This window comes from Canis lupus, chromosome 22 (assembly GCF_003254725.2).
Source record: "Canis lupus dingo isolate Sandy chromosome 22, ASM325472v2, whole genome shotgun sequence".
NCBI lineage: Eukaryota > Metazoa > Chordata > Mammalia > Carnivora > Canidae > Canis > Canis lupus.
This window is the reverse complement of record NC_064264.1, coordinates 19,741,061-19,813,149: the sequence shown is the minus strand read 5'-3', so window position 1 is coordinate 19,813,149 and position 72,089 is coordinate 19,741,061. Positions and strand designations below refer to the sequence as shown.

General features: G+C 35.0%; 1 long non-coding RNA gene and 1 pseudogene across 1 annotated transcript; both read left to right on the top strand.

Annotated features, from left to right (window-relative positions):
• The first annotated feature begins 7,273 nt into the window (after positions 1–7,273).
• Positions 7,274–8,757, top strand: LOC112678775 (CBY1-interacting BAR domain-containing protein 1-like; annotated as a pseudogene).
• A 6,032-nt stretch (positions 8,758–14,789) lies between these two features.
• On the top strand, positions 14,790–43,539 carry LOC125753337 (uncharacterized). The gene is made up of 4 exons (XR_007404920.1): positions 14,790–14,883; positions 17,968–18,018; positions 28,255–28,306; positions 42,873–43,539. It is a non-coding gene; the product is annotated as an uncharacterized LOC125753337 (long non-coding RNA).
• Positions 43,540–72,089: the final 28,550 nt, after the last annotated feature.

Sequence of the window (72,089 nt, the reverse complement as noted above, 5' to 3'; positions counted from 1 at the left end):
CATGAGCCTCATCATTTTTTTCATCTTTCTATTCCTTGTATCTTGCAAAAACGTGACGTTTGGTACAAAAAGAAGTACAAAATAATGCTTGATATATTTTAATGAATTCTTGATTTGGGGTATAGAGGGGGAGGAATAATTTTTCTTCCCAACTTCTTTTCTATCTCTCAGAATTTCCTGGTGAAGAGCAAGGATGATTTAGGATTCATTGAGATTTAAAAGGCCAATTCTATCTATGTATGTTTCATGATTACCTGGTTCATGTCTGAGCAAGTTGGTAGACTATAAACATGAATGAACTAGAATGTACTAAAAAAAAAACAAAAACAAAAACAAAAAAACCCGGCATACTAATTCTTTGAGACAACGTGATCAACTTAACAAAGATTTGGAAGTTAGAAGACCCAAATTTCAAATCAGATTCTGACAACAATCAGTTTTGTCTTGGGGATCTCTGGGTGGCTCAACAGTTTGGCCCCTGCCTTCGGCCCAGAGCGTGATCCTGGAGTCCCCGGATCGAGTCCCACATCGGGCTCCCTGCATGGAGCTTGCTTCTCCCTCTGCCTGTGTCTCTGCCTCTCTCTCTCTCTGTGTGTCTCTCGTGAATAAATAAATAAAATATTTTTAAGAAATCATTTTTGTCTTGATGTACCCTTTTAACATAATTTTGGTATACCCTGTACAATTTAGAATCTTGCCACAAAAACTCCAAATAAAATTTTCTGGGTCCACTTGTCCTTCTTGAATAGTTTCACTTATTCTAACACACACACACACACACACACACACACACACACACATATTTTCATAAAGAATGCTTATATAGTCTCCATTTAGCCCCTTCGAAAAAACATGCTTTCTGGCATTAGAATGATAGAAAAATTTGCGAAGAACAGATATTAATATGTCCATCCTGAAATAGTCTAATATGTATGTTAATATGCACTAGATTATTAGAATTAATGAAAGCAGCATTATAATGTAAGGAAAGAACATTAAATATGCAGCAAGAATATGAAAGAAACTGACTTCAGAATTTTGGACGTGCTGACTAAAGAGAATGCTATGAAGTTTCCCTGGGGTAGTGAGGTGTTTGTTAGTTTTGAAGAATGAGTTAGAACTGGCCAGGAAGGTGGACAGCATGCCAAGGAGATGCATCATCATATACAAAGATTATCTGTGGCTAGATGAAGCAACTTAAAGATAGTCTGGAGCTCTGGAGCTCCAAAAAAGGAGAGTATGAAGTGTGATGAGGTTGAAAATACAAGTGGAGGCCAAACCTTGCTAGAGTTGAGATCTTCTCACAAGCAATGGAAAGGATTGAAGAATTTTTAGCAAGAAAAGGACTTGATCAGGTTATGTTAATATTAGAGAATACACTGGAAAAGAATAAGAACAAATGCAAAGAGATTACTTGGGAGAGGATATAAGCTAGCCACGTGAGAAGTGCCTATAGCTTTATACAAGAGCAAGGATGTATACCTTTATACAGTGGGGGGAGATTTCCCTACTCTTTCCTCAGTTACCTATTAAATATTATCTATTGAATGGGTTCTAACTAATGGCTTTGAGCAGAAGGGATATGAGCCACTTCTGTTAGTAGCTGATCGAAAAAACATCCAACATGTACCCTCTATGCCCTCACCCTTTTACCAGCGTGATACAGATGCAGTAAGGTCATAGGGAAACACAAAACCATATGACAGAAGGAGACTGCATGAAAGGGAGTCAAGCACAAGCAAGTGTATCACATCTTGGAATATTTTCTGAATGAAATACCTTTTTTAAGTTGATTTGAGCAATTACACATTAGGCAGGTATTTGTTACAGTCATCTAGGTACTCTCAGTAATACAGGTATTTAGTGAATATTATAGAATAGGCAGGACTCAGAAATTGTTCAGTTGGACTTGGCAGGATTCAATTATGTGTGCTGAGAGATTATGGTGAAGGCTCTGGAGTCAGATAACTTAGGCTCATAGCTCATCTCAGCAACTCTCTAATTATGTGACTTTGAGCAAGTTACAAAATCTCTCTATAAATCACTTTAAGTCTTTAAGTTCTGATTACAATTAATAACCCTGGTTATGGAGTGGTGAAAAAGAATACATGAAAGTATATAAATAAATTATTAGGAACATCATCAAGTATATAGAAAGTATACTACACAAGAAGCTAGTATCATTTATATCAATATAGTAATGTTTTATTAATACAACATTGATATATTGGACAGTATTATCAGCATCATTAGAGAGGAATCTGATTAAGAGAAAGGTCACAGGGATATTCTTGGGAGTCTTAAGTTGGATCTGCTTTTAGATAATCAAGCCGAGATGTCAATAGGCAGATGGGACATATGGGTTTGGCACTCAAAGGAAAGGTATAGAACAGAGTATAAGCTAGGAAGTATTTTGTAAGCATTTGATCATTAAAGGCAGGTGTATGGATTTGTATAGGTATAAAGAAGAGAAAAATTAGAGAATAAAGTCTTATGCTGATCTTGAGGAATTAGAGCATTTCATGGAAGGACTAAGAAGGATTACTTTGCAAGGGACCTGAGGCAACAGGCCACAAAGCTAGACAGAGCTATTGTCAGAGAGGCCAAGGAAAGAGTTGTATTAAAGAGAAAGGAAATTCTCAAAGATATTAAATTTTGCTCAGGGGTCAAATAAGGTTAATTACTTGATATTGGTTTACAGACTTGATTTGAACCTCAGTTTTTAGGTTTAAATAATTACTTTCTGATTTTTCCCATTAAAAAACTGACAAATTATTTACTTGCATTTTATTTTTTTCCAGATACATAGTCTTATGATTGTTAGTTTTTAATTTATCCTTTCTTATCTACACCTAGTATTTTATATTTGGTCATTAAATATGATATTGTTTCATTTGGACTTTACTTGAGGCTCCTTTGGGGTACCATTATGATCTGATATTTGCTTAATTTTGTCAAGTTTTAGGGGATCCCTAGATGGTTCAGTGGTTTAGTACCTGCCTTCCTCCCAGGGCGTGATCCTGGGGTCCCGGGATCGAGTCCTGCATTAGGCTCCCTGCACGGAGCTGGCTTCTCCCTCCGCCTGTGTCTCTGTCTGTCTGTCTCTCTCTCCTTCTCTGTCTCTCATGAATAAGTAAATAAAGTCTTAAAAAAAAGAAAATTAAAAAAAAGCGTCGTTTCAAGTGTGCACAATAAGAATAAATATATTCATATTGGTGATGGAAATATACAGCTATTAATCCTAGCTAATTATTATTTATTCAGATCTTCAATAATTTTGCTTATATTTTGTTTGCCAAATCTATCAATTTTTGAGAAACAGATGCTAAAACTTCCAACTACATTCGATGAATTATATTGCTTTTTTTTTTTTTATTTTTTTTTTTATTTATGATAGTCACAGAGAGCGAGAGAGAGGCAGAGACACAGGCAGAGGGAGGGAGAAGCAGGCTCCATGCACCGGGAGCCCGATGTGGGACTCGATCCTGGGTCTCCAGGATCGCGCCCTGGGCCAAAGGCAGGCGCCAAACCGCTGCGCCACCCAGGCATCCCTATATTGCTTTTTTTAAATATATACTCATGGTCATTGTATTTTATTGAGCAGATCTTTCTTTTACCAGTATTTAAAATCCAACTTTTCCCTGATTATTTTTGTTTCTTTTTTCTCTCGTATCAATTTGTTATCCCAGGTAAAATCCAGCTAGGGTGGGAGGATGAGGCAGTGACTCAGTTCCGACAACTTCTCTCACAAGCTCACATCCACCATCTGATGGCCATTTATTTCCTTCCCATTAGGGGATTCTGCTTAGCAGGGAGCTCTCTGGACTTCTGAATTGATATGTCCTTTGGTTGTGCAGTTCCATGGTGATGGGCTCACGAAGGGGTGTCAAGGGCAGGCTCAGTGACTTTCTTTTCCTTATAAGATCCTCATAAAATCATATTAGTGTTCCCCCATTGAATCCATCCCTCTGACAGCTGGAATTCTATTGCTTGGCATCTCAGTGGTGAAAGAGTGGAACAGGAGGAACTTGGGGTATTGTGAGGGTCCAAAATTTGCACAACAAACAGGCTCCCCTCACAGGTTTTCTCAGAGACAATGGTCCCTCCAACTGCTCTGGCCTGCCATTTTCTGACACTTCGATTTCCCTAGTTTTTTTTTATTTTATTTTATATGAGTATCTCAACTTTGTCAGTCCTCCACCTACAGCATCTCTAGGGTTACACCGGAAAGAAGGAGTCAGCAACCCACATTAGTTTGCCATCTGATTAAAAACCAAAAGTCAATTTTGATATACTGTAGAAATCTAATTCTTCAAACTGACAAATTGATATTTAAATCAGGCTATTGTAATAATCCTCAAGCAGACTGCATTGCAGGTGTCTAAAAATCTTTAAATAACCTCTTCTAACAAGCAGTATGCTGTATATCATCCAAAATGAGAAAGTAAGGATACATGCTTTAAAAAGTGCACATTTAAACTTTTATTCAGGTGAAATATACATAAATATGAGGCTTGGATTCAGATGTTGTCATAGGTTGCTCTTAGGCCTCAGAGTACAGGACTTCACAGTTATTATTTCTGATTCATTCAACCTTATTACTCAAAAAAACAAGCAAACAAAAAAGTAAAACAAGAACAAAAGATAACGAAGAACCTAGACATTTATGGAACTACAAAGATTATTTTCTGACCAGCCCAGTTTTAAAGAGATGTATATAAGACAGCAGTTTGTGATGTCTAACCAAAGACAAATAAAGAGCATGGACTTTAAGAGCAGAATCAGAAAAATCTGAAGCTAAAATGAGAGAGGAGTATAGTAAATGCTAACATCCTTTAAAAAGTCCTTTTTGTGAAGCATGTTATGGAGAAGGAGGAGGAGGAGATGAGGAGGGGAGGGAGGGGATGGGAAAGGAGGAGGAGAAGAACTAGAAAGAAGGGGACTATTGTTGAGACAAATAATATCTCAAGTAAAGATGATATACAAAGAACAAAACAGTCAACTTCAAATGTGGTTTTATATTTTCTATTAAGAACACTGTTTGAAAACTGGAAGGGTCATAATAAACATGAGCAAAGGGAATGAGATTCCCAAGTCTGTGATGAGATAGTTATATTAATTGAGAGCATTTCTCTGGCCCTATATGAATCTCAATTCAGAGCACATGCGCCCGCGCGCACACACACACACACACACACACACACACACGCAGACAATACTCAACTAAACTCTGTTTTATCTGATTGAGTAAACTCTGTAGTCCTTGCAGATCAGTAAGATATTTCACAACAGGGAAGACTGATCAGATGGAGAAATCATGATTCCTCATCATTTGGGAGACCAGCAACATTAGCAGTAAGTTGGTTGGTGGGAAGAAGCAATAGGCCTGCCAAACACGTTATCAGTAGAATTTCATTTTTAGGTCAATTTTTAAGTCCAACAACATTTCTTGGATGTCAGTCACAATTTCTATGTTTTTAGGGTTTCAAGTAGAAGTATCACTATCAATAAAGTCAATGACATTTAGCCTTTAAAAATAAAATTTTGTCCCTGACCTCAAATATCTCACAATTTGTGAAGGCAAACAAATGAAAATAAAATAAATGTTTACAATACAGGGAGATCCATAATATATGAATGAAATCTACATAAAATATTTCAAGGTCATCTTTTAAATCTTCTGTATGTAGAGAGGAGACACTAAATTATTTTAAGTACAGAAGTATTTAGAAAGATAACTGGAGCTACTGTGAAAAGTTTGATTGAATTTTACTTTTAGTTTATCCTATAAGATAATGTTTTTTAAACAGGTTTCCACAGAGGCTTTACAGGACTTCAGCAAAACTTGGATTCACTTGTTCTTTTAAAATACGTAGTTAATTCTTGATTATTCTTGACTAGATTATAAATTAACTAGGATTAAGAACTAAGCTCATCCCATAGACAACTGAACTCTATCTTCTCATTACGTAAATTTTTCCCTTGTATGGTATTAACTCCCAAATCAATATCTCTAAGTCCAGAGTTCTCCTAAAATCTGGATCCATACATACAATGTTAGCTGAACATTTCTACTTGGAACACTCATCGATATCCAAAACCCAAGATTTTCCAAACTGAAGTTATTATCCTCTTTAAAAACTAGTACCATCCCATAAGTTTCTTATTCTTAAAAAATGAATAGTACTGCTATCTACTCTGGCTAGAAACAAGAATTAGTTTGAGATCTGTCTCTTTTGTTCCCTACACATGACCAAGCACGACCTCTTATGAATTTTTATTATCTATAACTATTGTTTTAGGCACAGGGGATATTTTTAAATTCAATTTTTGTGTATCATAATATACTTTTAATGGACATAATTTTTGCATAATACAACCATTTTCTATAAATATTTCACTTTTAGAAAGGAAATGATTTTACTCCTTTCTGTTCAATCGAATATGTCATTATAATACATGTGGCCTGTGTGCAAGTAAAAGTTTGAGAGCATCTGCTCTATCTGTGCACACCACAGGAGGTAGAACTCAAATGAAAAAGTGAATTCATAGCATGCTGTGTCATCATATTATTAAGATAATTTTAGTGACTCATTGTATTCATTAATTTTTTAAAAATATTATTAAATAAAACTGCGCATAAAAAAGTTATACTTAAATGATCATTATTATCACTTTATATAATGGGCGTTCCCCTTAGGTATCATTCACAAAGAAGTTTCTTTGCTTTAAAATGTAAAAAAAAAAAAAAAATCATTCTGAATTGCTTAAGTAACTTTTCAACAAACACATCAAAGTAATTATGACATTCTAGATGCTACTGAGGAAATCCTGTTCTGTGCTACAATACTAAACTTGAAGGACATTGTGCTAAGTGAAATAAGCCAGTCACAAAACGACAAATACTACATGACTCCACTTATATGAGATATCTCTAAAGTAGTCAAATTCTTAGAAACATAAAGTAGAATGATGATTTCCAGAGGTGAGGGAGAGGGAGAAAGGGGAGTTGTTCTGTGGGTTTAGAACTTGCTTTGCAAGATGAAAAAGTTATAGAGATGTGTTGCACTACAAACTGCATATAGTTGTGCTACCTCACTATACACTTAAAAGTGGTTAGGATGATAAGTTTTGTATGATTTTTTTTTACTACAACAAAATAAGAAAAATTAGAAAATAAAACATTAAAAATGAGGGGCTCCAGGGAGTGGCAGTTTGCCCCTCAGTTTATGTCCAGGTCAGAGGCCCCAGTCTGGGATCTGGTGGAGCACAAGGCAAGATGTGGAGGTGCTTCTTGGAAAACCAGTCTGCTCAAACCAGAGAACCACATGATGCTATCAAATGTGGAGACGCATTGTGGAGGGCAATGCCAAATCTTCACTGCTTATGTGCAGAAAACCGCTAGACTGCGAGACAAAGCAAACTGAGCATGAAATAAGCATGTTTGCCTCTACAGAGACCTCAAATTTAAAGCAGGGCCTGAAAAGTTTGATGAGTTTGCCACACCTTAGGATTATCAATGAACAGAGATGGAAAGATTTGCAGCTGAAGTGGTTGAACCTTTGAAGGTTTATGGTGCCTTTGTAAAAATGAAAGCAGATGACCTCAAAGTGACATTAATAGAAAGGAATAGAGAAGCTAAACCGTTAACTCAGGAAGAACACGTCAGCGAAACCCTGATCACTGATGTTCAACATATCATTTCACAGGCAGAAACCAAATTGCAGAGAGTTTCTATGGATCCTCCCTGAACAACTTGCATTCTGGAGGAAATTTTTGACAATTTTGGAAAGCAGAAAATAAAAGATATAAAGATTGTATTTTCAGAATGTATCATTACCAAAATGTTATTTCTTGGCAAAGCATTAAAAGTCTACACTGCTGCCTACCAGAACATACAAAAGATTGCTGAGGAGGATTTAGAGGTTTTCCAAAATTCTCTATATCCACCAGACCATTCATCCAGTTTAGATTTTTTTTTTCAGTTTAGATATTGTTAAAGGAAATTCAAAGTGGCCCCTTCAAAGATCACTGTGAGGGCGCCTGGGTGGCTCAGTCAGTAAGGGTCTGCCTTCAGTCCAAGTCATGATTCTAGGGTCCTGTGATAGAGTCCCACATGGGCTCCTTGCTCAGCCAGTGTCCGCTTCTCCCTCTCCCTCTGCCCCTCCCCCCACTTGTCCACTCTCTCACTCACTCTCTCTCTCAAATGAATAAATCTTTTTTTTTTAATATTTTATTTATTATTTATTTATTTAAGTCACAGACAGAGAGAGAGAGAGAGGCAGAGTCACAGGCAGAGAGAGAAGCAGGCTCCATGCACCAGGAGCCCAATGTGGGATTCGATCCCGGGTCTCCAGGATCGCGCCCTGGGCCAAAGGCAGGCGCCAAACCGCTGCGCCACCCAGGGATCCCTTTTTTTTTTTTTCTTTTAAGATTACCATCAGCTAACTGTGTATCTGGAACAGAACAGTTATCCACCTGTCAACTAAGAAAGGATTAACAAGCAGAAGATGAGGAAGAGGACAAATATTTAGACATTACAGAAGAGGAAAATCAATTTTCTTCTATAAACATCACATTTCAATTTTCATCTTAAATGATTTGGCATCCAGAATTACTAAATTGCAAAACTTTATACTGGCTTCATACATGTTAAATCTCAAAATGAAACCTTACTAGAAATGGAAATTAAAGGAAATTTATGCTGACCAGAAAAGATGTTTATAAGAAATATAAACCAATAATTTCAACACCCAATCTAGCAATATGTGATTTTTGTGTAGTTTCCATTTTTTAAAAAAAAGATTATGAGCTTCAAAAGTATCTCATATCAACACACCATACTTGGCTGAAGTTGTAATAAAAGAAGATGTCAGAAAACAAGAGATCTAAAAATTCCACTTGCTTCTTTTGCACTCATCACCAAAAAAGGAACTCTAGTAATTCTGATTAAATATAAATCCTATTCCATAAGGCCTTAATCAAAAAGACAGGTTTTTTTTTCCTTTACATTTTTTTCACTTTTACTACAACTTGAAGTTTCATTATTTGATACGTAATATACTTTTCAACAAGACTGTAATTACTTTTGATTAAAGGTAACAGGAAACTAGGATATCAGTGTCTTCAAAGCACTATGAATAAATTTTACCCTCAAAAAGAAAGGCACATTCAGCCTGATTTGGGTTTTAAATTGAAAATGTTATCATACTAAAGCATTATTCACAATACTACAACTTTTGGAAAGCTATAATTTGGTGGAATTTGCCTAAGAAAACATCATGGAAAACCATAAATCATTAAAAGTCTATAAAAATTTCACCAAACCACCATCTAACTAATGAAACAGTATGTAGTTTTATCCCTGAAAATAATCAATTTAATCAGAGATTTTCAGTATGTCCAAAGCTTTTGTTTCTTTGGATAGGGATTATACTCTTATTATTTCATGGATACCAGTTAACATATAAAAATTATGAAATTTACAAAATCATTTGGGATAATCACAAAAAGCAATTTTCAGTGATGGAAAAATAAAGGCTTTCTAGAAAAAAGTAATAAAAGTGGCTTTTGAAGTTTTGATATAACTTTATGTGCTTGTTAAAGTTATTGAAGATAGATAACAAGGTAAAAAAATATATGTTTAAGGCTTCACTTAAATGTGTCCTCATCTTCAAAAAGTACAGAAAAATATCTATGCCATAATAAGTTGTGGGTTAGTTTAGAATTCATAGATAACAAGGTCAAAAAAATATATGTTTAAGGTTTGAGGTAAATGTGTCCTCATCTTCAAAAAGTACAGAAAAATATCTATGCCATAATAAGTTGTGGGTTAGTTTAGAATTCTTAGTTATTCACTCTTACTCATTCTTAAAGTGAGCAAGCTGATGCCAAAATAATGGACTTTTTCAGTTTGTGGAAAACCACTTAGTTGCTTTGAAATTGTATGTTTAATATAAAGTTATCTTTAATACCAATATTGATTTGAGAATATTTGCTTGATTTATTGTTTCAAATAGTATTACGTGGTTTTTGTTCTTTGGCCATTATGTCACTGAGTTAGAAATTTATATCAGAAGATAGCCTAATTGTGGCTCCCCAAGTCTAAAAACCCTTTTATAAAAGATTTCCATCTGCATATTATTGAATAAAATATGTATGAGTCCAGAGACAATATCACTCATAATGCAATTTTTTCTAAAATTATGTTTTCGGTAATGTGTATTAAATTTCTTAATGTTTCTGCATTCTCAACATGATTTTTCTATTGATTCAAATTAGTCTCAAATGATGCAGATGCTGGATTAAAATCAACTCCAGTGCTATCACAATGGCCAAGTTCAAAGATTTCCTCTGCCCATAGATTTCCCCCTTCCTAGATGTTTAAGTTCAAAGATTCACTAGATGTACCTACTCTTTAACAGGGAAGGGGAAATACAAAAATAAAAAAATAGTGGTCTATAATATTATCCATATTTTCTAAAAAGAACAATGAGTTTTCTAGTTTTACTAAAACTATGTGAATATTGTGTCATGGTGATGAAGTGACAATTTAATTTCAACAAGACATATAGTACAGGATCTAACTCACATGAGAAAAAAATGAGAGGGGAAAAAGAGAGAGAAGGAGAGAAAAATCCAGAATTACATTGACAAAGAGATGAAAAAAGAATGAATATTTTTGAAGCTGAAGATCATGAAAAATGTGTTTCGTTACTGGCATATCTGTGATAATTATGCTAGTCTCCCATCAGGGATAATTTTAAGCAGAGTTACTAAGTTCTTTTTATTCACTGAATTTACTCATATATAAAACAGTATTGCTATAAATTTTATGATTTCTATTAATTTAACCACAGAATGAATTAAAACCATGGAGTATATGTATTACAGAACTTAAAAATACATTATATTGCCAGAAATATGGGGGTTGATTCAACTTTCTACAAGGTTTTGTTGTTGTTGTTAAGATTTTATTTATTTATTCATGAGAGACACAGAGAGAGAGGCAGAGACACAGGCAGAGGGAGAAGCAGGCTCCCTGCGGGTGAGGGGCCCCATGCAGGATTCTGGGATCAGGACCTGAGAGGAAGGCAGACTCTCAACCACTGAGACACCTAGGTGCCCCCTACAAAGTTTAATGTCTAAATGAAGTTTGTTTCCTTAATCATTTTCTTTCCATATCTTTCCTAACAGTATCCACTGCCGTTTTTTTTTTTTTTTTTTTTTTTTTTTTACTAATGTTCATCTTAATATACTGGTAATTATGCAGGAAAAGAGCAAAACAAAATTAAATAAAACAGATCTCATGAAATCAGAAAAAAAAGAACAGAATTGTTTAATTCCATCATTCCAGACAATAAATGTCTATTTACCAAAAGTCCACTCAAGTGATTCTTCCTGAACAGAGACATTGCTATTTCAAGACACTTGAAATTGATATCCGCCAATAAACATATAAATGTTAATGGTTAATAATTTTTATATGACCATGCTCATCTCTGGGGTAGGGAAAAAGGAAAAGTTCAATCTGACTTTAAAAAACAGCAATTTCTCAAATGTTTCCAGCACACCAGTGTATCATTATTCTACATGGACTGAAATGAAGAGATATGTTGTGAATTGTAGGAGCAGAGTAACCTGTAAAACTGCTTAATTCCAACTCAGTATCTTTTATACTTGATATTCTACACAACCCTTACATAAGCAAAAAGATTAATATAACAAATGCATTTAATTGATCAATAATTTTGAGCAAATCTTTGGTACAATTCATTGGTCTAGACACTGTGAGTATAAATTACCCAAAACAGCAGTGCTATTGCTTTTATAAATTCCAATAGGAGGACAAACAACAGATTATCCAGCAAATATTAAACCACATCCGGGATGAATGCCTGCTAGAAATACGCAACTTGGAAAAATCCAGCAATGAGATCAATTCTAATGCGTGTTAGGGCTTGGATAAAGTTTTCCTGAGAAAGCTACTTTGCATCTAAAATGTGAAGAACGGAGCCAACTAAATATTTAATGAATTCCACGTGAGTGAAATTCATTCAACTAAGATTGAGGAGTCAAATCCTAGTTCTACTGGCACTTTCCTGGTTAACAATAGTGCTATGTGATTAACTTCATGGCTCTCCATTCATTAAGTATAAAAAAGCAAATACTGCCCAGTAATACTATAAACATTTCTCAAAAAAGGTATCACAAAGGAATTTGAAATTTTTAAAATTGTCCAGAATTAATTGATCTATCATGTGTCACTACTTATGCCCAGTTATACATATCTATGACCTCCACATTTAATTGCTGTAGATGGCATAAAGAAGGATTTGACAGGCTGGATGACCATGACCTTACAACAGCTTTCAGTCCAGTGAGTTTTTAAATCTGTTACCTTATCTAACCATCTTTGAACCAGACTGCAGTAGACTCAATCAGATTAATTCAACCCTTCTGGCAATCAATAATGATTTTGAAGCTCAGGACTATTGCTTGCTCATTATCAACTAAAACCAGACAGTCCTTGAAAATTAAATTCAATGGAATTTGATCAGATTTAGGGAAAGTAAAAGGTTATGATTACCCATTTCATGTGCTTTAACTCAGCAGCTATATCTGATGACTTACAAAATGCTTAAATCTCTGTTTTGATAATTATTTTTTCTTTATTTTAATTTTCTGTAAAATTTGAGGAAAATGATGTGGAGTAGAAAAAATTTTTTTTATAAAATTTAAAGCTCTAAATGATTTTGAACATTTCTTCCTTATAAATTCAAATGAAATTAACTTCCATGGGAGGCCCCATCTGGCAGTAAAACTAGGGACACACTATATGCTTTATCCTGTATTTCCTTCCAGCTAGTATAAAACTACACTACCCTAAATATATTTTTTCATTATAAATGATAAGTATTATATTTGGGGGGTAATGCAAATAATTCAGAATGCTAGTGATTTAATGAGATAAATATTTAGTAATGAAACACAAATAGTAAAGGAAATAATCTGAGATCTTTGAATTATACATGGAGTCAATTCACAAGGTATGGAGGGAAATTTCTAACAGAAGTTGGAAAGGAAAAGACTGGAGCAAACAGAATCAATCAAGAGTAATTGCTTAATAACCAAATGTGTTAGCAGCAGGATGCAAGCAGGGAGTCTAGAAAAGAAACAAATTTAAAACTTTCCAGACACAGACCAAAGAGCAGCTAGCTCAAAATTGTCAGATGTCTATGAAGGAAATAGTTGGGACCGAAATAGGAGTGGAATATGTGGAAAGCTTCCAGAAAGGAAATGGTCTCGAGGGAAGTTTCTCTGGCTTCATGGTATAGACAAGCTGTCGGAGAACAAATTGTTGAAACGACTCTGCATATCAGTCACTTTCTTGTTGGTTTCCTGAGATCTCTTCCATAGACATAAAATATATCTTACAAAATAGCTGAAATGTCATGCTGAGTGTGTGATGCTTTGGATGTGTTACTTTACAGAACAATCAATAAGCAGAGGTTAGGTCTAAAGACCCAATCTGGATACAAAGTCCTCTTTAATCTTTGCAGTGGTATCAGTAGAAGTGACCAGTGCAAAATATCTAAAAATGTTGTTAAAGGGTGCTTGTTCCATTTTAGCAAGGTAAGGTATAAAAGCTTAAGAGAGTGGCAAGACCAAAGAGAAACAACATATTTGTATGCTACTTTGCTATTCTCTGTACTCAGGCAGCTTCCATTTGTTGCATGTGGGGTGTGTGTGTGTGTGTGTGTGTGTGTGTGTGTGTGTGTCATAAAAACAAATATAAATTAAAAATAAGAGGCTTAATTCTCCCTATTGAGAATAAGGAAAGAAATTCTATTTCTCTTTTCATGGAACGTTTACATTAGAAATATATTAATTGTAAGTTCTTTCTCTGTCTCTTTTAAGTGCATATAAATCTTTTTAAGAGCTAAATAAGCCTCTTGCCAGCTTTGTGACCCAGGGATATCTTGCTCAAGGACCTTTGAAATGTAATCATCAAGGAAGACAGCACTCCTAACCTCCCGTTTCTGTGGGAGGGTAGGAATCTAATTTTGGTGGGGGCTTTGCTGTAATTTGCAAAAATGCCTTCTGTCATAAAGATGTGAAGAAATTCTTTTCCCTTGGGTAAAGCCAATTAGCTAACACAAATGGTCATCTCAATGGCAAGGTGAATCTAGGATGAATTGTGTGCAACAAGTGATGCTATCAAATCCTCCCACTTGAGGACTAGTTATTGTTTATCTTGAGAGTGTGTATGTAAATGAGTGGCATCTGTTTGGCTACATAAAAGGGAGAGTTTTCTTTTTGTCTTTGCACTCTTTTAGTACAGTGTCTGATGGGTGTCACATTCTGGTTTAATTCTTATTCAATAATGCAACTGTTTTCTTTTCTCTTCTACCTTTGTGGAGAGGTTTTTTGGCTTGGCAGGATATTTTGTTTTTAGTTATACTTCACCAATAGTGTGTGTATGAGATTGTGGTTTTTGCTTTTTTTAAAAAAATTATTAAAAATATTTTTGGTCTCCTCAAGCACTTTTTTACTTCCTGTAGTTATTCCAAAGAGTCACTTTTCTCTTCATGTTTTCTAAATGAAGTCGTGAAGAGAAAAGCACGACTTCAGGCGGTGACTAACTCTTTCTCTATCTGCAAACAATGTTAACTTAGAGGAAGAGTCTCTATAACAAAGAATGCATAAGTCAGGGAAGATAAATCTTTTCTTCTATTTAAAAAAATAAATCATATTCCCAATCCTTAACTTTCCATTCCCAATTTTCAAGATGATGAAAGGACCAGAGTTTGACTCAAATCAATAATGAAGACACCAAAACCATAAAAGTATGCAGAAGCTGAACTCAATCCTAATGAAAAAGTATGTCTAGACTTAAGCTACTTTAGGGTATAAAAAATAAATGTTTCTTATAAGTGGCAACCCTAAAATGTCTACATAGTAATGGCTCGTGGTATCAATCTACCTGGAAATGTAGAGTTGGGTAGACAGTTTGAGATGTACCTGCAAAGCAAGCACATTCTATTTTAGTTTCTGTGCATACAATCAAGGGGAAATGCTAAAAAGATAAACTTAAAAGAGCTAACGCCATTTATACCACCAAAGCCATCCTGCAGCTGGCTTTATATGCAATATAGGAATAATCTGGGGATATGGTTTTTAAATATTTACATCTCGACAAAGTGGAGTCAGGGAGAGTTTTATCCTTCTCAGATTCAGAGGAAGAGGCAGGACAAACTAGATAAACCTCTTTAGTACCATAAATTAACACAATTCAGTAGAATATGTTATCTTTGAAATACTGAAAGTATGCCACATGTAAAGACTGAATATTCAGGAAGCAACATCTGTTACTAAGGAGAGCATAATGAATTCCACAGGTATGATGTGAAGATGAAAAAGTGGTGAAGGATAAACATTACTGTCAAAATGAAAGGTTAACTAAAAATGTGGTATGGAATCCAGAACATTGCAACTGTAAATTAGTCAATACTAAATGGGATATTTGCCTAGGAAAAAAAAAATATGTATATTTTGGGCTCTGCTGGCTGTCACATACCATTACACATGGCTTGATTGAATTTAGAGTCTAGCAGAGAAAGGATAGTTACAGTGACATAATATTTTAAAAGACTGAAACTATGAAAAATACTCCGTAACAATTTTTTCAGAAAATGATTAAACATTAAAATATTAACTATTTAGAAATGCATATTAAATATTTAAAATTGTATGAAGTTTTGAGGACAGACTGTCTCTGACTTGTGAGAGTTTAACTTCCTTTTTTTTTTTTTTTCACTTTACAATGGTGCAAAAGTGATATATTTAAGAGAAACTCTAATTCGAATTTTGAATTTTGATCTCCAGGGCAAGATATAGGTGGCGTGGTATTCTCCTGTGATGCAGGGCAGCAGTACTAAAGCCTCAGCTGCCAGTTAGCCACATTATCAGGAAGGTAAACAACCAAGACAGTTAAAACCATTCTATTTGTCACTTTCAGTATAGTATCCAATAAATTACATGAGATATTAAACATTTTATTATAAAATAGTCTATGTGTTAGATGATTCTGTCCAACAGTAGGCTATGTAAGCATTCTGGGCATGTTTAAGGCAGGTGAGGCTAAGCTATGATGTTTGGTAGGTTGGTAGGTTAGGTGTATCGAATACATTTTCTACTTAACTCTATATTCAACGTAACCACAAGTTTATTGGGATGGAACCTCATCTTCAGTTGAGAAAGATATATAATTTCAAAACATATTTCAGGGGCATCTGGATGGCTCAGTTGGTTAAGCCTTTGCCTTCAGCTCAGGCCATAATTCCAGAGTCCTGGGATCAAGCCCCACGTGGGACTGCCTGCTCAGTGGGGAGTCTGCTTCTCCCTCTCCCTCTGCCTGTCGCTCCCCCTGCTTGTGCTCTTTTTCTGTAAAATAAATAAATAAGGGATCCCTGGGTGGCGCAGCGGTTTGGCGCCTGCCTTTGGCCCAGGGCGCGATCCTGGAGACCCAGGATCGAATCCCACGTCGGGCTCCCGGTGCATGGAGCCTGCTTCTCCCTCTGCCTGTGTCTCTGCCTCTCTCTCTCTCTATCTGTGTGTGACTATCATAAATAAATAAAAATTAAAAAAAATAAATAAAATAAATAAATAAATAAATAAATAAAATTAAAAATAAATAAACAAAAACATATCTCAGCATAAATTTATTCTAGATATTTATTTCCTTTTGTTTTCTGGACTAGACTATATTTCTTTTAAATATGAGATCAATTTTTATATTTTTCCCTATTGAAATTGATCTATGATCAATTTTAAAAATCTTAAAAAACTGAGAAATATATAGGAAAACAAAACTCATCATCATCCTACTATCTTAAATAATGCCTCTTAAGTTTTTTACATATCTCCTAATGATATTCTTCAGTATTCTACAAACTCTTAAAACATCAATTGTCTTGAACTGTTTTTCTTTACCAATGTTTTAGGAATCATCAGGTACTGTCCTTTAATAAGTTTTGTGCCTGAATAAAGTTCACTCCTATAAACATTCTCTTCATTTTCATTAATTACTGACCAATTTATGGGTAGATAGGTAGGTAGATAAGTAGATCCATAGATACATAGATAGATATAGAGTGTTTGTTTCTTCCAAGATAAAGATGAACATGTGTGGAAACTTATTCACCATATCCTGACTTTCCGGGTGTCTGAGAATAGCACTTTCGAGGAAGAAAAGAGCCATTGAAAGAAAAGGACAGTGTGATCCTACTTAGCAGACTGTGAAGGCTGGGAATATGACCATGAACAATAAGGATCACACTAAGCATGGTTGGGCATAGAGGAGAGAAAATGAATGAAGAGACCATGATAAACCCCTAGGACTATGACTGTGATGGAATACAGCCGTCATGTTAGGGTTTAAGGTGAGAAAATCTTGAGAGATTTGGGCAGTTTCAGAATAGTAAAGGGGATCATCAGGTTTTAAATAATGTTTTGCACTATTTCTAATGTGACACTGTTGAAAGACTAGAAGGTTGGAACTGAGCATCATGGTGTTATTAGCATTGTGTATGCACATCTTTGTATAGATATTTATATAGACATTTCTTGTATTTTTAAGAAAATGTGGATTCATAAATGTGGATTTTTAAAGACAAATGACATAAGATTATAAAGTTAAGCCATACTTTCAATGAAAATAATACCATATTTAGAAAAAAAAAACAGTGAATTAACAGGTTACTAAGATAGTTAAATGGTAGTTTATTTCACCAGTGTGTTTGTAGACATTTCTGTTATGATTGGCTGTTTCCAGATCCAATTATTAGAAAAAGAAAAAGATGATCAAAGTAATGAATTACCTGTCTTTTGATGGATTCAGCTCAGATGAAAAAGTCAGTTATCTAATTAATTGTTTTGTTGATTTTCCTACACATGAACATGCAGTTCTTATCTACTCTTCTAAGATCATCTGCAAAAGCATCAAAGACATCAAAGGTAAGGAGAGAGAGCAGTTACTGGATGAATCCTAATAATCAAGTCACAAAGAGTAGGAAGAGACTTTTTTATGTAAATGTAGATTATACCAAATGATCCTAGATTTCTAGAACCAAGAGCAAACTATTTAGCTGAGGAAAAAGAGCCCACCATTTCTCTGGACAATTTAAAAATGGTAAATACTGACAGTTTATTTGAGCCTTTTAAATAAGTGGAAGGGTGACAATGGATGAAAAAAAAATCTCTATTTTTCAGTTTCACTGATGGTCTGCTTCCAAAGTTGAAATTCACACAGCTGTTAATTTTTGCAGAGGGCACTCCTTCTACAGCTGCCCATTGCTTCAGTAGGAGCCAACAAGGGACCATGCAGAGAAATTGATGGAAAACCTGGTAGAATTATAGTCATCATAATAGTCATGGGCTGTACTGTTTGTGTGTTGATTTGAATTAAAATTGATACAGCACACTAGAGACAAAGCCTACCAATACTGCAATAAAGCTCTGCCTGTGTGATATTTTAATTACTTTAAAATGAAATATTTTGTTGAACCACACCAGCAGTTTAAATTAATACTTGTGTAGTAAGTACTGTGGTCCTCCACCCAAATCATCTGTTTAGGGTCAATAGACCCACATGTGGTCACTCAATAGGAATCATCCTCCATTGTGAGTTACCACAGCACCTGGCTGATGTGGGGATACAAAAGCCTGACACTCATGCTTCAATTGGAGCAACTCTGAAGGTTCAGATGAACTCCCAGAGGAAGGGCTGAAGCTTCCATTGCAACTGTGTTGTGGGTGTGTCTGGCCCAATCGTAGCTTCCCATGATGCCATGATGGTATTCTATGGTCCTATTCAGTTAAATACTAATTTAGGTATTGCTGTGAGAATATTTTTTTAGATATGGTTAAAGTCCACAATCAATTGAATACAAATAAGGGACAATCATAGGTAATCTGATTGGGTCTGATTCAATTAGCTGAAAGGTGTGTTCAGAGCAGTCTGAGGCTTACTGATGAAGAAATTTTGACTGTGGACAGCAGCTTCAGCCTATACTGAGAGGTCCAGCCTGCTCTTCCTGATGGACTGTTCTATGGATTTTGAATTTGACTACCCAGCTGGCTCCTACAATGGCTTAAGCTGATTTCTTGCAGTAAATCTAATATATACCTCCTACTTGGTCTGTTTCGCTGGTTAAATCCTGACAGATACACTCCTGAACTTTCAAGCATCTCTCTAGAGCATTTCTGATACACCATTTGCACACAGATCCAGGGATCACAGTCTAAGACAGCATGCTTTCATCCTTCAATTTTCTTCAATAAATCTGTCCAATTCAATGAATTTTTGCTTGAACCAGCAAGTGCTATCAATAAGTTCTATTGAGCAAGTTGATTTTAGGACTACCCTTGAGTAAAATTTTAGTTAGCTAAGTTTGTGTTAGGCATATTTTTAATGCAACTTTCACCCTTTCAGTGTTTCTTAACCAAGTATTTGTTTCATTTTATCCCTTTCAAAATTAATGCCCCAAATTCTTTTTCATCTTAACTCTATCCATCATTTGTGACAGATACTTTCCTCACAAGTTACAGTACTTTTGTGTGATCTGCTTCAATGAAATTCTCAATGCTCCTTAAAAGTACTTCTATAACCCAAGCTACCTGCCTTTTATAATTCTTCACAGAGGCTAATTCAAAATGTTTCAATTATCCTCAACTTCCCATTTCCCTCACTTGAGAAGAGGGCCTCTTTCTCTACTACTTCTTAAACAGAAATAGAAATCATCAAACTGAGACTCTCTCATACAAGCAGCTCATACATACAGTTCTAGAAATCCTGTAATCTTTTCCCCTCCTGTCATGGTGAAAACATCAAAGAACATTCCTCTCTTATTGCCTAAGTGATTCCTTTCCTTGTGCTCTGGCTCCTGTTTCTTGTTTGCTTGAGGGCCTTGATCCATCTGTTTTTCTCTCGTGTTGTAATATAAATCCCCATAGCTTAAAAATCAACAACTCTCTTCATGTCACAGTCATTTCTATGATACCACCTCAAATTTTATAGGAGAGTTGTCTATGTTAGCTGCTCAGCTGTTACTTAATACATTCTAGAAGAGTCCCTGGCCACTAAACTGAATGGTTTGAGATCGCTAGTGACCTTAGTGTCAAATAAAATAAGCAATTTTTACTTCTTAGTTGCAATGTTTGATACTCTTAAGCACACTTTTCATGAAACAATTTATTCTATAGGCTTTTTTTTCATATTTATGATTTGTCTTCTAAAGTATTTACTATGCAGAATTTCCCTCTCACTCACTCATTCAAGAAGTTCTTTTCAGTGTTTTATTTTGGGTTCTATTCTTGCCTTATCCTATATACTTTTCCTGGATGATCTCAATAGTATTATTTCAAGTACCACATATTTACTGTTAAAAAAAAAAAAAGGCTCCATCCAAGATCTCTCTCTAAATGTGACATTAACATAAACCACTTCCTCTAGATGTATTCATAATGTATATAGCCCCTATTACCCAGGAAATATGTTTTTCATGTTGTGTCTCTTATCTCAGTATATGCAAATCCTATCCATTCATTTATCCTATCCATCAACAACATTTTTGTTGGCCATATCTGTAATGGGCGCTGCTGGTTAGTAAAAGTAAAGTATACTGTTAAACACACTATGATATTTATAGGACAAGGCCCTACAAGGAAGAATTATGATCAATAATTCAATGGTCAAAATTATTAATAGTGCCAAAGTTAAATTCTGCTTTAGAATCATTCCATCACATAAAACTTGGCATTATACCAAATGTAGAGCTTCTCTGAAATATTTCTAGACTTCCCAGGCCCCCCTAGGGTAAGTGGGGAACCAGCCCTAATATTCTCAGATTAACCAAACTTCTATCAGCTTGTGTTTTCTCTCTCTCTCCACAAAAGAATTCTGTGAAACCCTGAGTTCTTTCCCTCATTTTGCATTCTTTCTCAACAAAGCTAGGCCTTTAGGAGTGTTGTCTAGCTATCAATTTTAAAAATTGAGTTTGATCCTTAAAGTGAAACAAGTATTTCTTTGATACAGAAATTCCCCTTCTGATACATATCTACCCCAAAGCTGCTGATTGCCTTTGTCCCCATTATATGCACCAAATGCTCACAAGACTAAGTGCTTTGATGCCAGGAGCTTTGCATTATTCCCCTCCATAGCTTTAGCTTTTTACCTGTTACAGTGGAGGCACTCAATACTTGCAGACAAATGAAGGATGGATGGATGCTAAACAGTGGCATCATCTCCTATCTCAACTCTTTCCTGTTGATTCCTATTGTTTTCTGTTTGTGGTTACCATCTGTTTAGCTAATGTGGAACTAGATATCCTTTATCAGTGTTGGTGACGCTGGTTCCCTGACTCTTCCAAGTACTCTAGATCCTTAGGCAAGCCCCCTTTCTTCAAAGTACTTGGATCTTAACATACTAAAAAATACATATGAAATGTTATTTTAAATGCCCATAGAAGAATACTAGGAGTCAACGTGCTTTCCCTGTCTCTCATTCCTCTTTTCTTCCTTCTTCCTTTTTATGCCCTCTTTCTCAGGCCACAGATATCTTTCCTTTCTCTCATCTTTGTACTTCATATACTTTATATACATATATATGGATATGTACCTTTATTTAAGTATATCTTATATACTTATCACTCATTCCTTTTTATGCCCTCTTTCTCAGGCCACAGATATCTTTCCTTTCTCTCATCTTTGTACTTCATATACTTTATATACATATATATGGATATGTACCTTTATTTAAGTATATCTTATATACTTATCACTCATTCATATATCACTTGCTTTCAACATCTGCTCATCCTGCTCTGCCTTTACCCCTCTGACTCATTGTCTCATTGCAGTCATTCCTCTCTTCCACACACTTCTCTGCTTTTCTTTTCTTTGCATAACAGTATCTTTGCTCAGAAGTTGTAGAAGCAGTTAAATGAATGGGTTGTATCCTAGACTACTTGGTTCAAATCTCAGCTCTGCATTAACCATCTTGTGACCTAAGGCAAGTTAAATTATGTCAGTTTTCCTAATCTCTAAAAGGAAGATTAAAATTGCATTTAAGAAATAAAGGAGTATAAAGAGTCAATGAGTTAACGGCTGTAACAATTCTTATACAAGGGATGGCACATAGTAATTAAACATATTATTTTACTCTGACTATAAATCTTAAGTGTGCTTATCCAGCCTCCACCTTGCTCATTTCATTTCGCTGTTTCTTTCTCTCCCTCCAATTCTTCCACTTACTTTCTACACACAACCTTTCTTCTCTATCCTTCTCTCTAAAATTCTTCCAATTCTTACATTTGTCATGTAAAAACCTGGAAAGCAGTATGAGAATAAGCAATTTTAATTGCTCCTATCACCAGAGTAAAATTACAGGATTTAAGGGGGCTATTTGATTTCATTTTTTCTTTCTACCTGGACAAAGTATTATATTTAGTCCTGTGATTATTGTTTTTGGGAGTAAGAGTATTAACTCTTTGAACCCTAAGCATATGTCCTTTCTTTCATGATCCAGTGCATTCTATTTATCATTTCTATGATTCAAATTTGCTGCCTTGGATTATCTGTATTTTTCTTCTTCTAACATACATTAAGTCTGCCTTTCCCCCATGCTGTGGATTTTCTTCCACTATTTCCTCTCTAAGGTTATTTTTTTCTTCAATGAATTTCCTTAACAATTTGTAAACTACTTATAAATCTTGTCATGCTATAACTGAGGCTTCCTCACATCATTATCTAAGTTAATCAGTTATAAAAAAGAAATCATATCCCAAGGCAGGTGGTGGGCTTAGAAACCTGCAATACCAATAAACATTACACCTGAGGGTACATGGATCATACTTGAAGAAATCTAGAGCTAAATTCTCACAATTAATCCTTTCCTATATATTTAATCTTGCAAACTCTTAGGGCTACTTCTTTTCCTAAGGAAGGAGATACATATTGCCCTGAAGTGTTATGTTAACTTAGCATTATCTTTCTCATTATGAACGTAAATTCTGGTCCAGGAATTAGGATTTTATCATATTCTTACCAATATCAACTAACTCTTTGGTCAATATCTATTTTCTGTGGTTTAAGCCTAACCCCACTACTTGGTTGCTGGGTAATGGTTAATCCCAAACATACCTTTATACCTACTGTCAAAAATTTATGTTATACAAAGAAAACTTCAGATTCCTTTTTAGTAGGTAGACTACATTATTCTCAATAATTCAGATGGGTTGTATTTCAGTATTCTATCAATCTAAATTCTTTAATTGTTTAAAATTACTTTTAGTGGTTTAAAAGTTTCAGGAGTAACCTAGCTTTCTTATGGTCAGGAAAGAGTAATTCATCAGAGAATGGCAGAATTGTAAAAATCATTAAAGAGTATTAAAGAGTATCAGGGCACCTGGGTAGCTCAGTTGGTTAAGCATCTGACTTTTGATTTCGGCTCAGGTCATGATCTCCATGCTGGGTATGGGACCTGTATAGATTCTCTGTCTCCCTCTTCCTTTGCCCCTCCTCCTGCTTGTGCACAATCTCTCTCTCTCTCTCTTTCTCTCTTGCTCTCAAAAAAAAAAAAAAAAAAAAATTTAAATTAAATTAAAAGAAATAAAAAGAAATAAAATAAAGAGTATCTAGTTTTATTTTAGCAAATTTCCACCTTTCAAACAAAATATCTTGAGGAACTCTAGCATTGGAGGAACTAGGAAACATCAGGGGACCATGGCCAAAGCCAAGGGATTTGGAATTCCTATCATTGTTAGGCATTACCTTTCACTGGTATCTGCCTTGGCCTCTCCTTCCTGTACTAGAAGCAATCAATGATCAGGAACCTCTCCAAAATACTGAGTTTCAATGGTAATTTAAATAAAATGCTTTCTAAATCCTTAACAGATGCTCCAATAAGCAGATTGAAAACCATTGTGCTAATTTAAATCTTGTTTTTATAAAAAGAAAAAATAGAGGGAGACATATATAATTAAGTGACTTAAATTTAAGATTATAAAAATAATAGCGGGGTCCCTTCTACCATTTTATTCAGTGCATCCTTTGACAATCACTTTGTCAAATCAATTTGTTTTAAGTACAAATCTTATGTCAAAAGAGAAGGAGAAAAGTCTTTTCTAACTAGAGATTTCACTTGAAAACAAATTTTATTTGTTAAAAACAAATATTTTTCTTTAAAAAGCTATTAATGATTTTTTGCTATGTGTCTTTCAAAATTTATGACTATTAAGTATGTTGAAAATGTTTTACTTTCTGTGTAAATTGAAGGATAAAACTTTGATAAAAATTTAAAAGAGCAACTATGACAGAAGCTTAACATTAGCTGCAAGCTATTCCTTCTCTCTTTAAGATATATAGTTATAGCACTTTAAAATCAAACTTAGTACATTTTCTGTGCTATGCTTGGCTTTTCACCCTTTGCAATTTACTTATAGATATTCACCCTTGACATATTTATCTGTAGCTACTAAACATCTCATGATTCCTCATATCATAAATTTCTCAAATATATTTAAGAGTTCAAGAGAAAATGGCAAGCCTTAGGAAAAAGGATCTAGCCTACGAAATATGTTTTTTAAAAAAAGAAAATTCAAAAACTAACACAATACAATTTTCTCTTAAGTTTTATATTGGTTTCCTTTAACAACCTTGCCTGTAACCTTTAAAACCCAGTTACAAAGTGATGGTATGTGGCATTTTAGTATATCATCAGTGAGCATGTCGTGCATAACCCATCTCTAGAATGTTCTGTGAATGCTTTTTAATGACTCCAAAGAAGAAGTTAGCTGGTATAAAACAAACTGAAATAAAAGCCTCTGGCAAAATGTTGATGTTTTGATCACAGCTCATGTGAGAAATAAGCACGGGTAGTTTATAACAGTCCCACAAGAAAATGTCGCATGGTATATGAAATATAAATATAAAAATGACAAGAACCTAAGTTAAAGGACGTTTGACAGAAGTACCATATTTTCAAAGTTTGCTTACCCATACCTTTCCTGTCATAAATAACTGGAGTAATATTTGATGAGCAGAAAAAGAAGTTATAAATATAATATTGCTTTGGTACCTGAGGTTAATGCACTTAATTAGCACACTAACATTAAAATAAGACCATCCAATTTGCCTACACAATCAGAAGCAGAACATTAAGCGTTTCTCATTAAGTTGTGTTCCCTTTTCCTCATATTACTTTTCTTCTTCCTGTCCTTAAATTTATGTACACTTCTAGGCTTACTCTTCTTCACGCTTCTGCATGAGAGTCACAAATAGTATTTTAATGAATTCATATCCAATATAATGCCAATCAATATCTCTTCCAAGGAAAATTCCATATTTTTGGTATAGGAATAAGTAAGAAATATACACAGAATTTTCTTTCACTTTAACAATTGATTAAGGCTGCCACTGCTTTCTTTTTAATGTCAAAAATAACCTTTAATTTGGTTGTTAAATTTTCCTTTTCATTATATTAGTTTTTACTCAAATTTCTGAAATATACTCCTTAAATTTGCTTTAAAACCTTATATTTAATTTTAAAACAACTTCCTTTTTGTATTTATTTCCACTATATGACAGTTGGGATGACAAACCAACGATATGAATATATATTTTGTGTGTGTATTTATACGTATAAGATACCAAAAAGAATGCTTATCCTTGTGATGATAAATTGTAAGCATAATAGGATGCCTGGGTGGCTCAGTGGTTGAGTGTCTGCCTTTAGCTCAGGGTGTAATCTTGGGGTCCAGGATAGAGTCCCATATAAGGCTCCCTGCAGGGTGCCTGCTTCTCCCTCGCCTATGCCTCTGCCTCTCTCTGTCTCTCATGAATAAATAAATAAGATCTTTAAAAAAAACAAAACAAAACAAAACAAAACAAACCTGTAAACATATCTACGTGTTACTTACCCAATGGATAAACTGTGCCACCCATTTAAACAAAATAAATTTGTTTTTTCTCCAAGAGTCTGAATACTTTTATGTATGGAACATTTCCCTGAAGATGATTTCATACAGGATTCAGTTTCATTTATTCAACTGCATATATAGATTGGTTTGGCACATTATCTTTGTGTCATATGATGTGATAGCACCATAAAGACACAGAAATATCAGTCCAGGGTGACAGAGCTAAAAAGATATATAAGAAATTGCCAAAACAGAGATCACATGTTTGTATTGTACTTTAGAAACCTCATTTTTTTTATTTGACAAAGGGAAACATAAAAATAGAAAGATTGTTTTATGTTGGTGTTTTTTGTAGGTCATCCCTACAAATTCCCGATCCTCCTCTCTCTTTGCTTTAAACTGTCAGGTATCCCACCGAGTCTTCTCATGGATGCCTCATTGAAAGCCTCTCCATGTGTTTCTGAGAGATGTGAAATCTGTGAAGTGAAGAAACATAAATTACTCCTTTTTACTGGTGGAATTGCCTATCTCACAAGGTTCAGAGGTAAATGTGTTTCCCAATAAATAAAAAATTAGAGATGACAGCAAAATGCATTATTTCAATTCAATTCAGTTTAATTCAATAAAAATTAATTCATCAGCTGGTATGTACAAAGCACCACTTTAAGTGTCCACTTAATCTTTGAAGGAGAATTTTCCTAATTGGAGAAAAAAATAAACAAAAAAATAATTTTTCATATATACCAGTAGGGAGGCAATACTTGTCATGATAGCTGTTGGACTGACCTGAAAAAAGAACAATGTGAGGAACACTTACATGGCTACTGCAAAGATGTACAATTGCATAACTTCAAAGTGAAGGAATAAAACTGAAGTAAAATGAGCACTGGAATAAAATATTTTCTAATTTTTATAAGAAAATGAAGCAAAAAGTGAAAAATTAACAATCACAGTAACATCATAATTAATGTTTAAGTGCGAGTCATGATTAAAATATACTATAAATGATAACTGATCATGTTTATACTTATAGCATCAAAAATATGCACTGAAAAAAATTAACATCAACCTGAACTTTTGTCTTAACAACTACATTTTATTTATTTATTTTTAAAGAATTTACTTATTTTTTTTAAGATTTTATTTATGTATTCATAAGAGATACACAGAGAGAGAGAGAGAGAGAGAGAGAGAGAGGCAGAGACACAGGCAGAGGGAGAAGCAAGCTCCATATAGGGAGTCCGATGTGGGACTCGATCCCGGGACTCCAGGATCACGCCCTGGGCCAAAAGCAGGCACCAAACCCCTGAGCCACCCAGGGACCCCCAAAAGATTTTATTTATTTATTCATGAGAGACACAGAGAGAGGCAGAGACATAGGCAGAGGGAGAAACAGGCTCCATGTAGGAAGCCTGATGTGGGACTCGTTCCTTGAATTTGGATCACGCCCTGAGCCAAAGGCAGACGCTCAACTGCTGAGCCACCAGGGGTCCCAACAACTAACATTTTAAAGAGAACAATATCATCACTTCATGTTTAAAAATGGCTTTGCAGAAGTGGTGAACCAAGTGCTAGTGTAATGTTCGCGTCCATATCACTATATTTTTTAAGTCTAAATGGAAAAATACAATTTCTAGCATTTCAGATAGATTCCCTCTTCAACATAAATATCTGAAAAGGGAGTCTATTTTTGTTATTGTTGTTCTTGCTGTTTAGGCTCATAGAAAAAATACCTTAGAGCTATATTTTGCTTCATTATAATTTAACCTCTGAAAGGCATTGAAGAATAGGGTAAGGTATAAGCTCTAATATCGGGCAGAGATATATTAGATTCCAAGTTTAGGTGATTTACCAAGTGCAAGACCTAGGTCAAGTTACATACTTTCTCTTTGCCTTTTTTAGGTTACTCTTCTATAGAGCATGTAATTATTTTCCTCGTGTTCAATGAATCAGTAACAACAATCCTTTACCCTCCTAAATAGAACTAGTTGAAGCAAAAGACTGAGATATGAGGAGATCAAAATATGCTAATCAATATAATAATATTGATGATAGTGGCCAACATTTGCACATATCATATATCTTGCTTGGTACTCTTTGCATATATCAATTTAACAAGTTTCCAATCCTATCACTATTAAAATTTGCTTGCAGAACAAGGATGTGATTTGTGGCTAAGTGCACTTGAAAATATTCAACACTTCCATTAGCCTTCCCTCCCAGCTCCCAACACACATACACATTCCACTCCTTATTAAGTTATCGTTTATCACAGGAAGAACTGGACAACGGTGGACCTCTGTTGTTGATGGGACATTTACTCATAGGTAAGGAGAAAATAGGCATTTCTTTAGGATATGCTACTCTATAAGAAAAAGGCTGTTTCTTCTATCTTAAAGGCCCTTTAATTTATAGACATTTTTAAGTTCTAAGTAATACTTCCCCTATCATTATAAAAGTAGTTATTTAAATCTCTGATAATATAAAAATTTATGTTTGAACACCTTTTATGAAATGCTTCTCATAATTATGTGTGAGACTTAAGTGAATATGCATTGAAATTTAATTTTTCTCACAGGTATTTAAAATGTCCTGTTGGAAGAAAAGATAAATTAAAAATATCAGGAATGTGAAAAAATCTGTTATTTTTTTCTGGTATTTTTATAAGCCAAATATAATTAGAAATGGCTATCACCTTGATATTCATAACTAAGCTATATTACTTATAATAGTCAAAGCTTTATCAAAATTTTATTCCAATTTTGATTATGTATTTAAACACCACTTTTCCCCTGTTTTGCCATAACTTCATGAGTATAAGGTGCAAATATTTTGCTTATTTCAGAATACAATGTTTAAAAATACAGGAATTAATTTTTGATTTTATAATTGTTCTTATCAGAGCTAATAATATCTACAGAACTATTAAATCATAAATGCTATTGTATAGTTGTAAAACCAGAAGAAAATATTTATTTGCACATGAATTTGAACAGCATAAATGACTGGTTTTCCCCATACAGATTTGTTTTATTTTTTTACTGAGCAGGTTAAAGTAATGTAAATTGCATATCATCAAAAAATTTTTAGAGTGCCTGATGTTATAATCTAAAACATAATGTGCAGTGTAACTAGTAATTATAATAGCTTTGAATGGATTCATTGGTAATTATATATTTTTGAATATTTTATTTCAGTTTTAATGTTATTTAGTCAATTAGAATGATGACATTAATAATAATGACATTATCTGTTAATATTGATAAGCATAGCATGGAGCAAAATGTGGAATTCCCAGAACTGTTCTACTAATCCGCTTTTATAATGACCTAGAGAGACACATTTCCCCAGAAAATATCTCAATTTCTGGGAGACTGTAATACTAACGTACGCTTTATTTATACTACATTCTACCACTGTGAAAGATTGCTTCCAAGAATTCATCTAATAAAGAGTATCTTCGTATTTGTACTGAGTGATAAATTCTTAAGTCATGTATCTTACCCTCAATTTATAAAATCACCTATGTTGGTGTTATTTACAGCAGAATGTTTTATTTGCATAGCTTAGCACGAAAGAGGAAAATTAACATACAGGTGAGTTGAAATGAACTTAACACATGAATTGTTATTAAAAGTATTTAAAGAGAAAGACTCCTGCTAACATTATAATTAAAGTAACTCATATCAAAGCTAACTCTTATTATGGTTTTGATTTGCATTTCCCTCATTAATGATGTTGAGCATCTTTTCATGTGTCTGTTGGTCATCTGTATTGTCTTCTTCAGAAAAATATCTATTCAGGTTACTGTCCACTTTTAATTGGATTATTTGTGTTTTTGGTGTTGAGTTGTATGAGTTCTTTATATACTTTGAATATTAATCCCTTATTGGATATATAAGTTTCCAATATTTTCTCATCCAGTGGGTTGCCTTTTTGCTTGTTGATAGTTTCTTTTGCTCTATTTTTTAGGTTGATGTAGTCTCAATTATTTATTTTTGCTTTCGTTTCCCTTGCCTGAGGACATGGATATAGAAATTGACAGATCTAAGATTGATGTCCAGGAGATTACGGCCTGTGTTTTCTTTTAGGGGTTTTTTGGTTTCAGGTGTTACATTTAGGTCTTTAATCTATTTTGAGTTCATTTTTGTGCATCATGTAAGAAAGTGATCTAGTTTCATTCTTTGCATGTACTTCCAATTTTCCTGACACAATTTATAGAAGAGACTATTTTCTCCCCATTGTATATTTTTACCTCCTTTGTCATAGATTAGTTGGCCACATATGCATGGATTTATTTCTGGGCTTTCAATCTATTCCATTGGTCTGTGTGTCCATATTTGCTCTAGTACTATGCTGTTTTGATTACTATAGTTTCATGGTACGTCTTGAAATCTGGAGTTTTCTCAAGATTGCTTTGGCTATTTGGGATTTTTTGTCCTTTCATACGAATTTTAGGATTTTTTTTTCTTCTAGTTCTTTAACTTATCTGAGAAACTCTGCATATAAAATTCTGCACTACTCTAGTGCAGGTAGAGTAAAAGGGACACAAGATAACTATGCATAATAATAACATTTATCAAAAAAGTATGTTTTTATTTTTGTAATGTTTGATAAGGGGCTGTGCAGGCATAATTGTAAAAGAGATAGACACTGGTCTTGCTATCAAGAGCTTACCTGTTAATAGGAAAATTGTAGTAAACAATAAGGGTATTGAAAGGGTGACTGTCCTGGAACCTTGAGGCTCAGAGAAAACTCTCTATATGCAGAGCTGAAGGAGTTGCTAACATATTTTAAACAAAAGTTCTAAAAAAATAGGAATTAAGTATTATTTCTACAATTTTGTAACAAATAACTGATGGGTGGCTCCATTAATCAGATGGACACATTTGGGAAAGAAATGATGAATAATGTATTTCACAAAGACTCTACAGGCCATTAGGTACATGAATTTGGAATTCAGTAGAAAGCCAGAGTTATAATTTTTTGAGTCATCAGCACAGAGACAGCATTAAAAGAAGTGGGACAAAATGAAGTTATCTGGTGATAATATGAAAAAGGTAAAAATGGGACTTTGGACTAATCTCTAACCCATCACCACTTAGAGATAACGTAAAGGAGATACATCCAATGAGGGAGACTAAGAAAATGCAGCCAGGGAAATCAAAGGAAGAGAAAAAGGATGCTATAAAAGCCAAGAACAAAATTATTATTATTTGTTGAGAAAGAAAGGGTAAATGTATATCTTGAAAGAGAAAGTAGACAATAAGCCAATAAGAAAATAAAAGTGATTGTTAGCTTTGTCTGCCTGTGAAGCACAGAAGTTCTTAATAAGAACAGATTTAGGTGTGATGGAGTTGAATACGGGTTGCAAGAGAAAAAGAATAAGACATACTCAGAAAATTGATTACCATTCAAAATTCTGGGATTAGTATAGAAAGAGACAAGTGGCAGAGGATGTAAGGAATGAAACTGGGGCCACATCATGAAGAGAATTTTAAGCCCAGTCAGGAATACGAACTTCATCCAGTGTAGTCAGTGAGAAGCCACTGACATGCTTTAAGTAGGATAACGACATGATCAGAATTTGGTTTAGGAATATCATTTCAGCTGCAATTGAAATGTAGATTAGAAAAGTGCAAGTGTGGAAAAGATGGACTGGTAATCTAGGTGAGAGGAAGCAATGTTTTCATAACTGAAAGATTGTGGGGGTAGGTGTAGAAAGATGTAGAGGTGCTGGAGAACAACTTGGGAATTAAAATAACTTGTTGGTAGAACATAGGAGTGCAGGAAGAAAAGAGTAAGGTGGTGCTTAGATCATGACTTGACCAGCTGGGCTAATGGTTATGACATTCACTGGGATAGGGAATATTTTAGTAACAGAAGATACTTTCTTCTGTGCTGTTCATTCTATTTTTTACTTGTCTATGGGCATCTCAGTTATATAACCCCATAGGCAGTTTGGTAGGGAGAGCTACTGAGTGGAGCTCCTGATAATGATCTGGCATGGAGAAATAAGTATAGGAAATAATAGCCTTAGGTTGGAAGTGGATGAGACTTCCAGTTAGAGAACATGGAGATGTATTCTCTGTATACTCATTTCACAGGATGTGAAATGAACTAGAAGATGATCCTGGGAAGTTATAATAGCTCTTAAAAAGCAGAGAACATTAGATGCAAAACGAGTTTACAGAGGCAGATATGTATAGAAATTATCAAAAAAAAAAAAAAAAGAAATTATCATAACATCAGTAAATCTACAGAAACAGGCTAAATCCATTGTAATTAATATGCTAGTTATAAAAATATTTTCCTATTTGCATGTAACTAGGAAAATAGTCGTTTACTATGAGATTTTAATATTTGTCTACTTACTAAATAAAAAATAAACTTAAAATTTCCCCTTAAGGGAAATTATTCATATATAAATATGAATGACCCTGCTCAAACTTTCCTTGTGGCCACAGATATATATTTTTCAATTTTTATCACCCTTCAAAAGCATTTCGTATTATCTCAAAACATTACGATACCCAAAAGGGTTTGTCTGTATGTTATAATAATGGAAAAGAGAATTTTAATTTATATTTGTGAAAGCTGTGCTTTGAGTAGCAAGTAGAATTTGCCTGAATTTAAACCAGGTATGGAGACATAGTCTACACTAATAAGGTAATATGCTGATATGAATTTATCCTCTGCTATAGTTACCATTTAATTGTAAATTTTACAAAAGTAATTAAAATGTTAAACTGAAATGTTAACATGATTTAAATTTGGCACATTTCTTTCACTAATCTTGCAGAGTTTCATGAAAAAGTAATCAACCACCACAACACCTTACATTAATAAGGTACTATTATTTCATTTTTTAAAATGAGGACACTGAACCACATACTAGTTAATTAACTTGAGAAAATGAAGAATTAATGAGAGCAATGACTTCAGATTTAGTGAAGGTTAGCAAGGCAAAGTGACAACATATATATTGCTATAATTTACATACTTCACTCATTTAACCTAGTTGGTGTGAATTCTACAAAGGTTATGATCAGTACACCTTGGAGAAGCAACCTAGTTTCTTTTAGTTCCAGAAATCAAAAAGGTGACTCATTATTATAAATGGCTCTCCACAGGGTTCAACAACTTATTATCCAAAATCATGTGCTCCCTACTTCCCAATACCTTATATTGAGACAGAAGAAAAATGAGTTGTCAGAGAAAGGCAAATTGAGGTATGCTCTATGGATAATTAACTCTATTTCTTTAAGTTAGCCATGCAAATTAGTATAAAGCCACAAGTCTTGGATTCAAAATAAATATATATTCTGGTAGATGCATAATTATCAAAAGGCATTTTTGGTGAATATTGCCAGATCCACTTCTGTATTACCTTGTCTTCTCAACAGGTAGAGATTTTTTTTTTTCTCTCTCTCCTGGAGGAGTAGTTCTTCCTCAGGTGTAGAGCAATATTCCTTTCTAAGTCTGGTCCAATTACCTGCACTGTTATTATATGAACTGTCAACTATGCAGATACCTGGGATGCACATCAGACATACTTAATGGTAATATTTTATGATAAGCCCAGGAATCTGCGTTTTTAATTTAGTACCTCAGGTGATTTCTAAGGACATTAAAAATATTTTCTTAAGGGTAATCTTAACCTGAATAAGAGTAATTATAACCTGAGATAGGATATACTTAAGGCCCTTTCAATTCACATTTATGGAAGGAAAAAGAGTTGGTAATTGGATAATTCACTTTATTCTATGAATTTAACCTTAACTCTTTTTTATGCTCTGGTTATCAAATTTGACTTCCAAATTTAGCCCTGCCCCGGAGTTTCACCTTGGTATTTGATATATTTCTAAAATCTCTTTTAAGAGTGGTTTCTTTCTTATCCATAGACTGTCCTCCAAACAATTTGATTGTTAAATCCGACATCACTACCCAGTGGCTGTTCTGTCCTACTCACTGACAGATAAATATATCCTATGCAAAGACTATCCCTAGAGTCTCTCCTTCTGTTCTATCCACTTTTTCTAAAACCTCTAGCATTTGGCCTCTCTCTGCTTTAATAACAATCATACACATGTACTCTGCAGGTACTCTGATGGTTAGACTGAAGCATATTTGTTGGTGAGAGCAGCAGGTCAGCCCTCTCAGGACTTGTGCTAATGGGTCAATTTATAGGATAGAATCTTACTCATTATGCTAGTAAGTTCAATGCACAGAACTTTACTGTGCTCTGAAGATTTCTAAAGTTTAACTTACAAAAAATCACTGCTATGCTGGGACTACAGACATTAAAGGCAACAATTCCTATTTCAGCACTTTGGCCTTAATAATTTAATTTAGGTGAAAGAGACCAAATACAAGATGCAAAAAAATTCACCAAATTAACATCTTTTTGCTATCTATTATACTATAAGCCAAATGCTAGATGCCTCAATAAATACATGTATTTCCTAAAACCTATGTTTAAAGTCTTTACAAAATAGAAGGGAAGATATACGTATAGAACATAATAATTATGATATAGAATTGTGCTGCCCAATTTGGTAGCTATTATCCACATGTGACTATTTTTTCCATTTTATTGAGATAATTATAGATTTGCATCCAGTTGTAAGAAAGAATACAGAACAATCCCATGTACACTACACTGTTTTTCCCAATAACATCTTACAAAATGATATTTTAATGTAATATACAGGATATTGATACAGTCCAGATATAAATTACTTCCATCACGATAAGGATCTCACAAGTTACCCTTTCATACTCAGACCCATAACGCTCCTACCCTACCTCTTCTTTAATCACTAACAACTGCTGGGGTGCCTGAGTGGCTCAGTTGGTTAGGCAATGGGCTCTTGATTTTGGCTCAAGTCAAGATCTCAGGGCCCTGGGATCTCTGCATAGGGCTTACGCTCAGTGGGGAGTCTGTTTGAGGAATCTCTCCTTCTTCCGCTGCCCCTTGCCTCACTCATGCTCTCTAAAATAAATAAATCTTAAAAAAAAATCACTAGTGACTACTAGTGTTTACTAGTTTCTCATTTCTACAATTTTGTCATTTCAAGAGTGATGAACTCATACAGCATATAATCCTTTGTGATTGAATTTTTTCATAAAGCATGATTCTTGGGATATTCAACCAGTTTGCTGCATGTTTTGGTAGTTCATTTTTGAATGAACTGAATAGTACTCCAAAGGTTGTTAACAATTTACCATCTGAATGATATTAGAACCGTCTCCACTTTTGGGCTGTTACAAATAAAGTTGCTATACACAATTGTGTTATCCATTTTTGTATGAACAAAACAGAAATCTTTATTTCTCCAGGAAAAGTGCCCTGATGTACAATTCCTGGGTCATATGGCAGTTTCATATTTAGCTTTTTCTTTTTTCTTTTTTCAGTAACTACCAAACTGTTATTCAGAAATGTATGAGTGACCCAGTTTCTTTGCATCCTCACCAACATTTGATACTGTTGGTATATATTTAATTTAGCCATTTTGATAGCTGTGTAGTGATATCTCATTGTGGTTTTAATTTGCATTTCCCTGTTGGTTAATGATGTTGAATATGTTTTCATGTGTTTATTTGATGACTGTATATTCTCTTCAGAGCCATGTTTGTTTATGACTTTCATCTATTTTCAAATGGATAAGGGGATATCATGAATAATGTTAGCCTAATTTCAACAAATACAATGAAATAGATAAGTTATTTAGTAGAATAAATTATCAAAGCTAACTCAAAAAGAAATAGTAATCTTAATAGTTCTACATCTAATTAAAATTGAATTGGCAACTTAAAACATCTCACAAGGAAAACTTAGGACCAGTTGGCTCCTAACAAATCTACCTAATATTATGGAAAAAAGAATACTAATTTTGCACATAATACTTCAGATGATTGAAGAAGAGAAGATACTTTCAATCCTTTTTAAGTTCAACATTCCTATGATACCAAAATAAAAGACATTCTAAAAAGTAAAACTACAGACCAAAAATTCCCATGAACATATCTGCACAAATAGGTAACAAAATTTTAGCAATGCAGATACAACAGTAAATTAAGAAGATAATTCAAACATGAACATATGGAATTAACCATAAGAAAGGATAAGTAGGTTTAACACTTAAAAAACAGTTTAATTCCCCATAAAAACAGGCTAGAAAAACTATACAATCACTTCCATAGTTGCAAAAAAGAAAAAAACTTTTGAAAAATTTAACATCTATTCTTGATTTTGAAACTCAGCAAACTAGGAACCTCTGCGACTGATAAATAGCATCTATGAAAAGCCTATGGCTAAAATCATAGTTAATGGTGAGAGAATAAATGCATTCACTTTAAGATGAAAAATAAGACAGGATAACAACTCTTACCATTTCTATTTCATATTATATTGCAGGTTCTAGTTAGTGCAGTACGTAAGCACAAGAAGAATCCAGATGGTAAAAAAAAACTTTCTATTTGCAGATTACATTATAATCTATATGGAAATTCTTAGGAATCTCAAAAGATCTACAAGCACTAGTAAGCGAGTTTAGCAATTTTGTGATATAGAATCAATATATATAATCAATTGAATTTCTACATATTAACAATGGATGACTAGAAACTGAAAACAATATCATTCACAATAGCATAGCACTTATAAAATTCTTAGGGATAAATATGACAAATAAATGTACACTGAAAACTAAAAAAATGATAAAAATAAAGAAGACACATAATTAAAGGATATTCATTTTCATGAATCAGGAGATTCAATATTTTTAAGATGTCAGTTGTTATACCTATTTATCTGTAGACTCCATACAATCCCAATCATTTCTTAGCAGAATGTTTTGTAAAAATTGACACTATGATTCATGTAAAAATGCACAGGATTTAGAGTAGTCTAAACAGGGCGGCCTGGGTGGCTCAGCAGTTTAGCGCGGCCTTCAGCCCAGGGCATGATCCTGGAGACCTGGGATCTAATCCCACGTTGGGTTCCCAGCATGGAGCCTCCTTTTCCCTCTGCCTGTGTCTCTGCCTCTCTCTGTCTCTCTCTGTCTCTCATGAATAAATAAATAAAATCTTAAAAAAAAAAAGAATAGCCTAAACAACTTTCAAAATAACTTCTTAGAGAACAAAGTTATAGAATCTACATTACCTGTCTTATTATAAAACTACAGTAAACAATCTTGGTAAACAATTCCTCTTCTCATGTACTGTTTTTTTATTTTTAAGGTTTTATTTATTAAGAGAGATAAAGCATGAGTGGGGAGAAGGTGGAGGGAGAGTTGGAAGGAGACTCTACTGAGCAGAGAGCCTGATGTGGGGCTCAATTCCAGGACCCCAATATCATGACCTGAGCCGAAGGCAGGCACTTAACCAGCTTAGCCATCCGGGCACCCTTGTTTATTTCTAATATACTTAATAAATCATGTAGGTTAACATAAGCACAGCATTTCACATGAGTATATATGGAAAAGAAAGTTTTTTTTGTTTTTTTTGTTTTTTTTAAATTTTTATTTATTTATGATAGTCACACAGAGAGAGCGAGAGAGGCAGAGACACAGGCAGAGGGAGAAACAGGCTCCATGCACCGGGAGCCCGATGTGGGATTCGATCCCGGGTCTCCAGGATCGCGCCCTGGGCCAAAGGCAGGCGCTAAACCGCTGCGCCACCCAGGGATCCCGGAAAAGAAAGTTTTTACAAATTCTAAAAAATAAAATACTAATGTCATGTATGACGTTTGTATTTGACACCACAAGCAAAGAGAAAACTTTGTTTACTTTTGATAATCAGCAAATGTTCAAGTTTCATTATAATCTGCCCATTTCTAAGATATTTTACTAAAAAATAAGGGTACTTCAGATATTATTAAAAAATCTGTCAAACTTCTGAGACCCACTTAGGCTTTGAATTTGAATTTAGGATTTAAATTGTTTGTCTCCTTTGGAGTATATTGATGAATATAATGATACTGGCAGTGCTTAAACTCTCAAAATAAGTTAGCAGATTTTCTGTGAACTTAAAATTAATTCCCTCATTTTGAGGTAGAGATATGCACTTTCGTGGCTGCAAGATGGCATATTTAATGGTATTCATATCCAAGTAGAACTATTAAGTATTTCTCTGTTTAAATATTTATAATTAATTATTCTATACCAGCATGTATTCTATATGCTCTATACCAGCATATAAGTTTAGCTTTAGTTATTATATACAACTTTGAATTAAGTCTTTTAAATACACATCATATTTCAAACTCACCAGTGGTAGTAACAATAAATTATAAAGCATCTAACAACAACAAAAAATGACTTCAAAAAAGTCCTCTTTTAGGTTTATTCCCATTGACCAAATCACTTTTCCAGGAAAATATTTAGCAATTAAAGACCACATTTCTGTGTGTCTACATTTGTTTGCACAAACAAAACAAAACAATTTGAGCATGCACATAAGAAATTTTCAGGTTTCATCTTGTTTACTGTCACTGGTATTTTTGTGCACCATAGGAAATTCATTATTAATGTTGCAATGCTTTAAGGAAAGAGATGGGTCTCTGTTGTACCCAAGCTTTATTAAAGTGGTGCTGAACATACATTAAATAGTAGGAATATTGACATTTCTCAAAGATGGCCCACAATAAGACATATTTACTTGTTTCAGAAAAAATATAAAAGGGAACCAAAAAGATAAATATTACACATGTAATATTTATTATTTCATGTACAAAAATATATAGCTTTCACCACAATACTTAGATTGTAAGGGCACATTAAACTTTAGATTCTATCCACAAAAGTTGGATATAAGACATCATACCCGTTATTAAGGCATTACAAATCATATATTGATGACAGGAACCCTATTACTTTTTACAGTAAATTAAAGTGTTTGAAACCAAAAGACATAAACTTATAAAAGATTTATTGAGTGTGCAATAGACAATTCAATTCAGTCCAAAATGTTTTAATGGGTACTGTGTGTTTGCTTTCTTTGCTTTTCTTTCCAGAGGCAATCATTTCACAAGGACAATCTCAAGGTTTGAAGACATTTTGCTTTCTGACTGTATTGAATGGAAATTTTCTTTGTTTAGTTTATATGTACATACGTGTAGAAAGAAGATTATGATAAAGTAGCAATGCTTACTTATTCACACATTATCATTACACCACTGGGGAAACTGGTTTCGTTCAAAAATGTTTTAGAATGTATCTGCCAACAAAGGAATAAGCTATTATCGGTTGTTTTTCTGTGCATGTCACCTTTGCTTAAAAACCTTGATTGTGCTAGGATTCTAATTCATTGATTTGTTTCAACAGTTTCAGTTGTGGGTATGACTGACCAGTTTTATCAAAGCCGTTTCCTTTCTAGTCAATCAGGGACAAGGAGTAAAAAAAGATACTTATGTATATACATTTTTTTGCCCCAATGATTAGGAAGATAGACATTAAATTATCATTTTACAAAGCTTCTCTCTTTTCAGGCAATTGTAGGATATTATCCACTTAGTTGTTTTGTTCTGTTGTTTTTTTCTTCTGTGAATATTTTGTGACATTTCATTTAAAGTGGGTTTTGAAGCACTAGGCTTACTTTAGAAATAGTCATCAAAACTTGTCATGTATATAATTATAAGGTGCAGAAAAAAGTATATTTAGAGTGTACAGAATTTAATCATTTGAAGGAAAGAACATCTTGTGGTTGACTTTATGAACTCATTACAACTAGGAAATCTCCAGGGTATCAGGATGTTGAGTGATAAAAATGTAATATTCACTACATTGCCTAAGGCTTTTCCTAATTTTTGGTCAAGTAACTTAAAAGTCGTCATTCAGTACAAACTAAAATTACTTATTTAATCCAAATTACATAGGTAAAGATTTAGAAGTTCCTTGTTAACTATATTTTTATTGTATTATTTCAACATTTGAGAGGATTTTACTCTTCTATAGATGATTATTACCTATTAGAATAATGAGCATAATTTTCAAAAGATACTCATAAGAATATTGGGATTATGTGACTTTAGGCTTTTAAACTATATCTGCTTAATACACACACACACAAATGCACACATACACAGATGATCACAGGAATATTTTTTAATGTAAAAATTCATGCTCCAAACTGTTTCAACCAGGTCATCAAGAAGATATTTTTAAAAAATGAAACCAGGTCTGACCTCTGGGGAATATCACTGATTCAGGCTAATTCCAGATCTGTCATCACCATCTGTTTAACATTATCCTCCAATCAGTTGGGGGTTACTAAGATAAGAATTTGCTTAATATCCTTATCTTCTTAATTCTTCAGAATTTTCTAGTGATGTAATCAAAACCCTTCTTGAAGTCAAAACAAATTTGAATGATTACTACCTGTAATTTTATCTTCAAATTAAAATTTTAGGCTAATTTCTCCTTCACAAAGCCTGTTGATTATAACACAAATTCTTGTCATTGAATTTGATTACAAATGAACAAAATGAAATACCGTATTATTTTTTGAAAGCTGTAAGTTGGACATTCTAGTTTCTAGTTTTCTTTTGTCAATGCTCTGTTTTGTTCTTAAATTAAATATATAGGTTACACAAAATATTTAACCTATAAATATCTTTCATATTTTAAGGTACACATAACAAGTTTATTTTTATTTAAAGAGGTATTTAAAATCTTCAAGTCTTGGGGATTTATCTTTCCAAATTGCCATTATGAGTACTGTTTGTTGTTAAAGTCCTAACTTAGAGTTTACTCTTCCCTCACTCCTTTATAAAGCTATATACCTTCAAACCCTTCTGACACGATCTCTATGCAATTTGATCTTTTTTATCTGACATTTCTCATAGTCTAGTCTGTGTTAATACTTTGTTCACTCTACATAAATGAAAATCTTGAAAAATAGAATACAGAGAAAGATTTTCATACTTTGTTGTCAGATTTTATGTTAAAAGATTATTCAAAGTTTAATTTTGATAAAATCTGCACTGTTAAAAAGTAGAAAATTAACTTTTGATTTGTAGTATGTTTTAAAGCTTGAGTTTTCCATAAAAGGCCAGTGAAAATTAATTGTGTCCTAAATGGGTATACAGAAGGTATAAAAACTCATTAATTAAAAAAAAAAGAAAAAATTTGAAATATCTAAGAACTCATTATATCCTTTTACTGTTTTCTATTTAAACATTTCAATACTGAAACATCTTCTTTGATTATCATAAGAAAGTTATATGTTATATTTCATAGTGATAAAGTGAATATTATTCTGTTCATTTTGGGAAGATTATTAATCTTAAATGACAGGCTATCTATTCTATAGCTATGGTTTATTCTGCTACCCATAAGAATTATCCATAAATTTCTGACTAGATATGAATTTCTATAGACTGACATAAACTTGACTTATATAACAATTTACAATGAGAAGAGCCAAGATATTAAAAGATCACTAGGGGATGTCCACAGTGATGCATGACAAAAATCTGACAAACAATAATCTCCATAAACTCTGTGCTCTGCTTTAGAAATTAAAGTTAATATTTATGAAATGGATACTTCTAAAACTTTTGAGACTCTATACTATATAAAAATATTAAATATTATTTCTTACTAATTGGATTTACAAGGCAAAGATTAGATGTGGTGTTGATGCAAATTAGAGGCAGCAAATTTTATGTTTTTCCTTTTCTGAGAAAATATACTTGAGAAACAACAAAAAAAAGGGCTACTATAAACAGATCTACTGTGAATAGGAAAAAAATAAAAATGTAACCGCAGTAAAAACAAGCAAACAAAATATTAGATTTCTTTTTTGTTTTTATTAAGAAATTATTGTAAACCAAGTATTATTCTAAATAATTATTAATTCTCACAACCCTATAAAGTTGTATTCTTATCCCACTTATTCAAATGAAAAGAGGAGTTGTAAAGAAATCAAGTAACTTAAACAATGAACATACTCTGAGTGATATCATGTAAGTCACAGAATAATACTTAGCATCGAGGTAATCTGCATACAGAAACTGCTCTCTTAATTAATCAGTATTTTTTACTTCATTTTTAAGAAAAACATGGCAAACAAAATAAATTTTGTAACAAAGCTTTAATAATGTTAGTAAAATTGCAACAGAATTTTAATTATACAATATTGTTTTCAATTCTTTATTTCTTTTTCCTGTATTATGTCATTCAGCAACTTCATTAAGTAGGTGTTGTATTTTCTTCTTTTCCCAGCTAAGTAAGAAAAGGCATAGCAGATTATATCTCACATAGTCAGGAATATGTCATGTAGAAACATTTCTTTCCCTTGGTAGGAATGTTGCCAGAGATTCAATGTGTCAGTTAAGCAAATTCTGGCTATCTGAAAATGGTAGTTATAGTAGATATCTTTCCTTTGAATTAGGGGGTGATGACCCCTTTCCTTCTGAGAAAAAAATTTCCGTTCTTATTGTCTAGTCTGTGAGGTTGGTCTAGTGGTTGGAAATTATAAATGCAGTCCTTTCTCCTAGATACAGTTAATTGCTCCAATAATAGGCATGTCACTCACATGAAAATGATCAGATTTCGGGGATCCCTGGGTGGCTCAGTGGTTTAGCGCCGCCTTCAGCCCAGGGTGTGATCCTGGAGGCCCAGGATCGAGTCCCGTGTCTGGCTCCCTGAATGGAGCCTGCTTCTCCCTCTACCTGTGTCTCTGCCTCTCTCTATGTGTGTCTTTCATGAATAAATAAATAAAATCTTAAAAAGAGAGAAAACGATCAGATTTCTTCCATAATATTCACCCAAATTGGAACTAGATAAAAAACAAATTTTTAGATGTGAGCATTGAGAAATGTTGGCCACCAAATCACCTTCTTTTTTTTTTTTTTTTTTTTTTCTTTTTTAACTTTTATTTATTTAGGATAGTCACACACAGAGAGAGAGAGAGAGAGGCAGAGACATAGGCAGAGGGAGAAGCAGGCTCCATGCACCGGGAGCCCGACGTGGGACTCGATCCCGGGTCTCCAGGATCGCGCCCTGGGCCAAAGGCAGGCGCCAAACCGCTGCGCCACCCAGGGATCCCCCAAATCACCTTCTATGTGTAGAAGAATGAAGAATAGGAAGAGAGGCTGGAACAGATATGCAGAATGAAGCTGAAACAGGAAACAAAGTCTTCATGTTATTTTTCTCTCTGGTTTCTAAGGCTCAGATACATTATAGAAGTCTCCATGGGTATCTGAGACTTCAGAAGTTTTCTCTTTTGATTCAGTTACTTACTGAGAGGTATTTTTCACAGCAAATAAAGGATTATAGTAAATGCAATCATCATCTTCTGAGACTGAATACCAAAGTGGCATTGGGTTGGCCTTAGGTTTTAGCACCTCTCATCTCCATCAGTTGACAAAAACACCCTAAATAACAAAGATTTAATATGATGGTTTAATGTAGAAAATTGATGTCTTCTTTTTTTAAATTTTATTTATCTATTGAGAGAGAGAGAGAGAGAGAGAGAGAGAGAGGCAGAGACACAGGCAAAGGGAGAAGCAGGTTCCATGCAGGGAGCCGGACTCGGGACTCGATCCGGGGATCTCCAGGATCACGCCCCAGACCAAAGGCAGCGCTAAACCGCTGAGCCAGGGCTGCTCTTTTTTTTTTTTTTTTTTTGTTTTTTAATTTATCTATTCATAAAAACAGAGAGAGAGTTGATGTCTTCTTAATATTATTTATACTGTGCATAAAGATAGCTTCAAAAAACTGTTGTTTTAATTTATCTGGAACCATCAATGTAAGTAGTGCTTTCTATGAAAAGTCTACTTTAAGACATGTTCCTAAGATTCCAACCTCTCATACATGCTGACAGACTGAAGTCTCTCAAACAAGAATTTCTAAATCACCTTCGGCCAAAGAATATTAACTAGAAATGGGAATCTGAAAAAAGCAAGTAGAGATGATTACCTGAGCTCATTCAGGTGTGATGTTCACTGTATGAAATATTTGTCTAATATCTGTTTTTAGCAAAAACTAATTGGGAGGCTTAGTCATATTGAAAAAAAAAGATAACTCACAAAAGAACTTGAATTTTAAGGAAAAAAAAAGACTGCTAATTTATTTCTGGCAATGCTTAAGTATCCTAAATAAATATGTCATCTGCTACTGAGCCCACATACTTGAAGAGAGAAATTAACCTAAGTTTAAAAGAAAAAAAGAATAAAAAATATTTGAAAAGACTTGCTTTCTTTTTTTAAACTGAAATATAATTGACATATATTACTTTCAGTTGTATAATGTAGCATGCAACATAATAATTTGATATTTGTATACATTGTGAAATGTTCACTACAGTAAGTTTAGTCAACTTCCATCACTGTATATAGTTACAAATTTTTCGATGAGAACTTTTGATACCTACTTTCTTAGTACCTTGAAAATATACAATACAGTATCATTAACCAGTACCCTTGCTGTACATTGCATCCCTATGACTTATTCATTTTATAAATGTAAATTTGTACCTTTTGATTACCATCCATTTCACTCATGTTCTAACCGCCCCGCCTTCCCTCTGGCAACCACAAATCTGTCCTCTGTATCCATATGCTTGTGTTTGTTTGAGATGCCACATACAAGTGAGATCAGATGGGATACACGAAAAAAAAAATATATATATATATATACACCTGCTTTCTTGAAGGGGAAGGACCTCATTTAAGCCTGGATACCCTGAAGAAAAAAGGTACAGACATTCAGAGGAGTTGGTGAGTGCAGTTGGATGATTTGGAGGTAAGAGTTTCTTTACCAAGCAATAACCAAAGCAGAATTCATTGTTTCCAAGGCTGTTGCAAACCGAAAATAAGGCAGTATTGTTTTGTTGAAAAAACGGAGAGAAACTGATAGCAAGGCTACATGAACAGAAGGGCAATCACTCTGGGTTAGATACGATATTGAGGAAAATTTGCAGGCAAAACAGGTTGTTCTGACAGCTAGTCAGAGAAATTGGTCTATACTTTGCCAAGCTTACAGTTTGTTTATGTCTTACCTCATTATAGAAACAATTTGAGATAAAATGTTAAGACTGATAGGGTTGCTCAGGAACTAGTCCCTAAATATTCCCATTAGAATTTCTTAGCTCTATAATAAACCCCTTATATCATTAAAAATGGATCAAAAACATGTGTAGTTCTGTTTCTTACATTCCTTACTGAAGCTTACAGTGCATATAGGCAAAATTATTGTTCAAATTAGTAATGAGGTAACATCTAAGTGATGAGTTTAGGAGTAACAGGAAATGCTCACTCTCAGAATTTATCTTCCAGTTAGTCTGATATTGATGTAAGAATGAGTTCGGAGCAAATGGGGCTAGGCAGGGAAAGATTAGGGAAAGGCCCAGACTCAGGCTTCCAGAAATCTGTGGGTTCTCATAAACCCCAAGGACACCGAAAGGCCCAGAGTCAGGCTCCTACCTATCCCAAGAAAATAGAGATGACAGTAAAAAACAAAGAAAAATAATAAACATGGCTTCCTAGCTCCAAAATGTTAGGGAGTATCTCCCTTTAATGGCAACTAAGTAATCAGAGAAACTCACCAGACCGCAAAGAAATATGTCATTAATGTGTTATCAATAGTCCCTACTCAAACCAAGACTGCACAAGAAGCTCAAGGCCGTGGGCTCCCTGGCTAGGTTCTCAATAAAAGACAGCCACTAAAAGCCCTCAGTGGCAACCCTGTTGGGACCCCTCTCCCTTCTGAGAACTTTCTCTGTATCTCTGTATAATAAACTTCTATTGCTTTGCTCACTCTCTGTTGTCCATATATACATTCTTTGATTCTGTGAGATAAGAACCTAGCTCTCTTGTATCAATATTAAATACCAAAGTTTCAAAAAAATATAAGAAATTCATCCTCTTGATTTGCATTAATTTAGCATTCAGGTTTTCCTTGTGTATAAAATGGATAAAGTTGGAAATCTTACCATATTAAGCCTCTTTCACCAGGTATTGTTATTACATATTCTCGCCCAACAATATGGTTCTGAAAGATTTTGAGACAGGTGCACACTTAAAGAATGGACATGAGAAGTGGGGACAAAGTGCAATACTGGAATAGAAAATGAAGAAAACTATTTATATGGGAAACATTTTTCTCTCTATGCTTCTGTGACACTACCTTCTTTTCTTCATCAACTTTCTTTTCTATACCCTCCTTTTTGTCAGTTTCTTGACTTCAACTATTACTCTCAATAATAAATGTTTCCAAAGCATTGTCTATGTTTTTGACCTTTCTGTTGATCCATAGCCCTTCATTCCCACTGCTTCCTAGACCTATTAACATACACACATGCACACACACACACACACACAGACACACACACATTTTATCTCTGAATATATCATTTTTCTCTCAAACCTAAACATTCTATGTCAAAAATTTTACTTTTACGGGCCACAATAACTAAAATATTGAATCTTCTGTCTTCCTTGTCAAAGCAATATTACCAAATATTCCTTTTTTTAAAAAAAAGATTTTATTTATTTATTCATAAGAATACACGGAGAGGAGAGAGAGAGAGAGGCAGAGACACAGGCAGAAGGAGAAGCAGGCTCCATGCAGGGAGCCTGACGTGGGACTCGATCCCGGGTCTCCAGGGTCAGGCCCTGGGCTGATGGTGGCGCTAAACCGCTGAGCCACCCAGGTTGCTCCCAAATATTCCTACTAATACTGCCTCTTAGCTCTTTCAATCTCTGCCATCTAGCAGAGACAGCCAGAGCCACTGGCAGGGTGTTCCAATACGAGTGGTGTGACCTGGCTTTAAATCTCAGCAATACCATAGGTAAGCCTTAGGAGTTTGTAAGATTCCTAAGTGGTTAATACTATTCCATACATTAAATTCCAAAACAATATTTGACCTGAACACATTGAAAAATGAATGATTTAACTTCCTTTTCCCTTATTATTATTTTTTCTTTATTTTAATGGCATGATAATCCTTGCATATCTGATTTTTCTTGAAGCAAATGCTATAGAAAGAAATAGGTATTACCATTTCACATTCAGCAATCTGACAATAATTTTAAGGTAACAGTAGCAGGATAGCAGGGATCGGTGAGATTGTAGAGCAAAATGGACTCTACTATACTGTTGTTCAAGGTGCAAATGTGTATTATCATTTTGGAGAACATTTTATAGTATCAGTTTACAGCACAGTGAACTCCCCCTAGTGAAACTCTCAAATCACATAAGTTCACTGTATTAGGGTTCACCAGGGAAACAGAACCATCAGATGGAGTTAAAAGGAGGGAGAGATTTCTTTCTTTCTTTCTTTCTTTTTTTCTCTTAAGGAATTTGCTTATGTGATTGTAAGGACGGGTAAACCCAAAATCCACAGTGCAAGCCAGCAGGCTGGAAGTTCATTATGAGTTGGCATTGCAGTCTTGTCTCCAAAATCTGTAGGTCAGGCCAGCATGCTGGAAACTCATTCTATGTTACAGTCTTGAGACAGAATAGTTTCGAGAAATGGGAGTCTTTTAAGATCTTCAACTGATTGGATAAGGCCCACTCACATTATAAAAAGTCATCTTTTTAAACTAGAGTCAACTGTAAACAGTTAGCCTTCCTAGTAACATCTGGACTAATGTTTGACCAAATAACTGGGCACCAGAATTTAGCTAAGCTGACATATAAAAATTAACTGCTATAAACTAAGTTTTTAGCATGTTAAATATTTCATCCCAAAATTAACTGAATTGCGATCATTTGGGGTTTTACTTTTTTTTTTTTATCATTTTGGGTTTTAATAGTTTGCCAAGATATCAAGCATCATATAAAATAAACCTAACAGAATGTCCCTATTAATAAAATTAAATCATAATCTTCTTTCAACTATTAAAAGCAATGTATGGTTTAAAGGATTAAAGAATTAAGGTAGTTTCCAGTATAAATTTATAAACTATATATATTATATCTATGGGGAATCTGTTTGAGGTAGCTTAACAGACATTTATTTTGTTCTCAAGATAAATCTCTATTCTTAGCAATTTCCTAAATGTTGTACATTTTTTTTAACTACAATCTACCTTTCATTATTAATTGGTTTCTTGTTACATAGCCACAAAACACCAAAGATAGTTCTATAGAAGTGGATGACGCTCTTGATGTGAGCTGACAAATGCTGATTGCAGTGTGATAATATTAATGTTCTGGCCAAATTCACAAAGGCTAATTCTTTGAACCTACCAAATGATGCAAACTAAATGTCAATTATTTTTTTCTTCTAAATTTATCTTGCATGTCTCATTCGTGGACTAGAAGCCTTTTTCAAACGCAAGGTCAAAATAGCCCCAGTACTAATATTGATCTAAAATGTGTTGATATTTAATTAACAAAAGGAATCTGGGGGGAATATAGCAGAGCCACTACTGAGAACAGAAAAGAATATGCACATATGGAAGACTTATTTTAGATTAATTTTAATAAAAATAACTGATAAATATCCACTCTCTTGGGCTATAGACAAATTCCTGATTTGCCTCAATACCAGATTACTAGTTACAATTTCACTTTTACAGTTTAAAAAATAAAACTAACAATATTGTGGTATAGCTAATGATTGCTCTTCATTTTATTTTTGTACGGAGGTAGCTAACATTGAAAATTAAAAAAAAATAATAATTTAGCTATTGTGAATAATTTAGATCCTTTTCTAACACTCATCCCATGTGAGAGTAAGCCTTGATATAAAAGAATATGATTGTATATCGGTGGAGATAGTTTTTACAATTGTCATGACTCACTGTTTTCTAGTAAATGCAGAAATAATTCTGAGGTTAATCTTCCATATCAAAATAAAATGAGCAGCCACCTGCTCAATGGCTTCTCACTGCTTCAAATGGGCTGACGAGCCAGAAGAGCAGCTGGAGAAGGAAATGCCTTATGATGCCAGTGGTTTGTTTACCTAATTCCACTTCAACTCCTTTTACTTTATTTTTCAAACAGTATTTATGGTTTTCATCTGATTATAAAACTCTAATGTGCTTCTGTTGAGAACATGCAGAAAATTTGTTACTTCTGTTTCCAACATGTAGAAATTTAGTAATAAATTTTCTAATATTTCAGCATATATACATTTTAGATTTTAAAAATTGGAATAACATTATATATACAATTTCTCACTCAACATATTTAATAAAATATCATGACTAATGTAGAATATTAGAATATTTTTGAAATATGCTTTACTAATGTTGTAATATTATGTCTTTGTCAGTATGACAATTTATTCAATCTATGACTTTTAAATTTAGGTGTTTCTAGATAATTTACAGGGCATTTTTAAATGAGCCCACATAGATATCCATATTACTGCATACTTCTGAATATTATATAAGAATTTAAATTATAGGTGAGGTTTTGGTATGAAGATTTTTGAAAAATTCAAAGACTAACAATGCACATTGTCAATCTGCCCCCTAGAAATTTTAATCAACTTATACCCTCTGCAACACTGAATGAAACCATCCATTCAAGTGTATGATTGTTAACACTAAATTAGCTACTAGCTTCTGCCTTTTCCAAGTTAACAAGTAGAAAATCATCTCTTATTGTTAATATTTGCCTGTGACTTCTTGTGTTATAATATTATTATTTTTGTTGTTGTTATTCCTGTTTCATCAGTTGGAAATTGCCTGCTCTTTTCCTTTGCCACTTTTTTTTTTTGTAGAAGTGTATCATACCACTAAAACCAGACAAATTTTAAAACTCTTTATAGATTGAGAACATCTTCTCTTTTCTGTCATATATGTTCTAAATCTTAGTTCTGAAGTCAGAATAAATTTTCAATACTATATATGTTAGTTTTGATGTCAAACTATTTCACATTTTGATAATTTAAACCACTGATTCCTCTATTTGCCCCATGGTCTTCTATTTTATTTTAGATAGCTATATATATATATATATATATATATATATATATATATATATATCTTTTTTTACATTTGAATATTTCAATGCATTTACATTTAGATTTTTTAAAATTAGGATCATAGCATATATGCATATATATTTTTTCTAGCCAATTAATTTTGTTTAGTAAAAGACGGTGACCAGGGCGCCTAGGTGGCTCAGTTGGTTGAGCAGCTGAGTTTCAGTTCAAGTCATAATGTCATAGGTTGTGAGATCAAGCCCTGAGTCAAGATCAAGTCTCAGTCCTCAGGCTCCCAGCTCAGCTCAGTGGAGAGCCTGCTTCTCTCACTCTGTCCCTCCACCTGCTTGTGTGTGCTCTCTTGAGCTCTCTCAAATAAATAAATCTTTTGAGAAAAAGATTGTGACTAATTTATGACATTAATATTTTTTAAAATTTATTTATTTATGAGAGACAGAGAGAGATAGAGAGAGAGAGAGAGAGGCAGAGACATGGGATGTGGGACTCCAAGATCACACCCTGAGCTGAAGGCAGACGCTCAACTGCTGAGCTACCCAGGTGTCCCTATACCATTAATATTTTGTAAATTAATTTTCCCCCATCTTCTTCTTTTTTTTCTTTTCTTAAAGATTTTATTTATTCATGAGAGACACAGAGAGGCAGAGACATAGGCAGAGGTCAGAAGCAGGCTCCTCAGGGGGAGCCTGATATGGGACTCAATTCCAGGACCCCAGGATCATGACCTGAGCCAAAGGCAGATGCTCAACCACTGAGCCACCCAGGTGCCCCTCTCTTTTTTTCTTATAACCCACTTCCTCCTTCCTTGATATTTGGTTTTGTTTTTGAGTTCAGTATTTTTTTCTCCAGTAAATCAAACAGTTTTTAAGGATGTATTTTACTTTTCATTTTATCTAGAACATATTTATAAAATACAAAAGCAAGACCATGGAATGCTTTACTTATGTGTGTGTGCGTGTAGTGGGTACAGACACTGGAGTGCTAGTGCTGGAAATCTGGTATGCTTATTAGTATTCAACACTAGTGTTTCTCTAATATCTCATTATGACATCAACAAGGAAAGAGTTTCTGAGGAACACTGTTCTGTGGAAAACAGCAAGAAAATGTAAATGTTAATTTTAGACAAATTAGTGCAAAAATTATTCAATGTTTAGAAAAAGAAGAAGCACATCATGCCGGTCCTCTATTCTCCAAACCATAGAATATAATTTACATCTCTTCTAACATCAGAATATATGAAACTATAGGTCAGAAGAGTCAAGAAAATCATCAGTAATCCAAGTACTGCATTTCTTAAGGTAGAGATTACAGGAAATAAAACCAGTACATGTATATTGTGCTCACAACTAACCTGAAAGATCACACAATGTAGAAGTAAAACATCTCTGGCTTTGGTAGACTTTTGTTTTCTGTTGTCGGCATAGCCATTTATCAGCTCTCTGATATTAGACAACAGTGTTGAACGCTGATCCTCTGTAGTACAGATTCAAGGTATCAATATTGTGTTAGAGTTAGCCATAATGTAGACTTATAACATCTGACATATCATTTGGCTCATAGCAGGTGAATAAATAATTGGGCTAATTACTGTTTCTTGGTATTCTTGGATACAGTTATAAGCTTTCCCCTCATGATCGATTTCCACATATTTAAAAATTCTTGAGGGTATAACTCCTCTAGTTATTGTAAGTTGAATTTCATGAACTTAATAATTAAAATTTCACTTTTACAACAGAATAAGCACTATACGTAAAAAACAAGTTTATTTTTAATATGGTGAACATAGTATTTGTTACAATAATGACCAAAATGTAGTAATTTAAGTGCAAACAATCAAAAAGGTTTTACAGAAAAATATGGAGAGAGGAATAAATAAATATTTTGGTGAACTGAATTTCTATGACCAGGCATGTGAATATAGTTTGTATTATATAATTCCACCAATTTTGCAGCTTGAAATGTGTATTTATTTAAAGATTTTGTTTATTTATTCATGAGAGATACACAGAGAGAGGCAGAGACATAGGCAGAGAGAGAAGCAGGTTCCCCACAGGGAGCCCGATGCAGGACTCCATCCCCCCGACTCCAGGACCATGACCTGAGCTGAAGGCAGATGCTCAACCACTGAGCCACCCAAGTGTCCCTCAAATGTGTATTTAAAAATTTTATTGAATCAGAGGCTAGAAATATTAATTTTCACTTTCCATTTGGAAAAAAATGATTATCTTTATTTTCTGATCATATATATTCATGCTGATATATTAATAAAAACTATTTATAAAATATATATTAAAGATAAAAGGATAATATTAAATTTTAATTATTATCATTTAAAAGTTTTAATTATTATCATTAAAAAGCTTTCATTATTATTTCATTATCATTACTAGCATTTAAAAGTTTCTCTGGCATGGGTATTCATTAAAATGGTCTTTATAAATCATCTCTCTAATTATGTGAATCAAAATACTGATCAAACGTCCTTTCCCAAACTTTGACAATTCACTGAAACAAAACCAATTCATATGATTATACTTACTATGTTCAAATACTTTCAAGTTTTATTTGCAATATTTTTCTGCTTTGAACAGTCATCTATGACTCTGAAAACATGAAGACATTGGCCTAGAACAGTTAGAACTTTTCAGGCTGTAGGGGCAGACCAAATATGTTTGTCCTTGTTGAAATAAACTTCCAGACCCAAGGTGGAGCCTCTCCTCTCCTGTCCCTGGAAAGTCAGCAAACTGAATTTTCATGTTCCTGTAAAAGCTGCTTGACCAAGGACTTGGTCAGGCAATTCCCCCAAAAGCTAAGCTAATTTAGGGCTGTATACGCATTGCCTTGGTCCTTGATCTTTTTAAAGGTCAGAAACACAAGCCGCCAGCCAATCAGGTGCTGTTCCCGCCCACCGTTTCAGCTTCCGCTTCCGCTTCCAGGGTATAAAAGAGCGCCGGAACCCCCCCCCCCCCCCCCAGGCTTCTACTGCACTAACGGTGAGGTGCCGGGTTCCTTCCGTCCTTGCGCTGTTTAACCCTGACTGAAGGGCCTCAAACTTGTCACTAAATAGTTTTAGTTTTGAGATGTTGCCGTTCTTGCAAGGAGACGGAACCCAAGACAGCCGCTGGAAATTCCACGGCGGCCCTCCTCCAGGCAACGCTCGACCTCCTGGCTGTTCGGGTTCTGCTTCCTCCCGCTCGCTGAGACCGGTAAGCTTTTCTGAGGCGCGGCTCCTCTTGTTTTGTGTTCCGAGCTCTTCGAGTTTTGTTGCTTTTCAGCCTTCCGGGCGCAAAATCGCGGTGTGAGGATCGCAATTTTTCAGGGAGGCCTCGTGGGGCGCCCACAGCGTTTGGGTTTGTGGATGAGCTCAGGTACGTGGTAAGCGTCTCCGGGAGGACCTCCCAGGTCTCGGGAACCGTGCACAGGCCGCTGGAAAGCTTAACCGTCTGGTTAAGTAGAGAGGATTATTTCCACAGGGCAAAATAATGATCTGAAGACAGCTGTGGAGGGACTCAAAGAAGCCTTGAGGTAAGTCCACTGTATAGACCACTGAGGAACTTGGGAAAATAAATTAAAAAAAATTTTTTTTTTTTTGGACGGTTTTGACGAATGGCATATCAAAGTGTCAATGGGCACAAGTCATACTATGAAAAGCCATTAGGGCACCCACCACTGTGAAGAAATCTTGTGAAAGGAGTAATCTATTGTCAGTGGACATCTCAGAAGCCAAGTTGCAAAATTGGTGGACAGGCATCAAGGACTTCAAAGCTGTTAGATTACCCACCACCTAACTTTAAGACTCCTTGTGCTAGGATAAGTTGGTCATGGAATGTATTAGATTGACACTAGGTCACTGGCCAACCTCAAGAAAATTTCTGTTATAAAATTTCTTGTTATAAAGATACACTGTGAAACACCACAGTGTTTCTCACCCAGCATTGCACCCCTTTTTAGGTATTCGTTTAGCTCTGAGACACTCAAAATTTAGCTACATAAATGAGAGCCTCCAGTTTCAAGAATAGGGCATGTCATCTTCCAGCATACCTGCTTATTTTATCTTTAAAAACAGTGGTTTTGGTAGCTCTGGATATTCTTTTTTAAAAAAGGCAAAATTTTGCTAAGACAATGTAGCATACAGTGGCCACTATGAGAAATGTTCCAATTAAATACAATAGTTCATTGAAAAAGTGTACTTGAAAGCAAGGCCTCCGAAATCAAACAGAATGGGATACCTAATTTTAATTGGCAGGCAGAAGGCTTTAAAAGTTTTCAAGATTCTAAAATAGCTTAATTGAAAAATTCATTGCAAAAGCCTAATGAAGAATTAAAGATACAAGAGGCACCTAAAACAAAATACTGTATAAGGCTGTTGAGACCCCTGCTACACCACTTTACTGTTTTTTTAACCTGAGTACACAGTCTACTGATCCTCTATCTGAATTACCTTTCTATTCTGAAGAGACTGGAAGAGTGTACCCAGATGTCTACCAACTCTTGGCCTTATAGTTGTAGTAGCTCCAAGACCAGAAACCTAAAACGAATAGCTGAGGGTTCCTCTTTTTATCCTCTTAGGAGTCTATCATCAAAACACTGGCCCACACATTGATGAGACAGTGGGGAAAAAACTGAAACACTGGGGAAAAAAGATTATCCTCACAGGTTATATCAAAGCCTTTCCCACTACCTGGAATAGCCCATATCTTCCCTCACAGGAGGGCCACCATATGGGCCTCTCCCAGGGTTGACAGGACTCCAGCGGATCCTCTGGTAAGCCGGTACCAGTTATTCCTTTCATTAGCCAAAGGGAAACTCAAAGGAAAATTAATGGAAAACCTTGCCAAATTTTTGTAGATATCAGAGCTACACTGTCTATTTTAAACCCCACTCTCCAGGGAGCCTGCAGATTGGATTCTGGGAGAACTGGCAAAAACCATTGAAGAATTCTTACCAAAGAATTTTTTTTTTTTTTAAACCAGAGTTCTCTTTCTGGAATCTCTGTAGGGCTTGGTTGATTCAAAGTGCAGATGGCAGCATTAACAAAGCTAAACAAAACTGAAAAGGGAAGATAGAATTCTAAGACTCCTGTACAACCATAGCTGCTGTTTAGGTCTATTCTTCTTTTCATAGTTGTGATTATACAAAAGGAACCAAGTTATATTCAGCTTTTTAGCATAGCATCATAAAACATAAAACAAACAAAAAACCATCCACTTCCAGATTCCCTTTCCAGTGTTTTTACTCAGAATTCACATTCACATACCAGCAGCATAGATTTTTTTTTTTTTGGCATCTTTTAACATCCTCATGACTCTGATATGTCTCTGTTATTAACTTAAATCATTATATGGGCTTGTAGAAATCCTACTAATCCTCCAAGTCTTGGCTCACATTTTACATTTTAAACAGAGCCTCTGAAATACCAACCAATAGGAAGCAATCTTTCTTTATTCTAAATAACAGGATTAGTATGCTTTCCAAAATGTACTGACTCTCATTTCTCAGGCACAGGTTCTTGGTCTGATTCTGGAAGAATGTTTTACATGTTGGATATTCTCAGTATGTCTCTCCTTGTGTCATTCCCCTTAATATACTGAAATTCAGAGTGAAAGATCTACACTATGTAAGTCTTCCATGTATACATTTATGTACATGTTCACATACAGAAACATTTGCATACCACATCAATGCCTTAAGTATCATATGTAAGAACAGATGAGCACAGATTATAAGCCATTTGACACAACTAAAATCCACATCTACAGTATTTTTATCGAAAAGAACAAGATTTTAGAAGAATTGATTTTATTTTGTAATAACCACCAACTACTATTAGTAATATGGACAACTGAAGCATCATTATTAATATTATTCATCATACTCAGATAATTTATTAAGATGGGTGATCCTAGTGTCAGAGTTAAAGTGACATTTGGGAATTGTTTTTATTATTTATTGTTTTTTTATGCTTTTGAGAATGAGGCTTTATAAACTGAAGCTTTTGTGGAATTTCATTCATTCTACATAAATTTTATCAACCTGTTACTTGTAGAAAATATTTTGCCCTCCAAAATCATTTTGTTACCCTGAAATGGTTACCTTAAAATAAGTATAGGATAATTTGTGTTATTTTTCATAATCAATCTGCATTGTAAATTTCCTGAGTACATAGGTTTTACCTTACCTGTAACAACAACTATAGGATTTTTTTTTATGGTTGTCTTATTGTTTTGAATTACCTGTATGGAGAGTTGTTATAAGCAGAAAGTAAGAGATAACAAGTGTATGTGTTGGAGTATCTATACTACTTCATGTAATCCATATACAGGGAATTTCCATAGGGAAACAAGTTACAATGATTACATATGACATTCTTAATTAATTAATTAATTAATTTATGATAGTCACACAGAGAGAGAGAGAGGCAGAGACACAGGCAGAGGGAGAAGCAGGCTCCATGCACCGGGAGCCCAATGTGGGATTCGATCCCGGGTCTCCAGGATCGCGCCCTGGGCCAAAGGCAGGCGCCAAACTGCTGCGCCACCCAGGGATCCCCCATATGACATTCTTAAAATGCCTGCTCCCTTTTTTTGATAAGAATTTGAGACTTTTACTAAAAAAGAAAGGAAAGGTGAATAAATAAAGGTAAAAACATCTAACAGTATAGAATGTTATGCACTGAAAGAACTGAGTAAGTAGCTGTTGCCAGTTTATAACTTTTTTCACATTAAAGGAATAACTCTGGATTGAGGCTAAAAATGATAATATGAAAACTTTCCAGAAAAATAGATGTTGCCAGGATTTTATAGCTAAAGGTGCAACATAAATCTTGGAGGATCCATTGTGATCCAAAGCGGTTACTGCAAGACAGCATTAATAGTGCATGTCTTAAAATAAAACTGGACAAGAGCAGAGCACTTTAAAATGACTTTGGAAAGAGAAATATCCTTATATGAATTGAAGTCAACGCTCCATAGTAGGACTGTTTATTATTATGGCTTATATTCTTTATAACACAGGACAGTGATTAACAGTAACTATATTTTTAATTATTGGCATTCTATTATCTCAGTAACATGATAGTTACTAATGAGAATTGAAGGTCAGGAAAAAACAGTGAGAGATCTAAAAGCCACTTACCCATGTGTTACTCATATCTACTGTATAGTAACTGATCTATAATTACTTGGTAAATGATGAAGTTAAGCGTTGGAGAATCTTACCACTGAATGCTTCATTTATTTTTGAATTTCATATAGTTGCCATGCAATTAGTATTTACGAAGAATAATTCTCGATTCTCACACCATGACATCCCCCTCATTTCAGTCGATGTCATGATCATCGTATCCATAAATCAGGTCCCAAATCAATCAACCAACCATCAAAATAAACAACCAAAGTCATTCTTCATTACTTTCTCTTATCTCTCTCAACCAATACTATGTTTACCTGAAAATATACTCCAAAGCCCTCATCTCTCTCTACATCTACTATCACCACCCTTGAGAAAGTGCTATAATTTTTTTCCTGGACAGTCTTAAAAAACCTCCCAAACTGATCTTTCACTTGGAGTTTCATCCTCTGCACTCTAAATTGTAAGGAATGTGACTTAATATTTATTAAATAATAAATAAATTGGGCCATTGACTCCCCTGTTTAAAAATTTCTGTAGTTTCCCATTAGCCTTTGAATACAGGTCCCTCTAATCTCAGTTTTCAAGATCCTACATGAAGTGAAGTGCCTTCTGCCTCCCTCTCCAATCTCCTGTATTACTTTTTTTTATATCTCCCTGCCCTCTAGTAACAAGCTTTTTTTTTTTTTTTTTCTAATTACATGCAGTGTTTATTCTACTTCAAGATCTTTGTACAAGTTTCTACCTCTGGGTGAACTGCTCTTCCCCCCGACACTCACATGGTTGACTAGCTCTTGTTATTCAGGTCTTACTTCAGAAGTCTGTTTTGTGAAGCCTTCTCTGACCATACCCTCTGAGGCAGGCTACAGATACTCTCTACCATAGTGCCTGAATTTATTTTATTTATGGGATGTAACACTCAGATACTCTCATATCTGTTTATTTATTGTCCAAAACCTTACTACATACAAAGTCCACAAGGCAGGTAAGACTTGTTTTACAACTTTGAAGAATGCCAAAAGCTAGAAGGAAGTTGGAATGAAAAAGTGAGTTTAAAATTCTCATGCCAGGATAGAGATGGACAGGAATTATTAAAAATATCTCTAATAGAGATAATGCCATTTGAAAGCTGGTGTAATACTCTGACTCAATTTTTTTATGCTTGACTGATGATACCTTTCTAGTGTCAGCCTTCCTTCTTCCCCTCTTAGCTCACAACTAGGCAAACTGATAAGAAAGCTTGCCCCATTCCTTGCCTTTAAGAATCTGTGGGATGTTCAATTCATACAACTCTGCCTACTTAGGAACCCTTTCCCCACCCCCAGCCATAACCACTCATGTTTTCATTCTCTTAAGTCACTCCAGCCAATTTTGGGTTCCATTAGGTAATACCCTGCTCTTCTCAGAAAGTCCCATCACTTTGAGTGATAAATTTTTTCATACCATCTTGGTGTGTATCAGTTATTAGTGTTGACATCTGAACTTATTAATTAGGAAGGGGTCTATACCACCTTTCATAATGACCACAAGAACTGATCTTTTGTTAATTGAGAATTTCAAAAATAAAAATTGGATCATATCATTGTAAGACATTTTGCTTGAATACTATAGTATAATGTGGATATTTTAAAATTGTTTCTACTTTCATATGTAACTTCAGACAATATTGTTGATTCTTGCTAAAAAAATTGGGAGTATTTTTCAGTTAAATTGTGAAGCTCTTAGTTTGTATCAAGACTGAATGAATTAATATTGTTTTTGTAATCTTAATGTGAAGTTATGATATGTATTGCATTTATGGAATTAGAACCATATCTTTCCATAGTGTATTTACTTGATTGCTAAAATCAGCATTTTTTTGGTGACATGAATTTGTATTCATTATTAAACTGTGTAATCTAAACATTTGCTACGATGTTAGCAGATCATTATTTTTTATAAACTAAAGTATAATTAGGAAGATGTCATATGAAAATAATATTCAGGAATTTATTGTGAGAAGATGGAAAGGTCAAGATGTGATATGAAACTTCTTTGTAATCACCTTGCTATAGTTACACCTGATGATTGTAGACTATATTACAATAACTGCAAGTCAGTAATACAATAATAAAATCAGAAATTAGTTGGTCATCTTTATCTGTGGTTACTAAAAGACTTCAGGGTGCATTTACAGGGATAAGCACAGAAGCTAGACTTTTAAAAGACTGGCTTAAATCCAGTTTGTGTTGATTAAAATTCATTATTGAAGTCGATAAAACAGCAGCATATACTTTAATCCATATGTTGACTTAAGAAAAAGAAAGTGTTGTTGCTGAGTCTTAGTTTCCATTTCTCTAGAAGGAAGAGAAGTGTACCTAATGCATCTGGATGGGCGTTATTGAGACAGTTGTGGGAGGGATGACTCTTCAGTTTGGAATGTGCTTAGCTACCACAAACTTCCATCAAGGCCAGCATTGACTGTGTGCTATAAACACAGTCTTGACACTATATATTTTGTATATCATGTAATTATGTACTAACACATTTTCTTTATTCTGATTGATGTCTCATTAAAAGACATTCATTTTTTAAATTAATTGATCATTTAAGACATTTATTGAGAGCTATGTGTCAGGCACTATGCAATTTTATTGTTGTCATGCTTAAACATTTTGCTAACTTTTAAAGATTTATTTTAGATAGAGTACATGCATGAGAGCAGGGGAAGGGGGAGAGGGAGAGAATATCCAGCAGATTCCCTACTGAACAGGGAGCCTGTCATGGGGTTTGATCTCATGACTCTGAGATCATGTCCTGAGCTGAAATTGAGAATCAGATGCTTTATTGACTGATCCAACCCAGTGCCCCTGTGCTACTAACTTTTAATAGATAAGTGTTCTGTTTCAGTGACTACCTACGTGAAAATTGTATATAAACTTTCAGAATGCCCCACTTGCTTTTATTTATATTAATGGTTCCCTGGGGATCCCTGGATGGCTCAGCAGTTTGGCGCCTGCCTTTGGCCCCGGGCACGATCCTGGAGACCCGGGATCGAGTCCCACGTTGGACTCCCGGCATGGAGCCTGCTTATCCCTCTGCCTGTATCTCTCTGCCTCTCTCTCTTTCTCTCTCTCTCTCTCTCACTCTCATAAATAAATAAATAAATAAAAATCTTAAAAAAAAAATTTAATGGTTCCCCAGCTGTAGTCTGGATATTTTTGCTAGACTTTTGACTTAAAAATTAACTTGAGATCCTGTTTAAAATTCAGATATCAAAAAAAAAGAATTCAGATATCAAGTCCCCCACCAGAAATATAATATTTTGGGGTGAATCCCAGGAGTCAACATTTTCCTGCCAACTTTGCTAATGATTTCTTTAGAATGCAATATTTGAAAGTTAGAAGGTTGTCTTTAATTATATGGTGATCAAGGATAAGAATAGAAAGAGTATATTGCTCCATAATCTCTGAAAAGTCTCCATGTCAGTGTGCTAGGTAAATAATGAGATTCCTTTGTTTTACTAATCTATAATCCACATCTTTTATATTAATTGGTAATTCTGTGGAATTTTCTAAATTTACTTTGTAAATGGAATATTTTCCATGTGTTATCACTTAGAAAATTTCCTTGTTTAAGAAAAATGAACATGGGGGCACCTGGGTGGCTCAGTGGTTGAGTATCTGCCTTTGGCTCAGGTCTGATCCTGGGGTCCTGGGATCAAGTCTTGTATTGGGCTCCCCACAAGGAGCCTGATTCTCCCTCTGCCTATGTCTCTGCCTCTATCTGTGTCTCTCATGAATAATAAGTATAATCTTTAAAAAAAAATGAACATGAAAAACTTCATGAAATGTTTGATATATACTGACAAAATTATTGTATTGATTTATTTATCAAGCCAAGACAGTAGATTATAGAGCTACATCAGGTAAATAAAATTTACAGTTTTTTTTTTTTATTTCATAAAAAGCAATTGACTAATACTGGGCTTATTTGTATTCTTTTGATTCTTTTAATCTAGGAGAGATGGTTTAATGGAAACATGAAGTTTTGAAAAAAAAACTCATCAGGAATCAGGGCTAAAATTATTGGTAGATTAGAATTTTGACAAAATTATATTATGGAGTGTTGGACTTCATTTTTCTTAGAAAAATAGAAATATGTATGCATATTTATCTATCATCTCACCTATCTATTGGGAGAAATGTATTCCTATATTGCATGCTATTAAATGATGCTGGACTAATTCTTAAATGAAATCCACTAAAGCAAAGAGACCGTGAGCCAGACAGGTTGGAAAATATCTTCACATACATCACTCAGCTAGCCATTGAAATGAAAAATCTTCCTCATGGCAGATGAACAGCCTGGGGGTTGTTCAGTTTGTCATAGTGGATAAAGGCTTTTTCTAGCACACTGCATTAATTTTTGCCAAGCAAGAGGGGAAAAAAAAGGATTAAATATTTCACACAAGCCCAGAGTGCCATATATGTTTTAAAGTTTGAAGGAATTATATATTCACAGGATTGTTTCTGTCCTTCCCCTGATAATAGTTATATGATGTGTTTAATGAGAGCATAATATTTACTAAAGTTTCAAGTAGACATTATGAAAAGGAATAGCTCATAGGCAAAGATATCAAGCATCATGTGGCAAACAGGGTGACATATTAGTTCCTTGTGATACATCAAGTGCAAATATTACTAAAAATACCAAGTTACAAAAGCTGCAAGGTCCATTCCCTATCCTTATTCTATTCCATAAAGGGAATTGTTCTCCAGGGGCATCTACTGAGAGCGTGTACAAAAGAAATGAGGTTAGTTTTATTAATTTACTTTCTTCACAACTGAATAGCCATAGCGTTATTCTTTCATTCCCCTTGGCGCTACTTTGTTCCTTTCTTTAATAACAGTAAATGTGAAAAATCAGGATTTGTTTTATTCAGCTTCATTTCACTGGGAGCGCTGTAGGGAGATGAGATTTGAAACTGTTCACCATAATGTATAGGATATGTGGATTCACTTTACTGATGATGCGGTATCACTGTAAATGACTCACTTTGGGATATACGGCTTTATCAGAGCATTAAGTCTTGAACTCTTGACTCTCTTTGAGTGGCACTGGCAATTGCTTAGGAAGAATTGCTGAGATCTGTAAGTGGTATTCCTTTTCTCAATGTTCTGTAGTCAGTGCAAACAGAGCTTGTTGGCAAACACAGTGACAGCTAAAAAAAGGACATTTGGGATAAGCTTTCTATCATATAAATAAATGTAAGTTTTCCTACAGAAAAGCTAATTTACATGATAACAGGAATCCCCAGATTTTCCATCTGGAGCACCATTCTTTCTATACAGGTACTGAGAATTAAATGATGAAATTGGTCAAGATATTTATTCATATGTCACTTATAGTGTAATATGGAGACAATGAACAAGGAAATATGTGATACCTATATACATGTATATATAAATTTATATTATATATATTTAGTTGTGAAGGGAAGAACAAAGCAATAGCTAAGTGTTGAGAAATACTTTATGATTAGTGAGATTTTCTTGTGAAATAACATTTCAGTCGACCCTTGAAATTTAGAACAAGTCACCTTTCAGAATACAGAGAAAATCTTTTTATGAAGAAGGCACAACATATGTAAAGACCCTGAATTTGGAAACCTGTTAACACAGAATTTAAGAAACATTAAGCAAAATATAAGAGTAAAAATTCACATCAGTGGGTTTTTTTCACCCATATCTCTTGAATATTTCCTAAAGTCTAGGCACTTTGATAGGCATGAAGTTGTATTAAATAACTGTCCAAACCTTATATACATGGGGCTCCTAGCATAGGGAGGAATTGAGTAGACACAGGGGAAATAAAGGAGCAATTTGTGACTTACTAACATGAAAGAAAGTTCTTAAATTCTCTGTTCTTCAGTTTGCTCAACAATGAATGAAGAATTAATACTAACTTGTGAATTTAATGATCCTGCAATCAGCATAAAGGCATGGACATTTTAAAACTTATTTGGGAAATTATTTCATGTTTTAATTTTTAAAATGTCTGTAGAAACTCTTGTAAGATCCTATAAAACTCTTATATGGACGGCAAATGGATCTTAAAAATTTGTTTACTTTCTTTTTGGAAAAGCAGATATTAAACTCTTAGCTTGAAACAAACTCTCAAAAGATTTAACTCTGCTGTAGTAACCTATTTAGTTTTGAGAATAAGAAAATCGGTCCTTTTGCTTTTATTTGGCTATGAGAAAAATCTTATAATGTTGCTTACAATGTGTTTTTAGATCTTTAAAATGAGTATATTTATACAAGAAGTAAATATAATCTCTTTGGAACTTTTAGTATATTGTGGAGAAGGTTAAAATCTTCTTTGACTTCTCCACCAATCTAGGTATCTGCTTCTTTCTCAGATATTATCTATCCACTTAAACATTTTACTTCAATGTGTTTTATACATAAATATTCAATAAACATGCTTGTAAAGTGTAGACAATATGTAGTAATCTTTTAGATTTATATATTTATCTCACTGTGAATATTTTTCTAGCAATATGATTTTATTATACGGAATCTTCACAATTTTTAATACATAATGTTATTCATTTAAAACACACTAGGCATGCCAAGAAAACAGGATCGAGAAATTGAAAAATAGAAGGAAAAAGACAAAAGAAAAAGATCCATAGTGATCCAGATATTCAAGTGAGGTGATAAAGATATTTATAATTGTAGTTAATATGTTACAGAAGATAGATGAAAAGATGGACAATTTAACTATAGAATTACAATTTATTAACCAATTTTTAATTCAGATATAAAACAAAAAATCTAAAATTAAGAACTCAGATGGCGGGAGGGGCAAGATGGCGGAAGACTAGGGTCTCCAAATCACCTGTCCCCACCAAATTACCTAGAAAACCTTCAAATTATCCTGAAAATTTATGAATTCGGCCTGAGAATTAAAGAGAGACCAGCTGGAACGCTACAGTGAGAAGAGTTCGCGCTTCTATCAAGTAGGAAGACGGGGAAAAAGAAGTAAAGAAACAAAGGCCTCCGAGGGGGAGGGGCCCGCGAGGAGCCGGGCTGAGGCCGGGGCGAGTGTCCCCAGGACAGGAGAGCCCCGTCCCGGAGGAGCAGGAGCTGCACCGACCTTCCCGGGGGAAAGGGGCTCGCGGGGAGGTGGAGCAGGACCCAGGAGGGCGGGGATGCCCTCGGGCTCCCGGGGACACTAACAGACACCTGCGCCCCGGGAGAGCCCCACACCCCGCGGCCGAGCTCCCTAAGGGCTGCAGCGCGCACGGCGGGACCCGGAGCAGCTCGGGGGGCTCGGGGGCGGCTCCGCGGAGGGGGCTGCGGGGCGGGAGCAGCTCGGGGGGCTCGGGGGCGGCTCCGCGGAGGGGGATGCGGGGCGGGAGCAGCTCGGGGGGCTCGGGGGCGGCTCCGCGGAGGGGGCTGCGGGGCGGGAGCAGCTCGGGGGGCTCGGGGGCGGCTCCTCGGAGGGGGATGCGGGGCGGGAGCAGCTCGGGGGGGCTCGGGGGCGGCTCCGCGGAGGGGGCTGCGGGGCAGGAGCGCGACCCAACAGCGCAGGCCCCGGAGCACAGGGCGCCGGGACACAGCCCAGGATCCGGCCTTCCCCCCGGGACAGGCAGAGGCCGGGAGGGCCCAGGACAGCAAGGACGCTCCTGCCCCGAGCTGAGCAGATCACCGGCCCTGCCCCGGAGCCTCCAGGCCCTGCAGATGGAGAGCTCCGGAGGTACTGCGGGAGCTGACTCCAGGGCTCCAGGGCTGGCCCCGCCACTGCGGTTGTTCCTCCTGCGGCCTCACGGGGTAAACAATACCCACTGAGCCCTGCACCAGGTGGGGGGCAGAGCAGCTCCCCCAAGGGCTAACACCTGAGAATCAGCATAACAGGCCCCTCCCCCAGAAGACCAGCTAGACGGACAAGTTCCAGGGGAAGTCAAGGGACTTAAAGTATACAGAATCAGAAGATACTCCCCTGTGGTTCTTTTTTTGTTGTTGTTGTTGTTTTGTTTTGTTTTTTTGTTTTGCTTTTTGATTTGTTTCCTTCCCCCACCCTTTTTTTCTTTTTCTTTCTCTTTTTCTTTCCTTTTTTCCTTTTTTTTCTTCCTTTTTTTTTTCTTTTTCTCTTTTCTTTCCTTCCTTCTCTCCTCTCTTTATCTCCTTTTCCTAATACAACTTGCTTTTGGCCACTCTGCACTGAGCAAAATGACTAGAAGGAAAACCTCACCTCAAAAGAAACAATCAGAAACAGTTCTCTCTCCCACAGAGTTACAAAATCTGGATTACAATTCAATGTCAGAAAGCCAATTCAGAAGCACTATTATACAGCTACTGGTGGCTCTAGAAAAAAGCATAAAGGACTCAAGAGACTTCATGACTGCAGAATTTAGATCCAATCAGGCAGAAATTAAAAATCAATTGAGGGATCCCTGGGTGGCTCAGCGGTTTAGTGCCTGCCTTCGGCCCAGGACATGATCCTGGAGTCCTGGGATCGATTCCCACGTCGGGCTCCCTGCATGGAGCCTGCTTCTCCCTCTGTCTGTGTCTCTGCCTCTCTCTCTCTCTCATGAATAAATAAATAAAATCTTTAAAAAAAATAAAAAAATAAAAAAAATAAAAATCAATTGAATGAGATGCAATCCAAACTAGAAGTCCCAACGAGGATTAACGAGGTGGAAGAACAAGTGAGTGACAGAGAAGACAAGTTGATGGCAAAGAGGGAAACAGAGTAAAAAAGAGACAAACAATTAAAGACCATGAAGATAGATTAAGGGAAATAAATGACAGCCTGAGGAAGAAAAACCTACGTTTAATTGGTGTTCCTGAGGGCGCCGAAAGGGCCAGAGGGCCAGAATATGTATTTGAACAAATTCTAGCTGAAAACTTTCCTAATCTGGGAAGGGAAACAGGCATTAATATCCAGGAAATAGAGAGATCCCCCCCTAGAATCAATAAAAACCATTCAACACCTCGACATTTAATAGTGAAGCTTGCAAATTCCAAAGATAAAGAGAAGATCCTTAAAGCAGCAAGAGACAAGAAATCCCTGACTTTTATGGGGAGGAGTATTAGGGTAACATCAGACCTCTCCACAGAGACCTGGCAGGCCAGAAAGGGCTGGCGGGATATATTCAGGGTCCTAAATGAGAAGAACATGCAACCAAGAGTACTTTATCCAGCAAGGCTCTCATTCAAAATGGAAGGAGAGATAAAGAGCTTCTAAGACAGGCAGGAACTGAAAGAATATGTGACCTCCAAACCAGCTCTGCAAGAAATTTTAAAGGGGACTCTTAAAATTCCCCTTTAAGAAGAAGTTCAGTGGAACAATCCACAAAAACAAGGACTGAATATATATCATGATGACACTAAACTCGTATCTCTCAATAGTAACTCTGAACGTGAATGGGCTTAATGACCCCATCAAAAGGCGCAGGGTTTCTGAAGGATAAAAAAGCAGAATCCATCTATTTGCTGTCTACAAGAGACTCATTTTAGACAGAAGGACACCTACAGCCTGAAAATAAAAGGTTGGAGAACCATTTACCATTCGAATGGTCCTCAAAAGAAAGCAGGGGTAGCCATCCTTATACCAGATAAACTAAAATTTACCCTGAAGACTGTAGTGAGAGATGAAGAGGGACACTATATCATTCTTAAAGGATCTATCCAACAAGAGGACTTAACAATCCTCAATATATATGCCCCGAATGTGGGAGCTGCCAAATATATCAATCAATTATTAACCAAAGTGAAGAAATACTTAGATAATAATACACTTATACTTGGTGACTTCAATCTAGCTCTTTCTATACTTGATAGGTCTTCTAAGCACAACATCTCCAAAGAATCGAGAGCTTTAAATGATACACTGGACCAGATGAATTTCACAGATATCTACAGAACTTTACAACCAAACTCAGCTGAATACACATTCTTCTCAAGTGCACATGGAACTTTCTCCAGAATAGACCACATACTGGGTCACAAATCGGGTCTGAACCGATACCAAAAGATTGGGATCGTCCCCTGCATATTCTCAGACCATAATGCCTTGAAATTAGAACTAAATCACAACAAGAAGTTTGGAAGGACCTCAAATACGTGGAGGTTAAGGACCATCCTGGTAAAAGATGAAAGGGTCAACCAGGATATTAAGGAAGAATTAAAAAGATTCATGGAAACTAATGAGAATGAAGACACAACCGTTCAAAATATTTGGGATACAGCAAAAGCAGTCCTAAGGGGGAAATACATCGCAATACAAGCATCCATTCAAAAACTGGAAAGAACTCAAATATAAAAGCTAACCTTACACATAAGGTTAGAGCTAGAGAAAAAGCAGCAAATAGATCCTACAGGAGAAGAAGAGAGTTAATAAAGATTAGATCCTACAGGAGAAGAAGAGAATTAATAAAGATTCGAGCAGAACTCAACGAAATCGAGACCAGAAAAACTGTGGAACAGATCAACAGAACCAGGAGTTGGTTCTTTGAAAGAATTAGTAAGATAGATAAACCATTAGCCATCCTTATTAAAGAAGAGAGAGAAGACTCAAATTAATAAAATCATGAATGAGAAAGGAGAGATCACTACCAACACCAAGGAAACACAAACGATTTTAAAACATATTATGAACAGCCATACGCCAATAAATTAGGCAATCTAGAAGAAATGGACGCATTCCTGGAAAGCCACAAACTAACAAAACTGGAACAGGAAGAAATAGAAAACCTGAACAGGCCAATAATCAGGGAGGGAATTGAAGCAGTCATCAAAAACCTCCCAAGACACAAGAGTCCAGGGCCAGATGGCTTCCCAGGGGAATTGTATCAAACGTTTAAAGAAGAAACCATACCTATTCTCCTAAAGCTGTTTGGAGAGAGAGAAAGAGTTGGAGTACTTCCAAATTCGTTCTATGAGGCCAGCATCACCTTAATTCCAAAACCAGACAAAGACCCCACCAAAAAGGAGAATTACAGACCAATATCCCTGATGAACATGGATGCAGAAATTCTCAACAAGATACTGGCGAATAGGATTCAACAGTACATTAAGAAAATTATTCACCATGACCAAGTAGGATTTATCCCTGGGACACAAAGCTGGTTCAACAACCGTACAACAATCAATGTGATTCATCATATCAGCAAGAGAAAAACCAAGAACCATATGATCCTCTCATTAGATGCAGAGAAAGCATTTGACAAAATACAGCATCGATTTCTGATCAAAACTCTTCAGAGTGTAGGGATAGAGGGAACATTCTTCGACATCTTAAAAGCCATCTACGAAAAGCCCACAGCAAATATTGTTCTCAATGGGGAAGCACTAGGAACCTTTCCCCTAGGATCAGGAACAAGACAGGGATATCCACTCTCACCACTGCTATTCAACATAGTACTGGAAGTTCTAGCCTCAGCAATCAGACAACAAAAAGACATTAAAGGCATTCAAATTGGCAAAGAAGAAGTCAAACTCCCCCTCTTCGCCGATGACATGATACTCTACATAGAAAACCCAAATGCCTCCACCCCAAGATTGCTAGAACTCATACAGCAATTTGGTAGCGTGGCAGGATACAAAACCAATGACCAGAAATCAGTGGCATTTCTATACACTAACAATGAGACTGAAGAAAGAGAAATTAAGGAGTCAATCCCATTTACAATTGCACCCAAAAGCATAAGATACCTAGGAATAAACCTAATCAAAGAGGTAAAGGATCTATACCAGAAAAAGTATAGGACACTTCTGAAAGAGATTGAGGAAGACACAAAGAGATGGAAAAATATTCCATGCTCAGTGATTGGCAGAATTAATATTGTGAAAATGTCAATGTTACCCAGAGCAATATACACATTTAATGCAATCCCTATCAAAATACCATGGACTTTCTTCAGAGAGTTAGAACAAATTATTTTAAGATTTGTGTGGAATCAGAAAAGACCCCGAATAGCCAGGGGAATCTTAAAAAAGAAAACCATATCTGGGGGCATCACAATGCCAGATTTCAGGTTGTACTACAAAGCTGTTGTCATCAAGACAGTGTGTTACTGGCACAAAAACAGACACATAGATCAATGGAACAGAATAGAGAACTCAGAAGTGGACCCTGAACTTTATGGTCAACTAATATTCGATGAAGGAGGAAAGAGTATCCATTGGAAGAACGAGCAGTCTCTTCAATAAATGGTGCTGGGAAAATTGGTCATCCACATGCAGAAGAATGAAACTAGACCACTCTCTTTCACCATACACAAAGATAAACTCAAAATGGATGAAAGATCTAAATGTGAGACAAGATTCCTTCAAAATCCTAGAGGAGAACACAGGCAACACCCTTTTTGAACTTGGCCACAGTAACTTCTTGCAAGATACATCCACGAAGGCAAAAGAAACAAAAGCAAAAATGAACTATTGGGACTTCATCAAGATAAGAAGCTTTTGCACAGCAAAGGATACAGTCAACAAAACTAAAAGACAACCTACAGAATGGGAGAAGATATTTGCAAATGACATATCAGGTAAAGGGCTAGTTTCCAAGATCTATAAAGAGCTTATTCAACTCCACACCAAAGAAACAAACAATCCCATTATGAAATGGGCAAAAGACATGAACAGAAATCTCACAGAAGAAGACATAGACATGGCCAACATGCAGATGAGAAAATGCTCTGCATCACTTGCCATCAGGGAAATACAAATCAAAACCACCATGAGATACCACCTCACACCAGTGAGAATGGGGAAAATTAACAAGGCAGGAAAACACAAATGTTGAAGAGGATGCGGAGGTAAGGGTACCCTCTTACACTGTTGGTGGGAATGTGAACTGGTGCAGCCACTCTGGAAAACTGTGTGGAGGTTCCTCAAAGAGTTAAAAATAGACCTGCCCTACGACCCAGCAATTGTACTGTTGGGGATTTACCCCAAAGATACAGATGCAATGAAACGTAGGGACCCCTGCACCCCGATGTTTCTAGCAGCAATGGCCACAATAGCCAAACTGTGGAAGGAGCCTCAGTGTCCATCGAAAGATGAGTGGATAAAGAAGATGTGGTTTATGTATACAATGGAATATTACTCAGCTATTAGAAATGACAAATACCCACCATTTGCTTCAACGTGGATAGAACTGGAGGGTATTATGCTGAGTGAAGTAAGTCAGTCGGAGAAGGACAAACATTATATGTTCTCATTCATTTGGGGAATATAAATAATAGTGAAAGGGAATATAAGTGAAGGGGGAAGAAATGTGTGGGAAATATCAGAAAGGGAGACAGAACGTAAAGACTGCTAACTCTGGGAAACGAAGTAGGGGTGGTAGAAGGGGAGGAGAGTGGGGGGTGGGAGTGAATGGGTCATGGGCACTGGGGTTTATTCTGTATGTTGGTAAATTGAACCCCAGTAAAAAATAAATTAAAAATAAATAAATAAATTAGAAAAAAAAATAGAACGCAGATGGAATTAAAGGTACTTAAGACACATTCAAGACAAGTTTATAGAACTGGTAAATGGTCAGTAGAAAATTTCCAAAACAATGTACTGATAGGAAAAATAAAAATGTAAAAGATAGATGGAGCCATAGAAGCACATGGATATCAGCATAATGTTTAATATTCTTATATTGCATATGAAAGGGTTGGGGAGAATAATGTGAAAAAGATATTGGTTAATGAAAAAAAATTTAAAAAGTAAATGTTTAAAAAGAGAGTGGCAAAAATAAATAAATAAATAAATAAATAAATAAATAAATAATAAATAAAAAGAGAGTGGCTGTTTGTTTTCCAAAATTGATAAAATCCAGCAACTCAGATTTAGATTCTTGGTGAAATACAAACAGAATATGATAAGATTGCTGAAAAGTAAATTCATAGAGGAAACTTGAAATACAAAAAAATTCAGGGAATTATAGTAAGAATAGCCAATTTCTCAAAAAAAATGACATTTAGAAGACTGTTATTTAAAGTTTGGAAGGCTGTTATTTGAAGTTCTGGATATTGGTCTAGCTGGAATTTGATATCTTGGAAAAATATCCCTGAAAAATGAAGAAAATAAGTTTTTAACTAAGTAAAATAAATTTGTCATCAGAGAACTTTATCTAAATGAAAAAATGGGGCACCTGGGTGGCTTAGCCAGTTAAGCTTCTGACTCTTGGTTTTGGCTCAGGTCGTGATCTAAGGGTCCTGAGATTGAGCCCCATGGCAGGCTCTGTGCTCTGCACTCAGTTCAGAGTCTGCTTGAGTTTCTCTGTCCCTCTCCCTCTGCCACTCTTCCCACCCCCTCTCTCTCTCAAATCTTTAAAAATAGAAAAACTGAAGGAAAACTTAGAATGAAACATGGTTGTGGGAAGGCATGGGAAAGGCAAATATGTACATAAAATTAATGGACACAGTTTGAACCTTGACTCTTCAAAACAATAATAGTAATATAGGGTTTAAAACATAAAAATTGAAATTCATTATAGAATTAGAGGCAAATGGTATTGCCATGCAATATAGTTCTAGCAATGTCAGAGAAGTGATGTAATAATAACAGTATGTATTAAATTGTATTAATTGCAAATATGGATTACAATCTATAAAGAAACAACTAAAATGATAGTATATGAAGGCAAAAGCAAATTTAAACCACAATACAAGTACACTACATATCTACAAGAGTGACTGAATGAGAAAGATTGAAAAAAAAAGCATGTGACTTTCTGAGTGGATAATTTTTAATACTGGATTTATATTATTGAGAATTTTAATATGTCATATGACTATGTTGTTAATGTTCTAAAGTATTTCTAGATTGTTTTTTCCATACTATCACTTTCTCTAGTCTATATTTATTTGAAAAGCATATGTAATCTCTTTTTGGAGTGGCATATATATTTTTTACCAAGAGTCTGTTGCAATTAACCTGAAATTATCTTTCACCATTTTCTAAATTACAATATTTTCTTAGTGTAAAATATTAGTTTAAGGATTATTTTCTCATAGAATTTTCTACTATTCTTTGGCTTCTATACTTTTAATTTAGGATTCTACTGAGTTCAAATTATATTTCCTCATGC